Source organism: Coregonus clupeaformis, chromosome 2, assembly GCF_020615455.1.
Source record: "Coregonus clupeaformis isolate EN_2021a chromosome 2, ASM2061545v1, whole genome shotgun sequence".
NCBI classification, from domain to species: Eukaryota; Metazoa; Chordata; class Actinopteri; order Salmoniformes; family Salmonidae; genus Coregonus; species Coregonus clupeaformis.
Window position 1 is genome coordinate 17261786 of NC_059193.1, and position 70947 is coordinate 17332732.

General features: G+C 45.5%; 4 protein-coding genes across 4 annotated transcripts; 1 reads left to right on the plus strand and 3 right to left on the minus strand.

Annotated features, from left to right (window-relative positions):
- Positions 1–5166: 5166 nt before the first annotated feature.
- On the minus strand, positions 5167–9074 carry LOC121533755 (GTP-binding nuclear protein Ran). The gene is made up of 7 exons (XM_041839965.2): positions 9045–9074; positions 7544–7607; positions 7328–7412; positions 6772–6897; positions 6130–6317; positions 5781–5951; positions 5167–5545 (listed from the first exon to the last, which is right to left on the minus strand). The coding sequence occupies exons 2-7, from the start codon at positions 7574–7576 to the stop codon at positions 5501–5503; spliced, it is 648 nt and encodes a 215-aa protein (XP_041695899.1). The 5' UTR covers positions 7577–7607; positions 9045–9074; the 3' UTR covers positions 5167–5500.
- A 413-nt stretch (positions 9075–9487) lies between these two features.
- LOC121533759 (NADH dehydrogenase [ubiquinone] iron-sulfur protein 8, mitochondrial) lies at positions 9488–17143 on the minus strand. The gene is made up of 7 exons (XM_041839978.2): positions 17080–17143; positions 16244–16298; positions 16086–16151; positions 15896–15985; positions 14264–14436; positions 10104–10232; positions 9488–9951 (listed from the first exon to the last, which is right to left on the minus strand). The coding sequence occupies exons 2-7, from the start codon at positions 16281–16283 to the stop codon at positions 9820–9822; spliced, it is 630 nt and encodes a 209-aa protein (XP_041695912.1). The 5' UTR covers positions 16284–16298; positions 17080–17143; the 3' UTR covers positions 9488–9819.
- Positions 17144–18045: 902 nt separating this feature from the next.
- Positions 18046–29671, plus strand: LOC121535726 (zinc finger CCCH domain-containing protein 13). Its single transcript, XM_041842986.2, has 11 exons — positions 18046–18165; positions 18562–18713; positions 21218–21317; positions 21411–21518; positions 21638–21744; positions 21889–22003; positions 22342–22407; positions 22580–22769; positions 26352–26509; positions 26630–27796; positions 28007–29671. The coding sequence occupies exons 2-11, from the start codon at positions 18568–18570 to the stop codon at positions 29669–29671; spliced, it is 3822 nt and encodes a 1273-aa protein (XP_041698920.2). The 5' UTR covers positions 18046–18165; positions 18562–18567.
- A 358-nt stretch (positions 29672–30029) lies between these two features.
- LOC121535735 (cell cycle checkpoint control protein RAD9A-like) lies at positions 30030–30953 on the minus strand. Its single transcript, XM_041842997.2, has 4 exons — positions 30916–30953; positions 30705–30812; positions 30382–30619; positions 30030–30296 (listed from the first exon to the last, which is right to left on the minus strand). Exons 1-4 carry the CDS (start codon positions 30951–30953, stop codon positions 30030–30032), a joined length of 651 nt encoding a protein of 216 aa, XP_041698931.2.
- Between the last annotated feature and the right edge of the window lie 39994 nt (positions 30954–70947).

Below are 70947 nucleotides of genomic sequence, written 5' to 3' on the forward strand. Positions count from 1 at the left end.
AAATATATGAATAAACCGTTTATGAAGCTATTTTAGCCTATAGATCACATCTTGCAAACAAATAATCTGAACTAAAAACTCCACATATATTTTGGAATTGCAGAAATTCCAAAATATGTGTGGAGTTTTTTATGTTTTGTTACATTTTAGCAGACGCTCTTATCCAGAGCGATTTACAGTTAGTGAGTGCATACATTATTTTTTTCATACTGGCCCCCCGTGGGAATCGAACCCACAACCCTGGCGTTGCAAACGCCATGCTCTACCAACTGAGCTACATCCCTGCAGGCCATTCCCTCCCCAACCCTGGACGACGTTGGGCCAATTGTGCGCCGCCCCATGGGTTTCCCGGTCGCTGCCAGCTACGACAGAGCCTGGATTCGAACCAGGATCTCTAGTGGCACTGCGATGGTATATAGACCACTGCGCCACTCAGATTATTTGTTTGCAAGATGCAGTTATTCTTCTGTTATTTAATCAATATCGATACGGTCAACTAAAACCTGAGTTTTAATTGGACAAATTCAGGCAGATTCCTCCCCGTTACGTTACGTATGCTTCCGTTTAAGAAACGTTTTGCAACAGAATTGACGTAATGAATACACCCCGTGCACGTCACAATCTTCTCTCTTTTGTGGCACCAATGTGAGGCGTTATGTAATGTCAGGAGAAACCGTGTTGCAGTAGTCTAGTGTGTGGTGCGGGAATAATGACAAGTGAACCTGGGGAGCTTTGTGTACACATTGACCTAAAAAAAAAAGGGAACCGGACCGCAACTCAGACCCAGGGGCGGTGTGTTCAATAGGGCGATATGGGCGACGCACTGCCAAACGGGAAAAGGAAGGGATTTTTTTTCTAATCAATTATATCACGGCAACAGTAGTTATCATATCAGTGTTCTAATCTGATCTGACTGCCACTAAATGTCAAATCAGGCTAAAGTCGTGCTTCAAATGGCCCCGCCCGTTTTTGGGGCGATTTCAGTCAAGTTGAAAATCGCCCAGAAGTCTGTCATAGACTCTGATGTAAAATCTATTTTTTTCAAATTTCAAAGCTTTCAATACAATCTCTATGTGTTTCTGAGGGCTTGCACTTACGCGCTTTCGTCATACGTGACGTAACCATGAACGTAACTAAGAAAATAGCGGCTAGCAGCGTCTCTGTTGCGACCTGCAGTGTGGCGTTATTTTATGTTTTTAATTTGTACACTTAGTTTACAAACATTCTGCCAACCATGGATTTCCAGTGGTGGGTTTTGGACTGATCTTGTTGATCGTGTACATACCCGCTACGAACGGACTAAATAATGAAAACGCTGCTGGCAGCGGAATCCAATACAGCTGGGAGACTTGGCTGGATGACAGAGACAGTCACAGGGAAAATCGATCCTGGTAAGAGAGCGACTCTGTACCCCCGACATTGAACTGCTTTCTGTGTCACTGCGACCTTACTATCTGCCCCGTGAGTTCCCCCAATTGTTTGTTACCGTTGTGTACTGTTGATAATCACAAGTTTACTGGAGAACTGAGACCAAGTAGAGACAGGGTGGATATGGTATAATAAAGGCAGTTTATTCAGAGGTAAAGATATCTGGAATTGCGTGCACGGACTCGTTCGTCAAACTCTTAGGGAGCTATCTGAAGAGAGCCCCGAAAACATTGTGTGCAGACATTTTATACAATAAATGATGTAGGTTGAATCTAGTAGTTCTGATCTTCTGATTGGTCCTGATGAGTTGGGCGAGGTCCCCTCCACTGTTGCATTGGCTCTGAGTCGGGTTCTCTGTCTTCAAATGTTCAGCCTAAAGAGAGGGGATTTTTGTGTGTGTGTGTGTGTGTTTAACAGTGATGATGTGTGTGTGTGTGTGTGTTATCAGTGATGATGTGTGTGTGTGTGTGTGTGTGTGTGTCCTTAGAGCAAGAACTCGTGAGTTGGAAGAACTGAGAGACCTATGGCGTGGGTGTTGTCCTTGGCCACCTGCTGACAAGGCTGACAAGATAGGACTCTTTTGTCCATTGTTATAGGATAGGAACAGCATTGATTGAAAACAAACGCCCAACACAAAATGGGTCATGCACAAGATTTTAGTCAGACCAAGCTATAACATTATATATTTACTACGACAGTACATTCAACCAAAAGCTAATATAACAAAGGCATCAGAGATTATTTATAATCTGTCACAGAAACTGGAATCCATCTCCCCAGATCAGTCAATAAATGCTTCTGGTATTGACTTATATGCTGCCCCTGTCTTCATGTTGTTGCTGGACATATCTTTTTTAAAATGTGTGTAGGTCACCTAAATCATCAGAAAAATTGCCCCTCCTGAGAATTTTTTCAGGAGCCGCCACTGCTCAGACCACCTCTCGAGATGGTCTCAGTTCGGTTTGCTTCGGGGACTCTTTTGAGGAGTCTGAAATGCTGGTGTTCACACTGCACAACTTTTTTAACGAAATCACTGAGTTCACAAAAATTGTCTGAAAGTGACCAAGAGTGAAAACACCCACATCTACAGTGACAATATGATGTACATTAGGATATTCTCGTAGAAAAGGCCTGCACGCATCGGAATGCGCGCCACGTCTCCGCGTATTTACGCACGGGTATGTGCGTGTATTTGTTTGGTAAATAGGCCTACACAGGGTCGATGTTTATAGCCTATACTGCCTCACCTCCAGTGGGACCTAACATTCATTAACAAAAACCCCTCTCTGCCCCCTTTCTCTCACACACACTCATTCACAGTCACACAGATATGTCATCTCTCTCTAGGCTAAGCGGATAAAGAAACGGTAGTGTTTTATTATGGCACCAACACGAATTAGAGTGGGCAAGAAACCGTCTGGTCTAGCGCACAATACCATACTCTCCTTTCTCTCTCTCAAAACACACACACTAAACAGATCACAGCCATAACCAATCAATAATCAACAAAAATCCTATTCATGTGAATTTGAGGACTGTGGAACGTTCGTGAATTGTTGAAATCCTGCACGGTGTCATTCTGATTGGACCACCGGCGGTCACGAGTCCACAATCAGGCAGGCGACAATCAGAGCTTTGCGGGACGGGTAATGTTTATTTCTCTAAGACTCAACAAGGATGACACCTGGTGGTCGTTCCGACAAACTGCAACCTAATAGAGCGGCGCGCCGGGAATAGGCCACAACCAATGATTTATATAGACATTAGATTACTGATAGGTGGCGCTGTGTTGAAACCACCTAGCCTCCATCTTGGCACTACAACACAGTTGTAAAAAATATTTTGGAAGCTATAAAAATGCATTTAATAATGTCTACATTCGTTTTTGCCACATGTATTCTATTACAGACACCTTAATGCATACTTTTAAATGATATGTGAGCGCCAATATGGGGAGTGCCAATATGGCCTACCGGTGGCTTCAAAGCCCACAGGATCAGCAATCAAAATCAAATGTTATTGGTCATCACATATTTTGCGCATGTTATCGCATGTGCAGCAAAATGCTTATTTTTATAGCTCCAACAGTGCAGTAATACCTAACAATACACACATTTTGTAATTTAAATAAATTAAGAAATATCAGAAGGAGCTATGTCTGAGTCCAGAATATAAATATGTATATAATGGTGTGTATAGACAATATATGAGTAGAAAAGGTATAGAGCAGTAGTTATATAGGATGAGCCTTGACTAGAATACAGTATATATACATATGAAGTGGGTAAAACAGCATGTAAACATTATTAAAGTGACCAGTGTTCAATGACTATGTACATTGAACAGTAGTCTCTAAGGTGCAGGGTAGAGTACCGAAATCCAGGGTTTATATATATACGGAACGAAATATAAATGCAACATTTTCAATGATTTTACTGAGTTACAGTTCTTATAAGGAACTCAGTTAATTGAAATAATCTATGGATTTCACATGACTGGGCAGGGGCGCAGCCATGGGCAGGCCTGGGAGGGCATAGGCCCACCCACTTGGGTGACAGGCCCAGCCAATTATAATGAGTTTTCCCCACAAAAGGGCTTTACTACATACAGAAATACTCAGTTTCATCAGCTGTCCGGGTGGCTGGTCTCAGATGATCCCGCAGGTGAAGAAGCCGGATGTGGAGGGCTGGCGTGGTTACACGTGGTCTGCGGTTGGACGTATTGCCAAATTCTCTAAAACAATGTTGGAGGCAGCTTATGGTAGAGAAATGAACATTAAATTCTCTGTCAACAGCTCTGGTGGACATTCCTGCAGTCAGCATGCCAATTTCAATCTCCCTCAAAACTTGAGACATCTGTAACATTGTGTGACAAAACTGCACATTTTAGTGGCCTTTTGTCCACAGCACAAGGTGCACCTGTGTAATGATCACGCTGTTTAATTAGCTTCTTCATATTCCAAACTGGTCAGGTGGGTGGATTATCTTGGCAAATGGGACACACGCTCAGTAACGGATATGTAAACAAATGTGTGCACAACATTTTAGAAAAATAAGCTTTGAGCGTACAGAACATTTCTGGGATCTTTTATTTCAGCTCATGAAACATGGGACCAACACTTTACATGTTGCATATATAATTTTTGTTCAGTATATATATATATATATCATTAGCCTCAAGTCTGTGACCATATAAAACAACAGTGGCACCTCTTAAACCAAGGTGTCTGCAATGCAGTCCTCCTGAGCAAATGGGATGGAATACATATCTCCAGTGTGCTACATGTCCTCACCATTTAAAACATTTTAGTTCACCTGCCTTTATCCCCAGCATTTTTTTTAACCAAATGGTTGATATTCCCACTAGGACCTTGGAGATATTTAAAATCAAATCCCTCAATTCTTCTGTTGAATTGGTAAGTCATATCAAAAAGGAACCTGGGTAGGTGGAGTATACTTAAGAAGTTAAACCACACAGGCACAAAGCAGAGAGTATAAGGGTTGGGTTCCATTTAGTTTCCACTAAATTCTGGAAATTCCAATAAAATAATTTATCTCGTAGGGAAATAGAGAACATTTAACATTTCAGTTGACTTCCTGAATTGAAATTCACCCCAACCCTGGCAAGTATGCTTAATCAATCAGCTACTGGAAAGATTTGAGTCTACCATGCTCAACTTCTACCCCTAACGACATGTTAAAACACTTAGCAAAACAATGAGTCAAAGACAACTGCATGTTGTATTGAGAATGTTTTTATTCAAAGTTTATTCCCCCAAGTGCTTCCGTTCGGTCTGCCTTAACCTAGCGTGTGTGCCGGGTAAGGGCAGAGGGTGGTGCTTGATGATGGTGAGTAGCACATTGCCATGCCAACACTAGGGTGGGTGTCTTACAATGAAACTAGAGAACCACATGACTTGACCAAGTTTCCATTTTTTTCAGTTTGAAAACAGAAACGAAACGGAGAGTTCAAAAATAAAAATAAATCAGCAACGGGATTTTACATTAAAGGGGCCAAAATCCAACAACTTCCTGCGACACGGGGGTGGGGTCATACATACATACATAACAGGTTAAAGGTCATCATCTTCATCTGGCAGCGCTGTTTCTGATGCAACCTGGAGAGGGGGGAGAAAGTGAATAACGGTTAGGGTTATGACGATATACCATTTACAATCAGAAACATTACTGAAGACATTGATGAATGTTATCATCTAGCCATTCTGATCCTATTTCATATGGTAAGACATTGATAAGATCATTCCTATCCAATTTAAAATCGGACAACGTTTGACCGTTTCGTCTCTATGCAGTCCATCTACCCGTGCTGGGCCACTGTGGGGTTCTACTCACTTTGAGGTCGTGCTCGTACTGCGCAGCGAGGGAGGGGTCCATGAGAATCTCGGGGGGGGCGAGAGCGGGCATGGCCACGAACTCCAGGTTGGGGTCTCCAATCAGCTTCCGTGCTAGCCACAGGAAGGGCTTCTCAAAGTTGTAATTACTCTTGGCAGAGATGTCGTAGTACTGTGAGAGAAGGAGAAAAGAGGGTTATCATTATCATCATCACATTGCTGTGGGGCACAAGGTCTAAAATGATTATTTACCCATTATTTAATCAGGGCCAGTCTCAGTTTGCACAGAAACCCAAATACACTACTATACAACACCAATAGTAAACTATATTAAAGTGTGTAATAATTACCTGGAGGTTCTTCTTGCGATGGAATACGATGCTCTTGGCTTTGACTTTCCTGTCTTTGATGTCCACCTTGTTGCCGCAGAGGACTATGGGAATGTTCTCACAGACTCGCACCAGATCACGATGCCAGTTGGGTACGTTCTTGTAGGTGACTCGGGACGTGACGTCAAACATGATGATCGCGCACTGGGCTGGAGAGCGGAAGGCGAGGGAATACAAAGGAGGAGAGTGGAGAGGGAGCAGAGAAAAAGTACAGAGGGTGATTCAGAGTGAAGAGGCAAAGAAAGCAAGAGAAGTAAATAGAGAGGGAGAGTCACAACATGAATCTACTCAACACAGCATCCTTACTGGGGTGGGGGGGGAGGGGGGGGGAGTTTACCCATGTTAGAATAGCTATTGTCATTCTCTACTAGACAGTTCCTGGCCCTGGGGGTGCCAACTTCTTCATGGACTTTAAAATGGTTAAAAATCGGTGCTGAACTTTGGCCCTCGGTTATAAGAACTGGCCAGTGACCTTCCATACAACGCTCTGTAGGCAAGTATGTCAGTAGAGCAGGGAGTTCTTTTTAGTAACTAGGACCCAGAATTCTTCCTCCTGGTCAGCAAAACTTCCAGGCCAAGCTAATAAGCACTTTTATACCATACCTTGGATGTAGTAGCCATCTCGGAGCCCTCCAAACTTCTCCTGCCCGGCTGTGTCCCACACATTGTATTTGATGGCCCCTCTGTTGGTGTGGAAAACCAGCGGGTGCACCTCCACTCCCAGTGTGGCTGGAAGAAGAGAAAGGGGGGAGAAGAGCGGAAACCCAGCAGGACAGGCGAAAGAAGGGAGAGATGAGAGGGAGGCGGGGAGAGGTAGCAATAAATAAGGGGGTGAGAAGGTGAAGTGGGGAGAAGAGAAAGAGCCGGTTTAGAAACACTAGAGATGTTTACAAGGTAGGTGCTGGAATGGTGGCTCTTTGATTCATTCAGTCTCACCCTTGCTGCACATTGTTACCTGGTGCCTCCATGTATCCCCTCTCTCCTTTTGGAGGCCTCTGCAGTGTGACACAGCTCCCTCCCAATGACTACAACTCTGATAAACCATTCTACCACTACAGGCTGAGTGCAGAGGCCTAACACATGTGGTAGTGTTGGGGGTTCTCACTGTAAATTGGGTGTGTTGGTATAAGTAATTACATGCAGACGGAGAGTGACTTACCAACATATTTCTTCTCAAACTCTCCCGTCAAATGTCTTTTGACGAAAGTGGTCTTTCCCGTTCCTCCATCGCCAACCAACACAAGCTGAGAGGGTAAGACGGTTAGGAGTTGGAACACAGCAGCTCGCTAGTCATGACCTAACTCAACATAATCCTGCTTCAGGTTCCAAAACCAAATAAACAGTAAATGTGTGAGATAGAAGGAAAAACCCTCACCTTGAACTGGACCTGCGGCTCGCCTTCTGCCATTGTTGAATGTGTTGTGGTTTTTTATGTTCTCCTAAAGCACAGACAGGGCGGTATGTTAGCTAGCTAAATTAGCTGGCTACCCTGGTTAGCTGGATCAACTAACTAACTAGTAGTGGTTAATGATGAGATTGCTAAACTACAACAGGGGTCCCCAAACCTTTTCCACTCGGTAACATCCTGTGCGCAAGCGCCACGTCTATTTCTATGGGCACAAGCACTGTTCATGACACAAACTGTTCTTGTTGGTGGAGAAAATGTTGCAGTTTTAAATCTTGTTTCCTGCAATTCTACACATTTTCTCATGGGGCGCAAAGAAAATGTTGCAGTTTTAAAGCTAATTTTCTTACAATTCTATACATTTTGCCATGTTGAATGTGCATTCAGGTGATATTGAGTGACACAAATTACAACCATATCCATGGGCTAAAAAACCTAAATAAAGAAACGTTAACTGACATGGGCTAGCTGATCTGGACATTTCTGACAAGTTATAAATAACCCTCTAAGGTGTGCAATGACTAACATGACAAGAGGAACTGATGATGCACTACCCAATTTAGAAATTGCACCTTGTACATTCTACTATTACAACTTTCAAAAGTAAGTTTAAACACGGACTGAGTTCCTTTGTATAAAATAAAAGGACCCCTGCCCCACAGTTTGGGAACCACTGAACTACAACAACCAAACAACCTTTCGACATAGCTGCACGCGTCCAAGCTAACCAACAAGCAACCTGGGTAACTAGCTGCGCTTTTTTTTTTACTAGCAACTTATTCCTAAACCATTGCATATTTCCGGACATCTGACAAATCAGGATATTAAAACGTGTAACATATCCGACCGATAACCTAAATTCAGCCCTGTAGTTATGCCTTCTAAATATAGTATTAAATCAGTTTATTTGATTTGATGTCACGCGTTAGCTAGCTAGCACAGCTTGCAGTCTAAACGCAGAGGATAGCTAACTAGCGCCAAGCTAGTTAGCATTTGATGAGTGCGCCATTCAGCAGGCTGCCGCACTTTTCTAGTTTCGGCTGGAACAATGTCTGTGTAGCACAATCTGTTCCCTGGTTAGTTAACAGCCTAAGTAATGGTTATGTAACAAACTAACCCTGCTAAATCTGCTAGAATCTGATATGTGTATGGGCAATAACAATCTATAACTAAACATCCTCAATCACATCTAGAAACGGAACAATAAATTAAAGTTGCCATCTAACGTTAGCTAGCTAGCATTTCGCTAATAGAGCGAATCTTATCACAAAGCTAACGTGCTAGCTAGCATGGTCTTGGAAATCAATAAAACTGTCTAATAACTTCGCTTATTGTCAAAATAATTACTAAACTGAAGGTATAAATACACCAAGAACGTACTTTACTGTCTCTGACTGTCCCAATTTTGATCCACAATGATTAGAAATTGAATTTAAACTAGCATCACATCAGGAAAAATGTTCAGACTCACCCGGCGTTGAAACGAAGAGGAAAAGAGTAAATGGCTGCGTTCGCGGGAGATTCAGCGTGGACCGGAGTCAGATTCCGCCCATATCATGTGATCAACGCCAGCGATAAACTCTTTTTGTTGCAACAATTGAGCTATAAAATAACGGTTGAGACTCTCAATGACATACACGTAGTAAAGCATAAATCAGGACAGTTGTATTACGGTAAAACAAAAATATATATTAACGTTTTGTCAAATGTAACACGCATGTTTTTGCCATGGTTGCTTTGTTTTAAGTCATTTCTTCCGCAATTTGGCCAAATTATTTCAAGACAATGGAAAAGAGTGCAAGCTATAATATTTTTTATTCAAGCTATCTACAGTGCCAAGCTATCACTTTCTAATCGTCATTAACTCACACATGTAATTCATACCTAAAGCAGTATGAAAAAGTGCAAACAGGAGGCCTTCAGAACGTCATCATTTATTTTCTTCATACAAATAAACTACAATTAAATCTGCAGTTATAATGCTTATTCAAAATCTCATATATTACAACTTTTGCATGAGGTATACACTTCAATCAAAAGGTGTTTAGTGAAAATGTGTGCGTTTTTGCTTTTACACTTGTGCGTGTTTATTTGCCTTTGACAATATGCCTACTGGCTCTTTGTTAAAAGTATGATCTATTGCGTTGTTGGTGTATTCATTGACATAGGATTGTCTAAGTGTTTACAGTATGCATAGTATAGGTAGTTTGCCAGTATGATGGTGGTTGGTTTGCCAGTAAGATGGTCTATCTATAGAGGTAGTCTGCCTGTATGTTGGCAGCAATCTCCGACTCCCACTGATCTCCATTGTTCAGAAGCTTCTCTTTGTTGTACAGCAACTCCTCGTGGGTCTCCGTGGCAAACTCAAAGTTTGGTCCCTGAGGGACATGAAAAAGATAAATAAATCCAGAAACCCTTAGCCCTAGAAAACTCCAGAAGTTCTGGAATAGGCTACTGAAAGTTGTTCTAAAATGACCAAAGCCACTAGAATTTGACAAGATGAGAGAGAGATGGGTTGTCAGCTGTTTACCTCCACAATAGCATCAACAGGGCAGGCCTCCTGGCAGAAGCCACAGTAGATGCACTTGGTCATGTCGATGTCGTAGCGAGTGGTCCTTCTGCTGCCGTCTGCACGCGTCTCAGCCTCAATGGTAATGGCCTGGGGAAGACACAGGGTGGCAGCAGAGAGGGGACAGAATGAGCAGGACGAGGGAAATAAATAAAGGCAGTGTCCGCATACCCATTCCAGTGTACTAAATAGTATGCGAATAAAGAAAGTGTAATAGTATGTGAAATGTCAAAGAAAGAACTCCGAATGGTTATCTAATGAGCGACTACGTTGACTCCCGCCATTCATTCATTTTGGTACAGCGCTTTAATTTATCTGATTATCAGTTGTTGTCAAACACCTGAGTCAGAGTGAATTCTACTAGATCAAACGCGAAAATTAGTATTCAGTTTAAGTTTGGACACAGCCAGTGTGAACCTTATGAGCTGTGCAGGGGGGCATGAAATTACCTGTGGGGGAGACTTAACTGGACTTTGTAGGGGTTACCTGGTTGGGGTAGCATTGCACAGTAAAGTATATGAAGTTACCTATACCCTGGATAGTGTTGTGGACTGCAGGTACACTACATTACCAAAAGTATGTGGACACCTGCTCGTCGAACATCTCATTCCAAAATCATTGGCATTAATATGGAGTTGGTCCCCCCCTTTGCTGCTATAAAAGCCTCCACTCTTCTGGGAAGGCTTTCACTAGATGTTGGAACATTGCTGCAGGGACTTGCTTCCATTCAGCCACAAGAGCATTAGTGAGGTCGGGCACTGATGTTGGGCAATTACGCCAGGCTTGCAGTCGGCGTTCCAATTAATCCCAAAGATGTTTGATGGGGTTGAGGTCAGAGCTCTGTGCAGGCCAGTCAAGTCCTTTCACACTGATCTCGACAAACCATTTCTGTATGGACCTCGCTTTGTGCATGGGGGCATTGTCATGCTGAAACAGGAAAGGGCCTTCCCCAAACTGTTGACACAAAGTTGGAAGTACAGCATTATCTAGAACAGGGGTGTCAAACTCATTTTAGCTCAGGGGCCACATGGAGGAAAATCTATTCCCAAGTGGGCCGGACCGGAAAAATCATGGTATATATATATATATAACTTAAAAACAACAACTTCAGATTGTTATCTTTGTTTTAATACGATCAACATACAACATAAAGCTGGAGCCTGAGGACAGTGTGTCCAAAATAGTACAAGCACAACATCACTATTAATCATAAAACACATCAAGTTTATTTGAAAATTCTAAAGAAAAAGAACACACAATGCCTCAGTGATTAACAGAACTGTTTCACAGATCACAGAACTATATCAGGGTGTCATTTCTCAGGCAGAAATGTAGATAAAAATAATGAAATCCTGTTCCCCAAACAAGTGCAAGAACCACAGAGTCAAGAATAGGTTAAATATACAAATAAAATAAAATCAATTAAAAACAATAGCACATCAACATATAAACATAAATCTGAAAGCGTTGCTCAAACTCCCGTAACAGTCCCGTTATTTTATCTTTGAACCGCTTCATGTCTGCCACATGTTGGGTCGCGCACACATTTTTCAGACAGGGGAAGTGAGCTGCATCACCACCGGCAAGTTGCGTCTCCCACAATGACAGCTTCAACTTGAAAGAACGTATGCTGTCATAATACTGCGTGACAACTTTGTTGCGCCCTTGCAGCTGTTTGTTCAAGTTATTCAGGTGCTCTGTAACATCCACCATAAATGCAAGGTCCTGCATCCATTCTGCGGAATGAAATTCTAACACTGGTTTGCCCTTTTCTTCCATGAACTGTTCAATTTCTTCTCGTAAATCAAAGAAACGCCTCAGCACAGCACCTCGGCTTAACCATCTTACCTCAGTGTGGTATGGCAGGCCATAGATGTGGTCTTTCTCTCTGAGAAGGCTGTCAAACTGACGGTGATTCAGGCTTCTGGATCGGATGAAATTAACAGTTTGGATGACCACCTTCATGACGTTATCCATCTTTAATGACTTGCAACACAAAGCCTCCTGGTGCAAAATACAGTGAAAAGTCAAAAAATCACGTCCTCCATTTGCAGATTGCACTTTCTCTCTGAACTTTGTCACAACGCCTGCTTTTTTCCCGATCATTGAGGGCGCACCATCTGTAGCCAGGCTGACAGCGCGGGACCAGTCCACTCCGACCCTGTCCAGCGCGCCGACGAGTGCGGTAAAAATATCAGCTGCTGTCGTTGTATCTGTCATCGGCACCAACTCCACGAACTCCTCGGTGACGGTCAATGTGTCATCAACTCCGCGGATGAGAATGGCCAGTTGTGCAACATCTGTAATGTCCGTGCTTTCATCAATTGCAACCGAAAACGCAATAAATGACTTTACTTTTTGCTTGAACTGGCTGTCCAAATCCACTGAAAGATCGGAAATCCTGTCTGCAACTGTGTTTCTTGTCAGGCTGATATTTGCAAAAGCCTGCCGCTTTTCAGGGCACACAATCTCCGCTGCCTTCATCATGCATGTTTTTACAAATTCACCCTCACTAAATGGTTTTGAAGCCACTGCGATTTCATTAGCAATGAGGTAGCTAGCTTTCACTGCAGCATCACTGATGTCTCGGCTGTGAGTAAACACAGACTGCTGTTTCTTCAGACCCGCCAACAGTTCATTCACCTTCTCTCATCTCCGCTGTCCTTGAAAGTTGTCATATTTGTCGGCATGAAGACTCACATAGTGGCGACGAAGGTTATATTCTTTCAGCACTGCAACATGCTCTGAACACACCAAACATACAGCTTTCCCATTCAATTCCGTGAATAAATAGGATGACCATTTTTCTTGGAACACTCTGCGTCCACTTTTCTCTTTTTTGACAGAGACATATTGGGGCAATGAGGGTGCCAAAGCACATAATGTTAAAAGTAGAAGCCGTAATAAATATTGCGGGCAAAACAAAGTAGCTCATTGGCTGCATGTGCTTGACCTACTTGCTCTGCCCCGGTATAAACAGTTTGCTTGCTTAACACAATTGCTATTGCGCCATCCAGTGGACGCAATTGGAACAGCAGTTTATTTTATTGAAAAAATGCAGCGCATTTTTATACTTTACAAATATTATTATTATTAAAAAAAAATTCACAATCATCTCGCGGGCCGGATTGAACCCGTTTGCGGGCCTGATCCGGCCCGCGGGCCGGACGTTTGACACCCCTGATCTAGAATGTCATTGTATGCTGTATCGTTAAGATTTACCTTCACTGGAACAAAGGGGCCTAGCCCAAACTATGAAAAACAGCCCCAGACCATTACTCCTCCTCCACCAAACTTTACAGTTGGCACTATGCATTGGGGCAGGTAGCATTCTCCTGGCATCTGCCAAACCCAGATTATTTTGTTGGACTGCCAGATGGTGAAGCGTGATTCATCACTCCAGAGAACGCGTTTCCACTGCTCCAGAGTCCAATGGCAGCAAGCTTTACACCACTCTAGCCGACGCTTGGCATTGCCCATGGTGATCTTAGGCTTGTGTGCGGCTGCTCTGCCATGGAAACCCATTTCATGAAGCTCCCGATTTAACAGTTCTTGTGCTGACGTTGCTTCGAGGCAGTTTGGAACTCGGTAGTGAGTGTTGCAATCAATGACAGACGATTTTTATGCGCAACTCAGTGATCCTGTTCTGCGAGCTTGTGTGGCCTACCACTTCGCGGCTGAGCCGTGGTTGCTCCTAGACGTTTCCACTTCACAATAACAGCACTTACAGTTGACCGGGGCAGCTCTAGCAAGGCAGAAATTTGACGAACTGACTTGTTGGAAAGGTTGCATCCTATGATGGTGCCACGTTGAAAGTCACTGAGCTCTTCAGGAAGGCCATTCTACTGCTTCTCTATTGAGATTGCATGGCTGTGTGCTCAATGTTATACACCTGTCAGCAATGGGATGGCTGAAATAGCCAAATCAACTAATTTGAAGGGGTGTCCACATATGTTTGTATATATAGTGTACATACAAGCAGGTATTACTGATATATATGCCTACATACAGTAGTTTGTAGTATTAGTGTGTATAGTGACCAGGGCATTGAGGGCAGTGTAGTGCATTACCAGTGTGTGTATGGGGGTGTATATGGGTGCAGTAGTTGTGTATGGGGTCACCTGGGCAGGGCAGACAGCCTCACACAGCTTGCAGGCGATACAGCGCTCCTCTCCGTTGGGGTACCGGCGCAGAGCGTGTTCACCACGGAAACGAGGAGACAGGGGACCCTTCTCAAAGGGGTAGTTGATGGTAGCGGGCTCGCGGAAAAGGTAACTCATAGTCATCCCCAATCCTAGAGGAGTGTGTGGGAAAGACAGGTAAATAAATGTTATTTATGGTGTGTGTGTGCCGGAAACCCCCGCAGCCCCCGCAAGGCGGGGGGGCCCACAAGCTCTGGGGTCCCATGCGCCTGTCATCGATGTCCATTTTATTCTATTTAATAAATCACTGACAGTAACCCTACAAAAAGTATTTCATAAACCTTTTTAATTTCCATATGTACTAGGAAGCTAAGCGTTTGTTTCTTGCGTTTCAGGAATGTGACTGAAAACGTGAATGAGTGGAGCTTACTCAGGTGTTCAAAATCACATATCAGACTGAGAGCCTAATGCTTCTTAGGTAGTTTTTTATGGTTTTTAGTTTAAGAAAACAATCTCTCCACAGAAGCGACAGTTACAGGGATGGTAAAAACAGCTATATTGCCATAGCAACATCAGGAAAACTGTGAAGAAGGGAGTTGTGCTTCAAAATGAGCAAGTTTAACATCTTTAATTGAGCCTCTCATTCTCCTTAATTGCCGGCCTCAACGCGTTACGGAAAGAGATTAACTGTAGCCTACCGGAAGCTCTGGGGACAGGTCGTCTGGATACAGGACAGCCGATAAATTGCCAGATGCAAACAGATTATCATCTTTAGCAGACAACAGTTCTTGAGGGCTTGAACAAAGAAAGCTGTTTGCGATTTCGTTCATACATGGTGAACCAGCGTTTGAGTTGTGTGATTGCAATATCAACAGTCCCTTATCTCTGGTATATCTTGGCATGCATCATTCAAGACTAAATATAAATTGTGTGCAGAGTAATGGACATGTCTCAGGAAAGACTGTCTGGGTTGGCAATACTCAGTATAGAAAACAGTCGGGCCCGCAACCTGGACCTACAGGCCATGGTGAAAACATTTGCACACAAAAAAGGAGGACTTCAGGAGACCAGGGGAGTCTCTCAAGTTGGATTCAATTGAATTTACCTTGAATATTGCAGCCCATTTGTGTAGGCTACTAGCCAGACAAAACTCGCTGAGTTCAACAATAAATAGTGGCTGAATTTATCCTTAAGCCGACTACTTTTTTCCTCATTGTTAGGCTATTTGATGTCATTTTTATAAAAAGTTTATAAATAGCAGCTAAATACGGTATATAGCTATAGATAGTACACTGCATAATGAAACAAACCCTAGTAAGCTAGTGTTTTGAGGGTGGACTGACTATTATATGGCATTAATAGACTGGTTTTACCCACAACATTTAATCCAAGCTGGGAGAGAGCGCGAGGACGGCTCATGTCATGCAGGTTCAGGTAACCTAATACAGGACAGTTGTATATTCAAAAACAAATAATTTGTAGCTGATTATTATGCTGTTGCCTCAAACATTTATTTTAGAATCTGCCATGTTTGAATTTCCAACTTTAATTGCTGAACTTTGCAGGGGGGTCCAGATAAACTGCATTACGCCAGTGGTGTGTGTGTGTCACCTCTGAAGAGCTCGGTCCACAGGAGAGTCTGAGCAGCTCGGTCTGTGATTGACCTCATATCAAGGGGCAGCTCCTTGGCATTCACATACTCTACACACACACACATAGAGAGAGAGAGAGAGAAAGCTATGAAGCTGAATCAAATGAGTGGTTATGGGTACTACTGAATATCAACATTTGTGTTACTTACTGTACATCCCTCTCTGCACACTGAGGCTGAAGTGTCGAACCAAACCAGGGCTGATAACAAAGGTGCCTAACAACGAAACAGAGAAGACAGTGACACAGGTAGCAGTCATGTCACCCCCCCCCATGAATGCAATTTGATTTACAGGTGGCTAGTCTTACCTGGCCTGGAGCAGTAAAGCAAACGCAATGCAGTAGACATCAAAGCAAGAAGAAACTGGAGAGAGAGAGAGAGATGGAGCATTTGTTGAATAGTTGGTCAATGAGTCAAATAGACAAAATAGTGGATTCCTGATCCCACATGTCCAACAGCAGAAACAACCGTCCTCTCTCTGCCCCTGTGACCTCCAGTGAGCACATCCTAAACATATACCTCTTTGTGAGTGTATGTAAGGTGGTGAACAGACCGTCAGGCAGCTGCTTTACCCTGCACTTTCCTAATCTCCCATCCCCAATCTGGCACTTAGGCCGACGTCACAGGTCACACAAAGGCTCCATGCATAAGCACCTTCACTGCCACTCACACTGACCGTACAAATAAATACTGTAGGCTACCGTACAATTATAGTCCCCCAAAATATACAATGTATAGGCTACAACTGTAGGGATATGGTTGTCACTGGCAAAAAAAGTTGAAAGACAAAGCGTGCAGTTTCTCCTAAAACACGAACAGTTTATAACTTTAACTAGGCTGTTTTGATCAATAAACCTTGAGGGAAAAACGGTTCTATTTAAAACTGAATAATAACGCACTATCGACAGTAGGCTATCTGAGCTGTCTGTACCATATGACAGTGAAGCTGTCCAGGCAACAATAATTATATGCTGCGCACTTGAATACGGCTGTCCAGACTGGACCGTTTACTTCGCAAGTATTCTAAGCACTGTAATTGAAAATGCAGGAATACCGATTCAAAAACGAAATAAACATGTCAAATTACAGTTGTTTAATACAACTGCAAACAGCATCAATTATTGTAAAACAGAAAGAAACCTACCTGCTCCCACAACCTGTGATACTAGACGCAAGCGACCACTGTCACTGCACTGGCACTGTCGCTCTGAGAGGAGAGGAACTCAGAAGAGGCGTGGGAAACAGCAGCGTAGGCCTGGGTAGACATTGTCGCCATTTTGAATGTGGCAAACTGCTATGCACTTACTGTCCAGTGCATAGCAAAATATGGAATTATTCCTCAGAACATCACCCTCCTATTATAAAATACTATTATACACAGTAATTTAGACACAGACACACAACAGTGGAGGCTGGTGGGAGGAGCTATAGGAGGACTGGCTCATTGTAATGTGACTGGAACAAATTGCAAAAATCTCTGAAGCTGGAGACACTTATCTCCCTCACTAACTTTAAGCATCAGTTGTCAGAGCACCTTACCGATCACTGCACCTGTACACAGCCCATCTGAAATTAGCCCGCCCAACTACCTCATCCCTATATTGTTATTTATTTTGCTCATTTGTACCCCAGTATCTCTATTTGCACATCATCTCTTGCACATCATTCCAGTGTTAATACTAAATTGTAATTATTTTGCACTATAGCCTATTTTATTGCCTTACCTCCATAACTTGCTAAATTTGCACACTGTATATTAATTGTATTTCTGTTGTATTTTTGATTTTGTTTTGTTTTACCCCATATGTAACTCTGTGTTGTTGTTTTTATCGCACTGCTTTGCTTTATCTTGGCCAGGTCGCAGTTGTAAATGAGAACTTGTTCTCAACTGGTTTACCTGGTTAAATAAAGGTGAAATAAAAAAAATAAAAAATAAAATGGCTGGAATGGAATCAATGTTTGGTTTCCATATGTTTGATCTGTTTGATACCATTCCATATATTCCATTCCAGCCATTACAATGAGCCCGTCCTCCTATAGCTCCTCCCACCAGCCACCACTGACACACACACACACACACACACTCTATAATTACTTCCAAATATGAGTGTGTGAGAGAGCAAGACTGAATAGCAAAGGTTTCTCTCTTTCTTTCCAATCTCGTTCTAACCAAACACTTCTCTCCAGCAAGCATTCCACCCAGTGATCAAAGAGGAGAGAGAACTCAAAGGTATTTGATTTGACACCATTTTACATCATTACTACTTTTTAACTACCGGGTGTGGTAACAGTCACAGTTAGTGTCAAGGCAGGAAGTAGATAAGGCTTCACCTCTGCTTCAAATTGAACAATTTAATCTGTTGATGCTGTGGCTAGATTCTGTAGCACCACACTGTATGTATGTAGCCTAGATTGTGTTAAATTACTTTTTTTATGTAACAATAGGCTGTAGGTTTGATCTAAAATATACAGGATATGTCTTCTGTGTCGCATTTGTACTTGCTTTCACTCTAACACACACAAAGTACTGATACACACAACAGAAACAGACAGACACACTCTGGTACAGCGATACAAAAGTGATGAGTATTTTGTAACTGGGACCTCTTCTCTTTCTGTTCAGTAGGGTAAGATGCTTAGTGCGTCCACTCTGACCCAGATGCCCCCCAGCGGAGAGGACAGTTCTGGTTCTGACAGGGGGTCAGAGGTCAGTGTTCCAGCTCCAGCCACAGAGACAGACCGCTACGGCTTCATCCTGGGGAATGGATCCACTGTCGGGTCAGTACTAAGCAGAGTCTCTGGCTTAGCAGCACTGAAAACCAGTTTCTGTTCTCTCTCTCACTCTTCACTGCAGGGGTTTACATTCTCTCTCTCTCTCTCTCTCTCTCTCTCTCTCTCTCTCTCTCTCTCTCTCTCTCTCTCTCTCTCTCTCTCTCTCTCTCTCTCTCTCTCTCTCTCTCTCTCTCTCTCTCTCTCTCTCTCTCTCTCTTTTTGAAAGCCCCATGCAGTCTTTGTAATTTTATTTTTAAATCACCACTGTATGTCTTATACATCACTGTGTTTATTTAATGAAAATAACTCAAAAATCTATTTGTAATGATTTATTTCCCTTGACTTATAAAAAGTAACATTAACATAACAAAGACTGTTGTGTAGGAATGAGGTTTGTGCAGTAAATGTAAATACATTTAAATAATTTGCTTTTTTATTTTAATGGGCTGATGGTACCTGCATCTGATGGTCATGGTGCTTTCAAGACAACTGGGAACTCTGAAAAAAACGAGGTCAAATCACAACGTTAGTGATCTTCAGGTCGGAAAGTCGGTACTCTAGAAAGATCCCAGAGTTTCCGACTTGGAATTCCGAATTGGATGACTGTTCAAAACTATTTTTATCAGTCAGATCTAGTTCCCCCCCCCGAGTTACCAGTTGTCTTGAAAGCACTGAAGTTGGAAGTCTGAGATTTCAGAGTTCCCAGATGTTTTAAACACGGCATTAGTCTCAGCGGAGGGAGGGATGGAGAGAGCAGTCGATGGTCCGCCTCTCACAGTCCCTGCTTTCTCCTTCCTTTCCTCTGGTGAGACTGACCAGAGAGAGGGAACACAGTCTTCCAACTGATGGCGAAACTCGAGTCGCACTGCCTCATGCAAAAATTAATGTTGTTCCTATGACCAGAGAAAGTGAAATATTCCTCAATATTAAAATAGACACGATGAGCTGCTAACAATAATAATAATAATAATAGGGCTACACTTGGCTACACATTAATTGCAGCTGCAGGTCAAGTGGAAGGAGGGAGAAGCGCATTTTATGTTTTGTAATAGTGTTGAATAAAACAGTGTTGACAATGCTGAATAAAAACTTAGACATGAACTCACTCATAAAACAGCAGCTCTTTGCTGTATTTTGACAGTCTCTCTCTGGTCATGGTTTTAAAAGTTATGAAATCTCACATAGGCTAATATCAAACTTTGCTGTGGCCGGGGCCGTGGAAACTGTAGCAACTGTGACTGGCCAGCGCAGTAGGCGCAATTGTGATTTGAGCTATCCGATTGGCCAGTGCAGTAGGCGCACTCGATTTTGGCACATATCTCCCGGTCCGCAGGTTAGGCAGAATTTGTATTTTCAGACAAATTAAATGGTTCAAAATGGGAACACTTTGCCTACTCTGTGCGCAGGGCTTCTGAATCAAGTGTACCTACCGCCAACAGTGCAACCCGAATAATAAAAAATGGCTTTTCTACAGAAATGTTTGGTGTAGAACTAGGCATCGACTAGGAATGCCTTGAAGATCGAACAGTCGATCACGATCGACCGGTTGGTGACCACTGATGTAGGCTTTAGGAAACAAATTTGAAGATATTTACATACACAGCCCTGCTTGGCTGATAGGATGGTCTAGAGCCCACCCCCTTACACAGATGAACAGTCTTTGGTCTATTATAATCAGATCACATTGTGACATCATGATGTGGGCCAAAAGTTCCATCCCACCTGAACAGGTTGAAATTTCAGGCATTTTTTTCAAAAAGCTCTTACACAAATAGCTCTTACACAATTTCAGAGTATTATTTTGACCTGTGTGGAAATATCATAAACATCAACAGGGAAATCACCTTTTTAACTTCACTGCCCCTTTAAGCGATTGATTAGTTATGATAAGAGAAACAAACTGAGCGATAATGCATTTCTGGTGAACAGAAGACACTAAAGACACATCCTATAACTTGCAACTTCATGCAAAATAATTGTTATACCACGAAAGATCACAGTTCAGTGTCACAGTATTTTTATTTTTTTATAGAGAGAAATGTAAGTCAGTCTTTATTTAGTTCATAGAATAAACCCAGGTAATAACCAAACACAAATATAACAGACATCCTCTTAACACTAACTGTAAGTCGCTCTGGATAAGAGCGTCTGCTAAATGACTAAAATGTAAATGTAAACAGTCATCCCCTACACTCTCTCACTCTGTGTCCTTGAACATCCTTACCTGTTGCTATGGAGACAGTCACACCGCCACCATGCGGTTTTCCTGTTTCCTGTGTATCTTTATGGTGTTTTCTTTCTCTGTGATGAGACATGAAGGTGCAGTTCACTCACCTCAGTACATTTTGGTGAATTGGCTGCCTTAGAGAGGACTTTGGTCCTCAGAAACAGGAAAGAGCCGAAGTGAGCAGTTAGTTACCTGCCCTAGAAAGATATTGACTTGGAAATGTTATTATGACAGTTATGTTTAAAGTGGTCACCTTATTTTGCTTATGATATGTTGGTGTCAGGAGTGAAGGCCCGCCCCCTGAGCTCATTAGACAGAGAGAGACTAAGTGGATCAACATCATCAGCCAATGGGATCGTGTCTTACTAAAGAAGTCCAGCAAGGTGGGTACTTGGCCTTTTTGATGTAACCTCTTCTGGGACACCAGACCCAGGTATTTACTCTGGCATGACCCTTACCCTCCACCGGTCTCTCAGGTCAAAGAGCAGTGTCAGAAAGGCATCCCAGCATCCCTCAGGGCTAAATGTTGGCCACTGCTGTGTGGCGCAACAAAAAGAATGCACCACAACAAGGACCTCTACGAGGTAAGATAAAGCAACCACCTCAACTTTACAGATTGTGCCTTTATGGTATTTTTACCGTAAATATACAAATATTGCAGAGTAAAACCTAGTTATCAGGTAAATCTCTCTCCCTCTGTCAGACTCTGGACTCCAGGCCTGCCCTACAGAGCTGTGTGGACGTTATCGAGAGAGACTTAGACCGCCAGTTCCCATTCCATGAGATGTTCCTCTCCAGAGATGGCCATGGGTAAAACAGCCTCATAACACTACATACAACTTATGGAACGATGATGACCTACGACACATCTTTCTCCATCTCTCATAAATATTGTCTGGTGTTATCCCGTCAGTGTCCTGGTTGATCTGAGTGTTGTGTTGTTTGTGTGAGCAGGCAGCGTGGTCTGTTCCGGGTGCTGAAGGCCTTTACTCAGCTGAAGCCTGAGGAGGGCTACTGCCAGGCCCAGGGACCTGTAGCAGCTGTACTGCTGATGAACATGCCTCCTGAGGTGCTGTTACAATCAGGGGCACAACTTTGGTTTTAAAAGGGGGGGACATACTTATTATTTTGTATTATTTTTATCCAGTCGGATAAACACTCCAAACAGCCTACCCGACCGCTCGGAGGCGTCCCATGGTCCTAAAGCACACCGTTGCCTCGAGTTGTATCACATTCCAATTATAAAACTGGGGGGGACAAAAATGCAGTGAAAGTTGCGCCCCTGGTTACAATCACCATCCATCCACCTGAACAACGTGAAAGGACTGGATAGGTGGCTAGCTTTCCCTCAATCACAGCCTTTAATAACCTTATGTTTTTAAATGCCTTTGCTTTCCCCTCCTATAGGAGGCATTCTGGTGCCTTGTACAGATTAGTGAACAGTACCTACCTGGCTACTACAGCCCCCTTCTGGTAAGATTATGTTACATTACTGCCCATGGTCATTTAGTGATCCAAAGAGTACTCACAGAGTGAAAACTGCATACATACATCAATATGTTTTTCATCAGTAAAGGGGTTTGGTTGTTGTAACATAGCTGAATAGCATTTCTCCAGACACTTGTCTCTCTAATGTTGTCTGTAGGAGGGGGTTCTCTTTGACGCGGCCATGCTGACCTGGGTGTTGAAGAAGATGTGTCCCGCAACTCACAAGCACCTGCAGAGACACGGGGTGGAGCCTCTGATGTTCGCCACTGATTGGCTGATGTGCCTGTTCACACGTCACCTGCCGTTCAACACCCTCCTCCGAGTCTGGGACCTGTTCTTCTGCTACGGTCTGTTAATGAAGGACGGAATGAATAAATGAATCTATCCATCTATCTAGTCATTCATCTATGTTATCCAGTCTATCTATACTTAAATTATGGTCATTCACCTACTCTTCTGTATCTATCTATCTATCTATCTATCTATCTATCTATCTATCTATCTATTGTGACGTCACGAGAGGCTACACAGCTTTCAGCGGGATTGCTCAAGTAGTGCAAGGAGACAAGGTTCAAACAAAACAAGGATTTTATTATAGGTCTTGGGAAATTAACGAAAATATAACAAAATTCTGTTCTCTTGTGGCTCTTTAAGGGTTAACAGTTCAGGGATGTCTCTTCCACATCCAAAATCATAATTCTCCCTCGCTCAAATAACTTTTCCCCAGTCTTACTGTCTTCCACGTTGCAGCGAGTGGCCAACCCAGCAAAACGTCCTTCCAAATGTCCCACACGTATTTCCACAGGTGCATATATCCAAAGGTGAGTATTTCCCAAAGGTGAGTATTTCCCAAAGGTAAGTATCTCCAAATCCTTATATTCCTCATGGAAGTGGACGTGCAGCACTCTTGTCCTCCAGAGAGCCCAGGTTGGAGACTGTGTTTCTTCCCTTCCCACACCTTCAGCTCATCAGCTCCTCATTTGTTTCAGCTGCGTGGGAAGATTGGCCATAGAGGGGTGGAGTTCCCGACCATACCAGCAGATGGAGCCATAGCTGTCTGGGTTTGCAGCCACCTCAGGGGGATGTAACGTCCCTCCAGGACACAGCCTCTCGTGACATCACACATCCCCCTCCTCGGGACCGACGTCCTCGTCGGGTAAAGGCAGCGAAGAAGGCATCACGCCGGGAGAGGGCGTCCGCATTGCCGTGGTGCTTGCCGACTGCTCTCTCTTCAACTCCTCCAACTCTAGGACCAGGGACTCAGCCTCCTGTTGTCTCTCCTTGAGTTTCTTACTGAACGCATCAGCCTTGGTTTTAGCAGAGTTTAGCTTCTGTTGAGCAGCTTTCAGTTCCTTCTCTCTCTCTGCCTCCGCATTCTTCATCTTGTTCTCCAACACCTTGTACTTCTCCTCTGCCTTCTTCTGGACCTCCTTACTACTGTGCAGGGTCTCCTCACACTCCTCGATGGTCCTGCGCAGCCTCTCCAGCTCCTCCGTTGCTTAGGGAAGGAGCTCTGTTGGAGTTTAGCCTGGAGGATATCTAACTCTTCTGTCTTCATGTCTAACTGTTGCTTTAACAAACGATACCTCTCAGCGGTCCCCTTCAGACCAGACAGTTCTTTGTCCAGATTCTGTAGCTCCGTCTCTGTGTCGGTCTGGGCACCTGCCATCCCTATCAGAGCCCGGGCGGGAGTGAGTAACTCGGAGGATTGCACCGGAGCCTTCCCAGGATGAGTCTTGCCTCTCCGTTTCCGAGGTACTCGGGTTATCCTCTCCTGAGACTCTCTCCAGAGTGGGTAAAAGGCTGGGCAGTCTCGTCCAATTAGGACAGGGACGGGGAGGGAATCAACCACCCCCGCCGTCGTGTGTATGGTTCCCCGTGTGCTGGTCATTGTAAGTTCAGTAATGGGGTATTCTCTGGTGTCCCCATGGACACAGGAAACTGGGAGGACTTTCCCCGGGGTCAGACACGTTGGGCCCACCAAATCCTTACGCACCAGGGTGGCCCGGCTACCAGAATCCAGTAAGGCCTCCACATCATGGTGATTCACAGTTACCGGGCAGGTGGGGGGTCGATCTGGGCCGCCATCTACGACTCCCAAGAGCGAGGCAACACGGTGTGTGGGTGCTGAGCTGGAGGACTCCGCAGTGGGCATAGGTTCATCGGCTGGTTTCCCACACTGCCAGGAGATATGTCCCATCTCCCCACACCGGTAACACTGTCGAGTTTCCCCCTCCTGGTGTACTCTTCTTGGACCCGCCTGGTTTCTGGCTCCCCCTGGAGCCGGGATAAGTCCTGACGTGGCTGGGTTCGAGACCTTGGGGTCCTTTGGACGGGTTCTTCCCATTTGTGGTGGGGCCGCACTCCTGGGGGTCTTTTCGGGAAGCATTCAGCATCTCCGCTGTGGCCTGGTACTTTTCCACAGCTTCCACGGTCAGATCAGCCGTGGTCAAGGCCTGTTGACTGATGAACCGTTTTGCCTCATAAGGCAGGGCGCGTAGGGTAACGATCCACCACAACGGCCTCCACCACCGCCGCTGCTGTATTCCTCTGCGGATCCAGCCATTTCCTTGCGATTCGGACAAGTTCATGCATCTGCGCCCGAGGAGGTTGGTCTGGTTGGAAGGTCCAGCCGTGAAAGCGCTGGGCCATACCAAACTTTGTGAGTCCATATCTGCTGAGGATCTCAGACTTCAGGGCATCATAGTCAGTAACCTGGTCAGGGGCCCAGGTCCCGGACAGCATTCAGCGATTCCCCGGTTAGAAAGGGGGCTAACAGACCAACCCACTGTTGCTTGGGCCAGGCTTCCCTAGTGGCCGTGGCCTCAAATGCATGCAGGTATGCCTCAATGTCATCGGTAGCTCCCATCTTAGATATAAAGTCACTTGCCTTTATTGGGCGGGGTATTTTGGACAACCCTCTGTCTCTGCAACTGCAATTCCTCTGCCTTCAGAAGGTTGGCTTTCTTTTGCTCCTCCAAGAGAGCCACGTTTGCTTGCATCTGGGCTTGCTGGCCAGCAACAAGGGCTTTCAATATGTCCTCCATTTCAGTCGGCGGGGAGCCTACGGCCAACTTGGAAAACTGGGTGATCAAACCTTCGGTATCCTCCTCTGACATGCACTATTAACGCTTGAGCGTGCCTGTATTCTCCACCATCTGTGACGTCACGAGAGGCTACACAGCTTTCAGCGGGATTGCTCAAGTAGTGCAAGGAGACAAGGTTCAAACAAAACAAGGATTTTATTATAGGTCTTGGGAAATTAACGAAAATATAACAAAATTCTGTTCTCTTGTGGCTCTTTAAGGGTTAACAGTTCAGGGATGTCTCTTCCACATCCAAAATCATAATTCTCCCTCGCTCAAATAACTTTTCCCCAGTCTTACTGTCTTCCACGTTGCAGCGAGTGGCCAACCCAGCAAAACGTCCTTCCAAATGTCCCACACGTATTTCCACAGGTGCATATATCCAAAGGTGAGTATTTCCCAAAGGTGAGTATTTCCCAAAGGTAAGTATCTCCAAATCCTTATATTCCTCATGGAAGTGGACGTGCAGCACTCTTGTCCTCCAGAGAGCCCAGGTTGGAGACTGTGTTTCTTCCCTTCCCACACCTTCAGCTCATCAGCTCCTCATTTGTTTCAGCTGCGTGGGAAGATTGGCCATAGAGGGGTGGAGTTCCCGACCATACCAGCAGATGGAGCCATAGCTGTCTGGGTTTGCAGCCACCTCAGGGGGATGTAACGTCCCTCCAGGACACAGCCTCTCGTGACATCACATATCTATCTATCTATCTATCATATATATATTATAAATATCTATCTATCTATCTATCTATCTATCTTTTAGTGTATCTTTCTAACAGAGGATTTGGTTAATCTGACCTCTTACTCCCCACATATCCTGTGTGTTGTTCTCACCCTCTCCATCAGGAGTGCGTGTGTTGTTCCAGGTGGCGGTGGTGTTGGTGCGCCGAGCTCTGGGCCGAGTGGAGCAGAGGGAGGAGTGCGAGGGCCAGATGGAGACTCTGGAGAGGCTGAGAGGTGTGAGGGAGCAGGTGCAGCAGGAGGACGACACCTTCATCGCAGAGGTCAGACACCTGGCCTCATGTACACCAGTTACACTTGAACTATCTTACCATGCATGTACAATACACACCTGTGTTTCCCCACTTTTACCAACTCTCCATCTCCCTTTCACCCCCACCCAGGTGTGTTCTGTCCCCCTGTCAGGTAAGGATCTGGAGAGGCAGACGGAGAAAGAGCTGGAGAAGTGGATGAAGGAACGGCCCGCCTCCACCTTTGACCCCCGTGGTCGTTGCCACGGATATCGGATGGCATGGGCGAGGGCTCGAGAGAGGGAGGAGGAGAGGAACAGGAAGGAGAGGGAGAAAGAGAACATGTCCCTCCCTCCGATTCGCTTGCCCTTCCTCCTCTCTCTCTCTCCCTCACTCCTCCGCAAGAGGTGGGAGAGAGGGAGCAAGACAGACACAGGGGAGTGGGAGGGGGGAGGCAGAGAGGGGAGGAAGGTTTCAGAGGAGGTGTGGGAGGAGAGAAGCGAGGGAGGGAATCTGAGGAGAGGAAGTGAGATGGATGGTAGTCCAGTGAGGGCTCAGGGTGTTCCGCTTTCAGCTACAGAGGACAGGGAACCAGTGGAACCGAGAGAACCATTTGAACACAAAGAACCATCAGAACAGGACAGAACCCAAAAGACCCAGCTGACCCCAGATTCAGCCAGAGTAGCGTCCCAGCAGTGTGAGCTCACCTCTGACCCCATCGTTACCTCACAAGGCCAGGCGGAGGAGCAGGGCGGTCTCAGCCAGTCACAGGAAACTAACCACAGTAAAGACACCATGGAAACACAGGAAGTACTGAACAAACAGTCAACAGAGAGTGCACGTATCATCACAGAGCACATAGTGACAGAGACAAAGGGTAAGGCAGAGAAACGCAAGGAGACAGAGACTCATGCAGAAGCAAAGACAGAGGAGGAAACAGTGACAGAGATCCAGATTCACACAGAAGCCAAGACAGAGGAAGAAATGGAGGCCGAGGTACAGAAAGGACAACACACAGATAAAAGTGTAGCGACAGAGACAGATATGGGGTCAAAAACAGAGACTCAAACAGATGTTAATACAGACACTGAGACCGACATGCAACAAGAGGCAGATATAAAATTTGAGGCAGAAACAGACATGGGGTCACTGACAGAGACAGAAAGAGACAAAGAGACTAACACAGAGACGCATACTGACAAGGAGATAGAGGCACGTACAGAGACACAGTCATACAAAGGGAATGAAACGGAGACACACACAGACAAAAAATCTGAGGCAGAGAGAGAAGCAGAAGTAGAGGCACATAGAGAAACAGAGGTAGAGGCACATAGAGAAACAGAGGTAGAGGCACATACAGAAACAGAGGTAGAGGCACATACAGAAACAGAGGTAGAGGCACATACAGAAACAGAGGTAGAGGCACATACAGAAACAGAGGTAGAGGCACATACAGAAACAGAGGTAGAGGCACATACAGAAACAGAGGTAGAGGCACATACAGAAACAGATGTAGAGGCACATACAGAGGTAGAGGCACATACAGAAACAGAGGTAGAGGCACATACAGAAACAGAGGTAGAGGCACATACAGAAACAGAGGTAGAGGCACATACAGAAACAGAGGTAGAGGCACATACAGAAACAGAGGTAGAGGCACATACAGAAACAGAGGTAGAGGGAGAAAATGAGTCAGCGATGCACATAGAGGCAGACACAAGAGTAGAGGCAGACTTGGGGTCACAGATGGAGGCAGAAACACACACAGAGACAGAGAAAGAGTCAGAGATAGAGGTACCTGTATACACAGGGACAGAGACGCGCACAGAGGAAGCCACTGACACAAGCACAGGGATAGAGCAAGCCACTGACACAAACACGGAGATAGAGGAAGCCACTGACACAAGCACAGGGATAGAGGAAGCCACTGACACAAACACGGAGATAGAGGAAGCCACTGACACAAGCACAGGGATAGAGGCGGTCACAGCGTCTCCAAATGAAATTCAGACACACACAGAGACAGCGTCAAAGACAGAGGTACAGTACACAGAGCCCTCTAGGATAACACCAGCCAATCAGAGCCAGGTTTCTCCAGAGTTGACCTCTGCTGCTGAGCCTGAGGGGGAGACGGACTCGTCAGACCAAACAGGCCAAGACCAGAAGATTCCTGAAGAACCCCAGAGTCCAGTCACCATCCATCCAGAGGAGAATCAGGAGACCCCGAACATCAGAGAGAGTGAAGGAGAGAAAGAAGAGGAAGTATTGACATTTCCCTCTCAGGAAGCCTCAACTGACATCCTTCCACCATTACATCAGGGGGAATCACTGAAAGCTGACCTCCTTCTCATACCTGGCAACCCAAAGTCACAAAGTAAGAGTGAAAAGAGTGAGTCTCCCCCTCCTGCAGACTCAAAGGCTGGATCTGGCAACCTAGTATCCACACACTCGGATGACTCCTCCCAAAGGACTCCGCTCTGTGATGGATCCTCGGCAACCCCTTCTGGAGACTTCCGGCTCTGCAAGTCCGGAATCTCCCAGAAGCTCACTCGGAGGCTCTCTGAAGATCTCTTCACCGACCCCAACCAATCACAACCCACCATCACACACTCTAACCAATCAAATACAGGCCTCATTCAGTATGACCAACCACAACCTAACACCACAGCTCCCATTCAGGTTCCAAAACACCCAGAATCACCCCGACAAGTGACAGGGAGCATCCCAGGCACTGTCCCACCTCAGACTGGGCCCAAACCAGGCAGAGGACCGACCGACACCCCTAGACGATTTGGTCTCTTCCGCAGGCTCAAAGGGGAGCAGCCCAAACAGGACAGGGAGAAAGGTGAACCTAAAGTCCCTGTCCCCAAAATCCTGATCCAGGACTTTAGTGACGGGACAGGTGAGGGGCGCACGGTCAGGGGGGAAGAAGAGGAGGAGCTGAGCTCCAGAGAGAGGAGGAGGAGACGGAGGGAGCAGGAGAGGAGGGAGAAAGAGGAGGAGAAGTTACGGAAGAAGAGGCAGAAGGAGATGGAAAAAGAGGAGAAAGAGAGAAAGAGGGAGAGGAGGAAGCCTCAGACGAGAGGGAAGAGTTTTCAGGTGCAACACAACAATGTCCCCCTCCCCGGAAACAGCGGCTCACAGACATTTGGTTCCAAAAGAAACTCTACTCCGTCTATGGAGACATACTTTTAACAAGCATGGAAAGAAATCAACATCTAAAAATATTTTATAAACCACAAAAATGACCCATAAAACATCTAATTCAAGTGTAGACTTTTCTGTAATGTAAATAAAGCAATTATATTTTATAACTCAGGAAAATAGTGTTTGTTTTATTCTAGGGCTTGTGTACATTGATCATTGACATGCCAACATAAACAGGAAGTGCTTGTTGTCCAATTCCTCATAACTCCAGAGTCCTCAGTGTGATATCATCATCATCATGATCCAATAAAAATGCTGAATGTCCCGTCACTGTCTCTCAGTAGGAGAGGATCTTATCAGCATCTGTGTGCAGACTTTCTTCTCAATTCTGCAACGGTCATTATAACTAGAAAGGTCTGCATAAGGGTAACTCAGCATCCTGTGTGTTTAGTACAGCCTTCAGATTCAGATTAGTCCGTGTCCTCACAGGGATTCCATACGTGGTGCGAAATGGATTGACACACAGTCTCACAAACACACACTGCTCCATCTCCACCACCCCTGCTTGGGTGTCATCCTCGCTGTCGCTGGCCAGCACTTCCTGGCTCTTGATCGTTTGATTGGTCAGTTGAGAATCAGTGGGACAGACTGACCCCAAAAACAGGGAGCGGAACTGAGCGGGGATTGAGGGAGCGAGGGGGGAGTGGGAGAGAGATGGGTTGGTTTTACATTTTGATCCCAGCAGTTGTGTAACTCACAGTAAGCCCTTTGACAACAAAGCTCATCTTTTTATTGGGAGGTCTTTCAGTGTCCTCTGTCTCTTCCTCCTCTTCCCCGCACTGTGATAAGCTACAGGTGGCTGGTTTGTGATTGGGCGAGGGGGTCCGGGCTGCGGGTGCATCAGAGGGACCCGCTAATTCACTGGTCTTCATGGCGATGAGGTAGGAGTCGATGTCGTCGTTCATAAAGTCGTCAGGAGCTGGCGGCGAGCGAGCTCTGGGGAGAGAGGAGAGGATTCTGGATAAAGAGCAGGGTCCTGTACAAAGAGGCTCTGAATATTTGACAGTTAATGTTCAATTACCGTTTTGTGTTGTTGTTGTTATGGTTACGGAGATTGGAGTCATCAGAGAGAGTGGCGAGCACGAAGTTCACCTCCAGAACACTGTCTGTTACACGTAACACCACCGGACTGACAAAAACAGATACACACACAAATTAGTCATACAAAGGATACACAAAATATCCTAATAACTTCATATTTATATGTGTGAGTGGTGAATATGTATCCTTACCTGCCTGGCTCATCAAAATACACTGTCTCTTGTCTCATTATATTGGTGACGTGCCTCAAGAAATTATATACATACGTACGTTAAAGAACAATCACACTCTGAATTGACTATATTCACTATCCAGGCATGCATCTGGAGTACAACGTATAAATTATGTTCATTCTGTTTTACCCTACATATCAATTAATATTTAAACATGGTTTACACGTGTCATGTCCATAACATACATTTAAGCCTGTCCCAACAGCCATCCTCCAAGGACCCTGAGCCACTATGGTTTTTCCTTGTGACCATGTGCATGTGGCTATGTGTGTCAGGTCATAAGCACAAACAAGTGATAACACTAGTTCCATTGTTACTCCAATCTCCACACAGCCACAACGAGAAGTTTTATCTCCATCACATGTCATTGACATACCCAGACCAGCTGCAGGGAGCTAGAGGGAACCATCCATTTATCAGAAGCACAGCATTTGCACAAAATAAATGTCTCTGCTATGTTTTAACCCTTTAATTGGTTCTTAATCCATAAGCATTTAAGGCATATAGGCGTTTCATTCTACAACATACGCACTAGAAAATAATCCATATATTCCCCCCTTTGGGACTTTCTAAGTCCCAACCAATAAAACAAAAGTTAGCATAAAATGAGTGTAAGCATGTGCATAAACGTATTCTTAGCCTTGCCATCTGTGGTTACATTTTATAAGAATATATATTCAGACCAATAGTCTTCCTCATAGTCTGACCCATCACGATGAGGACGAGGAGCCCAGTCAGGTACTGGGTACAAGTCCGGAAAGTTTCCCTCTAAGCTAACCTCCAATTGTTGCTGTTGAGCTTTGTAACCATGACAGGCCCATCCACCCCCAGGGACAATACCATACAGACAGTCCATTGGTCCTACTTTAATATTGCAGGGCTTTCCATATTCATTAACATACTGTCCTGGAGCTCCCTGAACAGGGTGTATTTCTTTGGGTGAATTATTAACAATTGTTTGTACAGTCATTTGCTTCACTGTGGTTTGGATCAAGAGTGATTTTAACAAAGGCAGTACACAACAAAAGACCATTCCCATTACTACAAGTGCTATGCCTATCATGATTGCCATTTTTGTAAACATTGCTCCCCACTTTCCCAAAGTTAAGTCCATCCAATCCCAAGGGTGAGCGTCATGCCCAGCATTGTCCTTAACTTATTTTCGTAGTCCTTTGAGCTTAGTCATTGCTTCAGTGAATGAACCATCCGGAGCAGTATTATTGGGAATGAAGGTACAACATTCATCCCCAAACATAACACAAACTCCACCTTTTTCTGCCAACAGCCAGTTTAAAGCCTTCCTATTCTGCCATGTCATTCTACTTGTAGCCTGTACTTGCCCTCCCAGAGCTGTTAACGCAGAGTCTGTGTAATTAATAAACCTTTGTTGATTATAGTAACTATAATTGATCCATTCTAGGTTTTTGTTAGGCGATATCCAGACATATATTGATTCAAATCTGTCACGATCGCTGAAGGAGGAGGACCAAGGCGCAGCGTGGAATGCGAACATATTTATATTTATTAATGATTACACGAACAAAACAACAAAACGATAACGTGACGTCCTTGGTTACATACACAAACCAATACGGAACAAGAAACCACACCAAATGAATGCCAAACGGCTACCTAAGTATGGCTCCCAATCAGAGACAACGAGCTACAGCCGTCTCTGATTGGGAGCCACCCTGGCTAACATAGATATACAAAACCTAGAAATAAACACCCTGGCTCAACATACGAGAGTCCCCAGAGCCAGGGCGTGACAGTACCCCCCCCCAAAGGCGCGGACTCCGACCGCGCCAACCACACACAACAGGGGAGGGACCGGGTGGGCACTCCGCCTCGGCGGCGGATCCGGCTCCGGACATGACCCCCACTCCCTCTCTAACCCCCCAAAGCGCCCCTGGTCCGGTCTGGCCCTGCTGGCTGGAGCTGGACTGAACACTGGTGGAGCGGATTGCTCTAGCTCCGGAGTGGAGCAGCTGACCGGTGCCGGACCAGGCATCGGTGGAACAGGTACGGGCTGTGCCGAACTGACGACGCGCACCACTGGCTTGGTGCGGGGAGCAGGAATGGGACGAACCGGACTGACGACGCGCACCACTGGCTTGGTGCGGGGAGCAGGGACGGGCCGAACCGGGCTGACGACGCGCACCACTGGCTTGGTGCGGGGAGCAGGAGCGGGACGAACCGGGCTGACGACGCACCCCACTGGCTTGGTGCGGGGAGCAGGAACGGGCCGGGCTGATGACGCGCACCACTGGCTTGGTGCGGGGAGCAGGAACGGGCCGGACCGGGCTGACGACGCGCACCACTGGCTTGGTGCGGGGTGCAGGAACGGGCCGGACCGGGCTGGCGATGCGCACCACTGGCTTGGTGCGAGGGGCAGGAACAGGCCGGACCGGGCTGGCGACGCGCACCACAGGCTCGATGCGGGTAGCAGTAACAGGCCGGACCGGGCTGGCGACGTGCATCACAGGCTCGATGCGAGGAACAGGAACAGGCCGGACCGTACTGGGGACACACACCACTAGCCCTACGCGGGGATCAGGAACGGGTCGAACCGGACTGGTAACACACCCCAGTACCTCTCGCCGTGCCTCTACACTTTCCCTCCCCTTTGTGACCAGTGGCCCCCGTAACCTGGCGGCCTCCTCTGCTAACCCGCTGGACCGCTCTATCGCGGCCTCCTGCTGCCCCGTCGTCCATGGCGTGAGCCCCCCCCTAAAATATTTCTGGCCGTCTCTCCCCATGGACCAGGCCTACATGTCTCTCGTCAGACTCTCACCCCACTGCTCCAAAGTCCAAACTCTCTCCTCTTCACGCTGCTTGGTCCTGTTATGGTGGTTTCTTCTTGAGGATTGCTGAAGGAGGAGGACCAAGGCACAGCGTGGAATGCGAACATATTTATATTTATTAATGATTACACGAACAAAACAACAAAACGATAACGTGACGTCCTTGGTTACATACACAAACCAATACGGAACAAGAAACCACACCAAATGAATGCCAAACGGCTACCTAAGTATGGCTCCCAATCAGAGACAACGAGCTACAGCCGTCTCTGATTGGGAGCCACCCTGGCTAACATAGATATACAAAACCTAGAAATAAACACCCTGGCTCAACATACGAGAGTCCCCAGAGCCAGGGCGTGACAAAATCCTGCTTTAATTTAATCTCTTGCCTTATATTCATTTGGAATTCCTCTAGGCTGACCTATTGAATCCAAATATACATTGGGGTCATTTTCATACGCTCTTTTGACCCTTTTATCATTAGTCTGTGTGTCCTGATTTGTTGTTTTTACTAACTCACATTCTGATATAACTACTTCCTGAAGCATTTGTACTCTAGCACATATTCCCATCCATCCTCTAGGCAAAGTGGCTCTAATTCTTTGTTCTCCACATACCCAAAAGAAATATGCCACTGCCACCGATTGCTCCTCATAAGGAGAGATCAGTGGCAGTGATAGTGTTTGCTTCTCGCATTCCCCAGGGTCACCAGGCCCTCCATTAGTAATGTAGTGTATGGAGATTATGACTTTGCTAATGTTTTCAAGTGGAACCTGAGAGGATGTTTATTCAGTTTCAGAGGGAGTTGTTTTAGAGTGACGCCCCATAGAACAGAGGGAGTCTGTGTGTTGTAGACAGGGGATTGGACAGTAGAGGGAGCCACCCATATTTTGGGGAATATTATAAGTACTGGGTTTGAACAAAGAACATTAGAGCAGACATATTATTTTGGGACTCTGCTCTCCGGATGCTCTAGACATCTGTAAACTTATGCTGAAATCTTGTGATATGAATAAAACTTATGATCAAAGCTCAGTATAAGCGGACTCCTTTGTTACAGCATAATTAGCAACATTGACTCGACACTACAAATTTGGCGACGAGTGACGAGGCGGTCTGCGTCTCTGCAGTGTTTCATTCATGAGCAACAACGTGACTCTCGCTCAAGACGCCGGCTTATAAGGTGAGATTTCTCACGGTCTTGTGTGTGTTTCCTTCGTCAGCTTTTGGGTGTGTGCGCTCAGGAGATGTACCGTAAAGGACCGGTGTGTGCTGCTGTTGCTTTTATTGCTGTGGACTAGGGGTCTGGCCTAACCATTCTAAATTTCTTTGCACTGGTAAACAGCGCAAAAGGGGGGAGTGTCTATAGAGTGTCTATAGAGATATTTTGCTTGAATAAGAGTTCAAGAACAATCGATTGAGAGGAATAAGGCCTAGGCATATGTATGTAACTTAGAACCGCTGTGAATCAACGGTAAGCCCTTTTATAAAGGCGACCTCTAAGGTGGGCCAGAAATCCTGTAACACTTTAGGTGGAATAGGTGAGTCCTGGGGACTGGAGGCCGTGGTATATTGTGATTGCATGTTACTGCTCAGCTGGTGATTGACAAATCATTTGTTTGATGTGACCACTCATTTCAATTCCACAGGGACCTCGTGGTAGCACAAATTTAGCACTGATAAAGAAATTTTACGGCACGGCGGAGGGAGAAATGCTAAACATGGCCTGCTAATGATGCTTCATGCTACATGCTAATGCTAATGCTAAATGATAATTTATTCTTGCTACATGCCAATTTTGATGCGGGTTATGTTCGGTATTTTTTCCTTGTTGGTCCATTGGAATGGGACGAGCCACCAATATTGTGTTTAGATAGTTTGGGCTTGGTGCCTGATGTTTTGTGAGCTCTGTTAAGTGTTATTGTTTGTCTATAAGGGTAAAGGAGAGGAGCTATAGCGGGAATGCTAACGTTCTGTTGTCTGGAGTGAAGAGAGCTGAGAGAGAACTCCTTCCACTGTGAAATCGTAGTGATGAATGTACTGCGCATGCGTGTGATTTTACGACACTAGAGTGACGTAGGGGTAAATAGGTCACTCCTCTGCTACACTGTGCTGTGGGGAGGCGTAGACGAACGAAGGAACAAAAGACATAGACATTTAGAGTCTAATGGTGTATTCTGGTTGTTACATCGGCTGCTGTTTGACGATGAAACTGTTTTCTTGAGACCTATTGAATTGATAAATGAGAGAGAGATGTTGACGGATTAAAAATAAAAATAATAAAATAAAATAAAAATGTTATTGAGCTATCTATAATTATTCCTGAGTTAATTCTTAGCGCGAATGTGACTGGAGGAATATTGAATGGTTGAAATAACTCAGTGACTGCATAAACTGCTAGATTCTTGTCTCTTTCTTTGTTCTTTTGTCATATGAGAGACGATAAGAGGAACGAGGAGAGAGAGAGAGAGAGCGGAAGTGCTGACGTGTACATCATGTGACAGGGTGTGACGCGACAGAGTCTGCTGCACCGGATCTCGTCAAATATCAGGCTAGTACTGTCATGTTTACAAAAGCCTTCCCCTACAGGATATTTGATGTTATGACAATTTGACAAGGACTTGGCAAAAGACTGATCAATTTATGAAAATAAAAATTGCATTTTGGAGTTTTTGTGCATGAGTGGGTTTGATTAGAGTTGTGTTGGGAATCGAGTACTGACATTATTCTGTAAAATTAAGATAATTGGGTGCTTATTAAATAATTGGTTTATGAGTACTGTAGTGTTGCTGGATTATAGGTATTTTCTTTTTGGATTGCTCTGAAGTTGTCTACTTTCCTGTACTTTTCCTGATTGAAGGTGGTAAGATAGCCACTAATTGATAAATTAGTAAAATAAAAGAAAACATTATTTTTGAATATTCATATTTTTATTGATTAATTTTTATTATTTAGAAATATTTTTTTATTATTATTTTTAGTTTATATTAAAAATTAAAGGGAGGACACTATAAGCTATATATTCTAAAATAATAAAATAATTCACATTAAAGGAATATAATACAGTTGTTACAATGGGGGAAAAGGATATCAGGACTATGAAGGTAATTACACCTGTTGATATAGTACAAAATAGTAATCCTCTAGTTAATGGTATTGCAAGGTTATCCGGCAAATGGAACAAACGTTGGCCTGACATTGAACAACCATGGCCAGTGGAAGGGACTCTTAACCCTGACGTAATCAACATAATGAAAGTGCTTCTGTCAATTCATAAAGCAGATCAAAAGAAAGGGAAAAAAAGGGAACAACGTAAAGAAAAGAGACAAAGAGAGCTGGGTGTTCTTAAGCTGTTTGAGAATGAAGGACAAAAACTGATAAAAGATGCCAACGATAAAATAAACAAAGGTATAGAGAAAATGGTGAAACAAGGAAAGGCGACAGAAAAACTAATGGCAGAAGTCAGTACACCTTTCTCACATACGGATTCAGCAAAAAGACCCCCACCTTATGAGGAAGAAGTAGAGCTTAAGGACGTCTATCCTCAGCTTCCGGTGATCGTTCAGGAGGGTGATTATTGCATCAGAGATGAAGATGAACGAATAATAGAGAGAGGACAAGCAGAAACTACCATAAAAATGACTCCAAACTCCAGAAGTAAGAAAAAACCGAGATGTCTGGAAATTAAGGGTAGAATGAGGTTCAGGAGAATGGAACTTGATGAAGATGATGATGATGATGATGATGATCAGAGTGATTCAGAAGAGATCATGGGTGGATATGACCCTGTGATCAGACGGAGGTTGGCAAGAGCGGAAAGAAGGGGCGATGGATGTTTGAAGAAGAAGAATACAAGAGATTCGAGTTCTGATAAAAGCAAAGATGAAGACAGCGATAAAGAGTGGGAGAGTAAAGGTGCTTCATATTCAAGAGGATTTTATCCAGCAAGAAGAAATAGAAAGAGATATAGACCGATGCGTATCATGCCTGAGAAAAAATATACATTGAGGCCAAGGAAAGAGGGCACGAGTAAGAAAATTATGCCGGTGATCATTCGAGGTCAAAACGTAGAATATAAGCCTTTGCAAAGTACCGATATGTCAGATACAGTGGGGAAAAAAAGTATTTATTCAGCCACCAATTGTGCAATTTCTCCCACTTAAAAAGATGAGAGAGGCCTGTAATTTTCATCATAGGTACACGTCAACTATGACAGACAAATTGAGATTTTTTTTCTCCAGAAAATCACATTGTAGGATTTTTTATGAATTTATTTGCAAATTATGGTGGAAAATAATTATTTGGTCACCTACAAACAAGCAAGATTTCTGGCTCTCACAGACCTGTAACTTCTTCTTTAAGAGGCTCCTCTGTCCTCCACTTGTTACCTGTATTAATGGCACCTGTTTGAACGTGTTATCAGTATAAAAGACACCTGTGCACAACCTCAAACAGTCACACTCCAAACTCCACTATGCCAAGACCAAAGAGCTGTCAAAGGACACCAGAAACAAAATTGTAGACCTGCACCAGGCTGGGGAAGACTGAATCTGCAATAGGTAAGCAGCTTGGTTTGAAGAAATCAACTGTGGGAGCAATTATTAGGAAATGGAAGACATACAAGACCACTGATAATCTCCCTCGATCTGGGGCTCCACGCAAGATCTCACCCCGTGGGGTCAAAATGATCACAAGAACGGTAAACAAAAATCCCAGAACCACACGGGGGGACCTAGTGAATGACCTGCAGAGAGCTGGGACCAAAGTAACAAAGCCTACCATCAGTAACACACTACGCGCCAGGGACTCAAATCCTGCAGTGACAGACGTGTCCCCCTGCTTAAGCCAGTACATGTCCAGGCCCGTCTGAAGTTTGCTAGAGTGCATTTGGATGATCCAGAAGAGGATTGGGAGAATGTCATATGGTCAGATGAAACCAAAATAGAACTTTTTGGTAAAAACTCAACTCGTCGTGTTTGGAGGACAAAGAATGCTGAGTTGCATCCAAAGAACACCATACCTACTGTGAAAATGGGGTGGAAACATCATGCTTTGGGGCTGATTTTCTGCAAAGGGACCAGGACGACTGATCCGTGTAAAGGAAAGAATGAATGGGGCCATGTATCGTGAGATTTTGAGTGAAAACCTCCTTCCATCAGCAAGGGCATTGAAGATGAAACGTGGCTGGGTCTTTCAGCATGACAATGATCCCAAACACACCGCCCGGGCAAAGAAGGAGTGGCTCGTAAGAAGCATTTCAAGGTCCTGGAGTGGCCTAGCCAGTCTCCAGATCTCAACCCCCATAGAAAATCTTTGGAAGGGAGTTGAAAGTCCGTGTTGCCCAGCGACAGCCCCAAAACATCACTGCTCTAGAGGAGATCTGCATGGAGGAATGGGCCAAAATACCAGCAACAGTGTGTGAAAACCTTGTGAAGACTTACAGAAAATGTTTGACCTGTGTCATTGCAAACAAAGGGTATATAACAAAGTATTGAGAAACTTTTGTTATTGACCAAATACTTATTTTCAACCATAATTTGCAAATAAATTCATAAAAAATCCTACAATATGATTTTCTGGATTTTTTCCCCTCATTTTGTCTGTCATAGTTGACGTGTACCTATGATGAAAATTACAGGCCTCTCTCATCTTTTTAAGTGGGAGAACTTGCACAATTGGTGGCTGACTAAATACTTTTTTCCCCCACTGTATACTTGAGAAGCTGCCTACTCTTCAAGATGGAGCCTATCCTTGGATTTCAAAATTGGAAGAAATTACGGTGGGAACACAGTCTGCTATAGGAGACATTAAGAGACTTTTGGCTAATCTCCTGGGGATTCCAGGTATGGAAGAAATTTTTCAGAGAGCGGGACTGAATAGATATGTGGGGACTGCAGTGAACGACCCTGAATTGTTGGCTGCAAGTAGGAATCGTCTGTGGAGAGCATTGAATGATACATTTCCAACAAATGTACATCCTGATAACATTCTGATTGACCCACTAGGACAACAAGAAAATCCGAGAGCCTATGTGTCAAGAGTTCATCAAGTGTGGAGAAATATTACTGGAAATTATCCAGATGTGAGTCAAATTGAGCAGTCAATTTTGAGAGCTAAATTGCAGATGGGACTGCCCTCACCAGTAAGGAGTAAACTGGCAGAGGTGGTTGGACTTGGAAGCATGACAAAAGGTGTCTATACAGATCATATAGCCCATCAAGTGGATTTGTACAGAAAAAAGGAACACAACCAGAAAGAACAGGACCAAGAAACTCTCAGAAAACTCAATCAAATACAGCTGGTGGAGAATAAGAAGGAGAAGAAACAAGCTTTGGTTATGCAGAATCAGGGTGCACCGAATCAACAATCACTGCCACAGCTTCAACAGGACCAGTTCCAACCGCAATTGTATCAGCCACCAATAGCGGTTCCAGTTGTTCCATATCCACAGCCAGTTTCTGGACAGACACAGAATTGGAGAGGAAAAGGACGAGAAGGCTTAGAAGGAGGAGGAAGGTTTCAGCTACACTTCCAGCAACTTTCAGAAGTGTGTTATAATTGTGGACAGGTTGGTCACTTTGCCTGTGAGTGCAATGCGCCAGGAGGAAACAACAGAGGGAATTTCTGAGGAAGATAAAGGAGCAAGTGAAGATCATCTGGAGGACAGGTGAACCCTTAAAGGAGCAATGATTCTAGAGTGCCTAGAAGATCGGAAGGGGGGGTGTCAGCTGATAGCACCGATTAGGGAGAAAAAAAAAAATCCAACAATTGAAGTGAAAATAAAAGGACTTGTTATGTGGGCAGCTTGTCTCTCCCTTTTCTGTTTCCCTTCCTCCTTGTTTTGTCCCCTCTGTGTCTGTTGTATCTGTATGTGTGTTTGTCCCCTTTATGTGGGTGTGTCTGGAGTGGATCAGGGGGCGTGCTCAGGATCTGCCTCTCCTGTGCAGCTGCGGGTTGTTTCCAGTGATTCCTGCCTACGCAGCTGCATCCTATTCTCTCATCAACCTGCACTACTAATTCCGGGGCATGGCTCTCCACCGGCGCCAGATCGTTGTTCTTACCAGAGCGGTAACTTGGCTCACCAGTAAAGTTATTTTGTCTTTGTCTTCAGCCTGGCTCTCCACTCTCCTTAACCTGTCGTTTGTTTTGTCTTCAGTTCAGACATACCTCCCAACCTGCCTGCCTTCCTGCCTGCCGGTCTGCCTGCCTGCCTGCCTGCCTCAGCCGCTCCTTCCTCCGGAGCCGACTAGCCCACTCTGTTCCTTTACTTCAGTTGTTTTTGGACTAAGACAATTTGAACTTTTATTAAAATATTTTTGTTTCTTCCACTCCCTTTGTCGTGTTTGTTTCTCTGAGTGCTGGGTTGAACCATAGCCTAACAGAACGATCTGGCCATGGACCCAACAGAGAAACAGCACGGGGCAAACGAAGACAGCTTCCAACAAGCTATCCAGGCTCAAGGAACGTTGCTAGGACAGCATGACCAATTGATTCGGACTCTTTTGGAAGATAATCATCAACTGCTGAACCAGGTGACTCAGTTAACTACACAAGTCTCTAAATTGTCTGTTATCAGCTCTCCATCTCTCTCTGACCCCCAGTTTGATGCACCCCAAGTTGTTTCCTCTGACATTATGCAGGCTTCGTTCCATCGGGAACCCCCTGTCACGTCGCCTGAACCGTTCAATGGAGAATTGGACAAGTGCCGGGGATTTTTGCTTCAGTGTGACTTGATTTTTCGGCAGAGACCACTGTCGTTTTCTACTGATTCCTCTAAGGTACATTATGTTCTGGGGCTGTTAAGAGGGAGAGCTCTGGTTTGGGCTGAGGCTGTATGCTCAAATCAAACTTTGACTGGATTGACTTTCGCTGATTTTTCTGCTAAATTGAAGACTGTTTTTGACCATCCTGACCATGTGGGTAATTCCTCCAAGATACTTTTTAATTTGAGGCAGGGTTCTAACAGTGTGGCTGAGTACTCTATTGAGTTCTGGACTTTGGCAGCGGACTCCAAGTGGAACAATGTGGCACTTCAAGGAGCATTTCTAAACGGTTTGAATGAAGCCATTAAGGATGAACTGGCTGCTCGTGACGAGCCACATGATTTACATTCTCTCGTTTCCCTGTCCATTAAGCTAGACAACCGGTTGCGGAGAGGCGTCGGGAGAGAGGCGGTCGGCCGCATCTAGGAGGACTGTCACGAGTTGCTAAGCCAGAACCCAGAAGCAGACCAGGACAAGGTAAGTTGAAACGAAGGTGAGTGTTTATTACAAATTCAAGAGTAATGCTGAATAATCCAGGGAACAGAGCGGGCGGCGTTGATTAGTTGTTGGGGGTGCAGTGGTTGATCCCATCCTGGTCGGCAGCCGCCGACCACCAGGCAGAGGTTGGATGAAGGTTCGGACGGGTGACTGCAGATGGAACAAAACGGGGGTAAGTAAGCAACAAACCAACAAGGTGCAAAAACAACAAAACTAACGCTAGGCTCTAAGACTGATACTCTGGTAAACCTACTGTTCATGGCTAACGATCCGGCAGGGAATGGATGTTAGGCCAGAGCCTAAGAAGGGTGATGATCAGGACCAGGTGTGCAGATTGCTGATGGGATGCAGGTGCGGAAATCAAGAGAGCTCCCCGGAGCGTTCCCGAACCCTCGGGAAACTGGAGATCACGAACAGAAAAACTAGTCACCAGACAGGACCCGACTCAGACTGCCGGGATCGTTACAGTACCCCCCTCCGACGAACGCCACCGGGCGGACTCCCGGAGCGCCAGGATGGAGGCGGTAGAAGTCACTGATGAGGTCAGCATCTAGGACCTGTCGCCGCGGAATCCAACTCCTCTCTTCAGGACCATACCCCTCCCAGTCCACGAGATACTGGAAACCCCGGCCCCGCCGTCTGGAATCCATGATGCGACGCACCGTGTAGGCAGGACCACCTCCGATCATCCGAGGAGGAGGAGGAGGAGGCGGAGGAGGCAACAGAGGACTGAGGAAAACAGGCTTGAGGCAGGAGACATGAAAGGTGGGATGGACTCTGAGCGTCCTCGGGAGTTTGAGTCGAACTGCCACCGGATTGATCACCTTCTCCACCACAAACGGACCAATGAACTTCGGTAACAACTTCCTAGACTCAGTCCGTAACGGAAGATCCCGTGTGGCCAACCAGACCCTATCTCCGATGGAATAGGTGGGAGCGGGGATCCGGCGACGATTCGCCTGGAGCTGATACCGGTCCGAAACTCTAAGGAGTGCCTTTCTGGCCCGATGCCAGGTCCGGTGGCAACGACGAATATGGGCCTGAACAGAAGGCACTGAGAGCTCCTTCTCCTGAGAAGGGAACAGGGGAGGTTGGTAGCCATACAGGCACTGGAAGGGAGACATCCCAGTGGCAGATGTAGGGAGAGTATTGTGGGCATACTCAACCCAAGGCAACTGAGAGACCCAGGAGGTGGGGTTGGAAGAGACCAGGCAGCGTAGCGTGGATTCCATCTTCTGGTTGGCTCTCTCCGCCTGACCATTGGATTGGGGGTGAAAACCAGATGTGAGACTGACTGTAGCTCCAATGGCCAAACAGAAGGACTTCCAGACAGCAGAGGTAAACTGAGGGCCACGGTCGGAAACGATATCACTGGGCAAACCGTGGACCCTGAAAACCTCCCTAACCAGGATCTCGGACGTCTCCGAGGCAGAGGGAAGCTTGGCAATTGGCACAAAGTGGGCGAACTTGCTGAATCTGTCCACGATAGTCAGAACGACCGTGTTCCCCTCAGAAGCGGGCAACCCAGTGACGAAGTCCAGGGGCCAGATGCGACCATGGTCGCCGGGGAATAGGAAGGGGGTGAAGTAGTCCAGAGCTGGGCCGATTGGTACTCTTATTCTGCGCACACACTGGACAGGCAGCAACAAAACCCCGAGTATCCTCGGCCATGGCAGGCCACCAAAAACGTCTGCGAAGAAACGCCATTGTCCGAGCCACGCCAGGGTGACAAGCCATCTTGCTGGCGTGGGACCATTTGAGGACAGCAGGACGAACCGACTCAGGCACAAACAACCGACCGGGTGGACCGTTACCGGGACCGGGCTGAGTCCGAAGGGCCGCCAGCACCTCCTCCTCAATCTTCCACATAACTGCTCCCACGACGCAGTTCCGGGGAGAATTGTCTCGGTCTTGGACCCACTCTCCTCCGTCTTGGAGAACATCCGGGACAAGGCGTCCGCCTTGCCGTTCTTAGATCCAGGTCGGAACGTCAGGGAAAACTTGAATCGTCCGAAAAACAACGCCCACCTGGCCTGGACGGGAGTTGAGACGTTTAGCCGATTGCACGTAAGCAAGATTCTTGTGGTCAGTCCAGACAATAAACGGTTGCTCCGCCCCTCCAACCAGTGGCGCCACTCCTCCAAGGCAAGTTTCACCGCGAGAAGCTCCCGGTTACCCACATCGTAATTCCTCTCCGCAGGCGAAAGGCGACGAGAGTAGTAGGCGCAGGGATGGAGTTTACTGTCCGTGGAGCATCGCTGCGACAGGATGGCGCCAACTCCCACATCAGACGCGGCCCACTTCAACGACGAACTGACGGGCCGTGTCCGGTTGAGAGAGAATCGGTGCGTTGGTGAATCGCCTCTTCAAATCCAGAAACGCTCGATCCGCCTCCGGATTCCACTTGAAGGTCCTGATACTGGAAGTCAAGGCAGTTAACGGAGCGGCCACACGGCTGTAATCCCGGATGAATCTGCGGTAGAAATTCGCAAACCCCAAAAATCTCTGGAGCTGCAATCTCGTACCGGGCTGGGCCCATTCCAGAACCGCTCTAACCTTCTCCTGGTCCATCCTAATCTCTCCCCTGGAGATGATGTACCCGAGAAAGGATGTCGTGTGGGCGTGAAACTCGCACTTCTCGGCCTTCACGAACAGGCGATTCTCCAACAATCGCTGCAGAACCTGCCGGACATGCTGGACGTGGTCGGAAGGTTCCTTCGAGAAGATCAGAATGTCATCCAGGTAAACAAACACAAAGAGACCGATCATATCTCTCAGGACGTCGTTCACCATACTCTGGAATACCGCTGGAGCATTGGTCAGTCCAAACGGCATCACCTGATACTCGGTGACCCATCGGTGTATTGAAACCCGTCAACCACTCGTCCCCCTCTCTGATCCGGACCATGTGATACGCATTGCGTAGGTCTAGCTTGGTGAACACCGTAGCACCCTGTAAGGAGTCGAAGGCAGAACTCATCAAGGGCAGGGGATACTTGTTCTTGACCGTGATGTCATTCAACCCCCGATAATCAATACACGGTCGAAGAGAGCCATCCTTCTTACCCACAAAGAAGAATCCTGCCCCCAGGGGGTGATGACGAGGAACGAACGAGACCAGCAGCTAGGGACTCCTTGATGTAGGTCTCCAAAGCCTCACGTTCAGGTCGGGAGATACTGTATAACCTTCCCTTGGGGTAGACAGCTCCAGGGAACAGGTTGATGGCACAATCATATGGTCGGGTGGGGAGGGAGTGACAGAGCCTTCTGCTTACTGAACACTTCCCCAAATCGTGATATGTCTCGGGAACCAGGGACAAATCTGGGGGTTTAGCCTCAATCACCTGACTGGGAACCGAATGGGGGCAGGCAGTCTTGAGACAGTTAGCATGACAATCAAGGCTCCAACTCGTTACCTTGCCCGTCACCCAATCGAACGTGGGATTGTGTTCCTTCAGCCAGGGGTATCCAAGGACCAGAGGAACATGGGAAGACGGCAGAATGAAGAATGAAATCATCTCAGAATGATTCCCCGACAACCGCATCTTAACCGGTTCAGTCCTCATCGTGATACGTGCCAGACTACTGCCGTTCAGAGTGGTAGCTTCAATGGCTTCCGGCAATTGCTCCTTGGAAAGCCCCAGCTGTTCCACCAACTCGGCATCTAGAAAGCTTCCATCGGCACCTGAATCGATAAAAGCGTTAATCGCTAAGCTCTGATTCCTGTTCATAAGGGTAGCCGGGAAACGGGGTCTGACAGAGGTATTGAGAGGTCGAAACTGGCTCGCTAAAAGTCCTCCCAACTTTAGCGAGCCGCGCAGTTTGACGACCCGACTGGAACCTGAGAAGCTGATCGGTTGGACGGAACCCATTGCTTCTCCCTCCTTCGCTCTCGGACTCGATTATCCACCCGAATAGACAAGGCTACCAAGCTGTCCAGGTCACTAGGCTCCGGATAGGAGATCAACTCATCCTTGAGCTGCTCCGACAGACCCTGGTAAAGGCCGCTTGCAGAGCCTCCTCATTCCACCCACTCTCCACAGCCAACGTCTTGAACTCGATCACGAAGTCGGCCACGCTGCGAGTTCCTTGGCGAAGCGAAAACAGGCGCCTAGCTGCGTCCCCTCCTCGGACGGAATGGTCGAAGAGCTTCCTCATCTCGGCCGTGAACCCCTGGTATGAAGCCATGCAGGGATCCTGTCGTTCCCAAACGGCTGAAGCCCACTCCAGCGCTCGACCACGCAGCAACTCAATCACAAAGGCTATCCTAGCCTTGTCTGTGGCATACGAGTAGGGCTGTAGATCGAACACTAATCCACACTGCATAAGGAAGGAACGGCATCTTCCCAGCTCCCCCTCATATTTATCCGGCGTCGGAACCTTGGGCTCACGGAAGGACACAGCTTCAGAAGCGGCAGGCGAGATGGGTGAAACCGGTAGTGGATCCTCCACCGGACACTTGCGTTGGTTCTGGACCTCCGTCAGACCGGTAGAAAGGTTCCGAACTGACAACGCGATCTCCTGTAGTACCGTGCTATGATGGCCCAACATCTTCTCCTGCTGGGTAATGGCATGGCGAACAGAGTCCAGGTCCGCTGGGTTCATTACTGGCCGGATCGTTCTGTCACGAGTTGCTAAGCCAGAACCCAGAAGCAGACCAGGACAAGGTAAGTTGAAACGGAGTGTTTATTACAAATTCAAGAGTAATGCTGAATAATCCAGGGAACAGAGCGGGCGGCGTTGATTAGTTGTTGGGGGTGCAGTGGTTGATCCCATCCTGGGTCGGCAGCCGCCGACCACCAGGCAGAGGTTGGATGAAGGTTCCGGACGGGTGACTGCAGATGGAACAAAACGGGGGTAAGTAAGCAACAAACCAACAAGGTGCAAAAACAACAAAACTAACGCTAGGCTCTAAGACTGATACTCTGGTAAACCTACTGTTCATGGCTAACGATCCGGCAGGGAATGGATGTTAGGCCAGAGCCTAAGAAGGGTGATGATCAGGACCAGGTGTGCAGATTGCTGATGGGATGCAGGTGCGGAAATCAAGAGAGCTCCCCGGAGCGTTCCCGAACCCTCGGGAAACTGGAGATCACGAACAGAAAAACTAGTCACCAGACAGGACCCGACTCAGACTGCCGGGATCGTTACAAGGACGAGTTCCCCAGCCTTCAACCACTCGAGTCTCGCCTCCCCGGAGCCGGCAGCTTCTTGTTCCTGATTCCATCCCGAGCACAGAGGAGGAACCTATGCAAGTGGGTCGAGCTCGACTACCTCCAGCAGAGCGGCAACGGCGCCTCCAGGCGGGTGAGTGCCTGTACTGTGGAGACGCCACACACATTCTGGCTACATGCCCTAAGCGGCCAAAAGACAAGGCTCGCTCGTAACGGTGGGTCTACTTGCGAGCCCAGAGTTAGATCCTGAACCCATCATTCCCCGATTACAAGTACCTGTAACCTTACGTTTCCAGAGTCATTCCCTGCCACTCTCAGCTCTCATAGACTCAGGTGCAGAAGACAACTTTATTAGCCACCAGTTCGTTACACAAGCTCGTATCCCCATGGAGCCACTACCTACCCCCATTCGGGTCACAGCCCTTGATGGGCGCCTCCTCGCGGAGATAACTCATCAAACCACCCCCGTTTCCCTAGTGATTTCTGGCAATCATTGTGAAAGCATTCAGCTAAGAGTTATGTTAAGAGCTAAGAGCTAAGAGCTAAAACTTCAGTTAGTGCTAAATACGGCTGCTAGAATCCTGACTAGAACCAAGAAATTTGATCATATTACTCCAGTGCTAGCTTCCCTACACTGGCTTCCTGTTAAGGCAAGGGCTGATTTCAAGGTTTTACTGTTAACCTATAAAGCGTTACATGGGCTTGCTCCTACCTATCTTTCCGAGTTGGTCCTGCCGTACATACCAATACGTACGCTACGGTCACAAGACGCAGGCCTCCTAATTGTCCCTAGAATTTCTAAGCAAACAGCGGGAGGCAGGGCTTTCTCCTATAGATCTCCATTTTTATGGAACAGTTTGCCTACCCATGTGAGAGACGCAGACTCGGTCTCAACCTTTAAGTCTTTACTGAAGACTTATCTCTTCAGTAGGTCATATGATTGAGTGTAGTCTGGCCCAGGAGTGTGAAGGTGAACGGAAAGGCTCTGGAGCAACGAACAGCCCTTGCTGTCTCTGCCAGGCCGGTTCCCCTCTCTCCACTGGGGTTCTCTGCCTCTAACCCTGTTACAGGGGCTGAGTCACTGGCTTGCTGGTGCTCTTTCATGCCGTCCCTAGGAGGGGTGCTTTGGCAGAGTGGGTGGGGTTATATCCTTCCTGTTTGGCCCTGTCCGGGGGTTTCTTCGGATGGGGCCACAGTGTCTCCGGACCGCTCCTGTCTCAGCCTCCAGTATTTATGCTGCAGTAGTTTATGTGTCGGGGGGCTGGGGTTAGTTGGTTATACCTGGAGTACTTCTCCTGTCTTATCCAGTGTCCTGTGTGAATTTAAGTATGCTCTCTCTAATTCTCTCGTTCTCTCTTTCTCTCTGAGAACCTGAGCCCTAGGACCATACGTCAGGACTACCGGGCATGCTGACACCTTGCTGTCCCCAGTCCGCCTGGCCTTGCTGCTATTCCAGTTTCAACTGTTCTGCCTGCGGTTACGAAACCCCTACCTGTCCCAGACCTGCTGTTTTCAACTCTTAATGATCGGCTATGAAAAGCCAACTGAGAGACCTGAGCCCTAGGACCATACGTCGGGACTACCGGCCGTGGTGACTCCTTGCTGTCCCCAGTCCGCCTGGCCTTGCTGCTATTCCAGTTTCAACTGTTCTGCCTGCGGTTATGGAACCCCTACCTGTCCCAGACCTGCTGTTTTCAACTCTTAATGATCGGCTATGAAAAGCCAACTGAGATTTATTCCTGATTATTATTTGACCATGCTTGTCACTTATGAACATTTTTGAACATCTTGGCATGGTTCTGTTATAATCTCCACCCGGCACAGCCAGAAGAGGACTGGCCACCCCTCATAGCCTGGTTCCTCTCTAGGTTTCTTCCTAGGTTTTGGCCTTTCTAGGGAGTTTTTCCTAGCCACCGTGCTTCTACACCTGCATTACTAGCTGTTTGGGGTTTTAGGCTGGGTTTCTGTACAGCACTTCGAGATATTAGCTGATGTAAGAAGGGCTATATAAAATAAAATTGATTGATTGATGTCTGGCTCAGCTACCTCCCTAATCCTTGGCTTCCCCTGGTTGGCTCTTCACAACCCACAAATTGATTGGACACGTCACACCATTCTCAGTTGGAGCACTAACTGCCATTCAGAGTGCCTTAGGTCAGCGGTTCCCCCCACTAAGTGTAACCCAACTCATCCCTCAGCTCCTCTTGATCTGTCATCTGTCCCCAAAGAATACCATGACTTAGCGGAGGTTTTCAGTAAGGACAAGGCTCTGTCTCTACCACCACATAGGCCTTATGATTGCCCTATTGAACTGCTTCCTGGTGCTCCCTTGTCCTCTAGTCGCTTATACAATCTGTCCCGACCGGAAAGAGAGGCAATGGAGCAGTACATTGGTGATTCTCTGGTCTCGGGCATAATCCGTCCCTCGTCGTCTCCTTTGGGTGCAGGTTTCTTTTTCGTGGAAAAGAAGGACAAGTCGTTACGCCCCTGTATTGATTTCAGGGGTTTAAACAACATAACTGTTAAAAACAAGTATCCCCTTCCACTCATCAACTCTGCTTTTGAACCTCTGCATGGCGCCACAGTTTTCTCCAAGCTCGACCTCAGGAACGCTTATCACCTTGTCCGGATCCGAAAGGGAGATGAGTGGAAAACCGCTTTCAACACTCCACTGGGACATTTTGAGTATCTGGTCATGCCCTTTGGGCTCTCAAACGCCCCTGCTGTTTTCCAAGCCATGGTGAACGATGTTCTTAGGGATTTTTTGAACCGTTTTGTCTTTGTATACCTGGATGATATTCTTGTTTTTTCCAAGTCACCCGAGGAGCATGAGTCACACGTCCGTCAAGTCCTTCAACGGCTCTTGGAGAACAAGCTGTACGTCAAAGCAGAGAAGTGTGAGTTCCACAAACAGTCTACATCGTTCCTTGGTTTCATCATTGAGAGCGGGCAGGTGAAGGCGGACCCCGAGAAGATCCGGGCAGTGACGGAATGGCCCATACCCACCACCCGTAAGCAACTTCAACGATTTTTGGGCTTTGCTAACTTCTACCGTAGGTTCATTAAGGGTTTTAGTAAAGTGGTGGCACCCCTTACTAGACTCACATCCCCCAAAAGTCCCTTTTCTGTGGTCCCCTGAGGCGGAGCAGGCGGTAGGGGTTTTGAAGGAACTGTTTTCCACCTCCCCTGTGTTGATACACCCCAATACCTCTCTGCAGTTTGTTGTGGAGGTGGACGCGTCGGACTCAGGTGTGGGAGCAGTCCTCTCCCAGCGCTCCCCCCACTGACCAAAAGCTTCACCCCTGTGCTTTTTTCTCCAAGAAATTGTCACCCACAGAACGGAATTACGACGTTGGAAACCGAGAACTGCTGGCGGTCAAGCTAGCACTGGAAGAATGGCGGCACTGGCTGGATGGAGCTGAACTGCCGTTTGTGGTCTGGACAGACCACAAAAACTTGGCTTACATCCAAGCCACTAAGAGACTCAACTCACGCCAAGCCAGATGGGCCCTGTTTTTTAGTAGGTTTAACTTTATTCTTACATACAGACCGGGGTCAAGAAATTTTAAACCAGATGCTTTGTCCCGCCAGTTTGCTGACCCTTCGGAGACCAGCGAGCCTGAGGCAGTCCTGCCTTCCTCATGCGTTGTGGCGGCTGTTCAGTGGGAGATCGAGTCTCTTGTGAAGACTGCACTTGCCACGGACCCGGGACCGGGTGATGGACCTCCCAACCTACTCTTTGTTCCCGAGACGGTCCGGTCTCAGGTGTTGCAGTGGATTCACACCTCCCGTTTTGCTGGTCACCCTGGGATGAGACGCACGTTGACGCTGCTTAGGAGACATTTTTGGTGGCCTTCAATGGAAACTGACGTTTGGGCTTTTGTGGCAGCCTGTTCAACCTGTGCTCGGGGCAAAGCCTCCCATCAGTCCCCTTCGGGCTGCTGCTACCCCTCCCAGTTCCCAGCCGTCCCTGGTCCCACATAGCCATGGATTTTGTCACCGGCCTACCCAAGTCTGAAGGTAATGATACTATACTTACCATTGTGGACAGATTCTCTAAATCTGTTCACTATATAGCATTACCAAAATTACCGTCTGCCAGTGAGACAGCGGACCTCCTAGTCCAACATGTATTCCGTCCCCATGGAATACCTGTGGACATCGTATCTGATAGAGGCCCACAGTTTACTTCCCGTGTTTGGAAGGTTTTCTGTTCTGCTTTGGGTGCTTCCGTTAGTCTGTCCTCAGGGTTTCATCCCCAGACCAACGGTCAAACAGAAAGAGCCAATCAAGACCTCGAAGCAACCCTTCGTTGTGTGGCTGCTCAACATCCATCATCCTGGGCCAAACATCTGCCTTGGATAGAGTACGCCCACAACTCCCTCACCACCTCTGCCACTGGTCTTTCACCCTTCGAAGTTACCATGGGTTATCAACCCCCCTCTGTTTCCTGCTCAGGAGAAGGAATTGGCTGTTCCTTCGGTTCAGGAGAACCTCCGCCGCTGCCAGAGAGTGTGGCGCGACGCTCGGGAAGCGTTGCTTCGGACCACCGACAGGAACAAGATGACAGCGGATAGGAGCAGGACTCCCGCACCTGTGTTTCATCCTGGTCAAGAGGTTTGGCTGTCGTCTAAGAACGTACCTCTTCGTACCAAATCACGCAAGCTGTCTCCTCGGTACCTGGGTCCGTTTGTGGTGGAGTCCATCATTAACCCCGCTGCGGTTCGTTTGAAGTTGCCTTCAGCCATGAAGATACACCCTACTTTCCACGTCTCCCAACTGAAACCTGTGTCCTCCAGCCTTTTGTGTCCGCCGGCTGATCCACCTCCACCTGTTCGCCTCATTGACGACCATCCGGCCTACACCGTCAGTAGGCTCCTGGACTCTCGGAGGCGGGGTAGGGGTCTCAATACCTAGTCGATTGGGAAGGTTATGGACCAGAGGAGAGGTCTTGGGTCCCTAAGCGTTTTGTGTTGGATCCTCAGCTGATCACGGACTTCCATCACGACAACCCTGACAGGCCTGGTGGGTCGCCAGGTGGCGACCATTGAGGGGGTACTGTTATGTGGGCAGCTTGTCTCTCCCTTTTCTGTTTCCCTTCCTCCTTGTTTTGTCCCCTCTGTGTCTGTTGTATCTGTATGTGTGTTTGTCCCCTTTATGTGGGTGTGTCTGGAGTGGATCAGGGGCGTGCTCAGGATCTGCCTCTCCTGTGCAGCTGCGGGTTGTTTCCAGTGATTCCTGCCTACGCAGCTGCATCCTATTCTCTCATCAACCTGCACTACTAATTCCGGGGCATGGCTCTCCACCGGCGCCAGATCGTTGTTCTTACCAGAGCGGTAACTTGGCTCACCAGTAAAGTTATTTTGTCTTTGTCTTCAGCCTGGCTCTCCACTCTCCTTAACCTGTCGTTTGTTTTGTCTTCAGTTCAGACATACCTCCCAACCTGCCTGCCTTCCTGCCTGCCGGTCTGCCTGCCTGCCTGCTTGCCTGCCTGCCTGCCTCAGCCTCTCCTTCCTCCGGAGCCGACTAGCCCACTCTGTTCCTTTACTTCAGTTGTTTTTGGACTAAGACAATTTGAACTTTTATTAAAATATTTTTGTTTCTTCCACTCCCTTTGTCGTGTTTGTTTCTCTGAGTGCTGGGTTGAACCATAGCCTAACAGGACTAGGAGAAGTGATAGTGGAAAAGCTTTTATCTGTGTTGAGCCTGAGGTTACATATCTCACTATGTAAAATTAACTAATTAGGATAGGGATTTGAGGGAGTAAAACAGCTGATTACTCTTAAGGAACCAATTGAGCTCTGCTATAAAAATCAAAGAGAAATTAAAATACACATACTGGTATCAGAACATATACCTATTGCATTGTTGGGAAGAGATGCATTGTGTAAATTGAACTGTACAATAAGATGTACACTAGACGGCTGTCTGGTAGAAGATTTTAAAAGAGTAGGGTTTTTGGGAATCATATTTGCTTGAAAAGATAATATCATAGGAAGGAGGACAATCTATTAGACTGCCTATTAGACAATCTGTCTAAAAAATAAAGTTAAAAGGGGTGACTGTTATTCTTGGTTACATTCCTACACCAAGAGATTTCAAACTAGGCTAAAAGATGTTCAATCGTTTGCCAAGTCTGTGTGTAAAGAAGTCAGAAGCAGGTGGGGATTACCCGATCACATATTCTAAAAATTGGTGGTAAAGGGATTTTGTGAATGAATCAGTGAAATGGTTTTTAAAAGTTAGGAGAACTAGGGTTGAAGGAACTCTAGGACAGTAAGCTAAGTTTCAATGTTAGTTAGTAGTAAGAGAGAGAACAGTGGTGAAGGAAATATTTAGAGTTCAGTGGGAAGATGGATATGGTAGGAGTTTAAATCTGTTAGGAGCAGTGGCATTGAGAAAGTATGCGTTGCTGAATGATGAGAGAAGAATGAAAATTGAGGGTGATTGCGGTATCTATATTTACAATTCCCAGCAGGAAGATCAAGGTGATTATAAGTGTATTTTTATAATCAACAGTTTGAAAGTGAGGGATTAGAGTTAGGACTGAGAGTGAATGTAGTGACACTAGTGGTGATAGATGGAAATACAAGTCAGGAGTTCAAAGTCTTAGGGAGAATGGATGAAGTAACAACAAGGACATCAACACTTCAGCCTATTATAACAACAGTGAGAAGCAATTTAACTCTTTCAACATTGATAGTTATTAAAGCCATAAATATATCGCATTTGATTACAAAGGAGCAGATAGCTCCAGCACCAATTTTAGAGGAATTTCATAGTCTGGGAAGCCTATCATTGGAGGATAAGTCTAAGAGAGAAGTGGGGATTTTTCCATGGTATGGTGTAGAATTTGGGAAGATAACATAGATAATATTACCTATACTTTGCAGGGTTTTGCAAATGAAACGATAAGAGGGTTTAACCTTCTGTCGAATACTCAAAGAAGTCACAGACTGACGCTGTTGAAACATGATATTGGCTCTTGACTATATTCTAGTAAAACAAGGTGGCTTATGTTTGACTATGAATTTGACGGGGGATGATTGTTATACTTTGATTCCAGATAGGTCAGATAATATCACTAGTGTTATAGATGCATTGAAGAATATAAGGGATGCATTTGGTAGATCTGAAGGAGCTGGATGGTCAGCGAAGACTTGGTTGCAAGATCAGTTAGGCCCAGTGGGAGCAGTGATGGTTCAGATTTTAGTAGCAGCTTTGATAGCACTGTGTGTGATGTTTTGCTTTTGTACTTTGTTACTGACCTTTGCGAAAGCTATGATATTGAGATGGGTTGGAGTTGTGATGCCTGGAGACAACACTCAGATGCCGTTGTTGACTGTTCCTGATCTGGATGAAGATGGACAAGTGGGACTGGATGGAGTATTGATGGATAAATATCCTTTTTGATTATTTGATTATTTTTCAAATGTTTTTCAATATTAGTGTGATTTTAGTATTTTGTTATGAATCAAAGGGGGGAAATAGAATAATGTGATTCATATATCATTTTATATATCATTTTTTATATTCTTAGTTGATATTGATGTTTTAATTTGAATGTGTTGTTTTGCAAAAGATACTGTTTGGTCTTTTCTTTTCTTCCAGAAGCATTTGGGGGAATATGTAGAGATTGAAATACTCAAACAAGGACAATATGAAAGGACAATATGAAAGGAGAATATGAAGGGAAAGGAGGAGATGGAACAAGGAAGGTGTGGAAATGTTCCAATTCCATCATCGAAGATGCATTGGAAGTCGACACTGCTGAGGAGATGAAGTGTAGTGGACTACATTCCAGTGTCTGCAATGAAATATAGACATATTTGCATGTGTAATACATAATTTGTGTCATATTCTTTCTGTATTAATTTTTGTAGAATGGTATTTGATGTTATTGGATACATGTGGGGATCTTAGATGTTTTTGTTTATTTTGTGGAAGCTTAGGGACATGGAGTCTAGGCGGGGATAGAGATAATCCACAGTAGGGTCCGATGGGTCGACCAGCCTGAGAGTGGACATTTTTTGGATAGTATTTTGTTTGCTGGGGCTTTCATGTGTATTTAATGGCATCATAGTTTCAAATGCATTGATAAAGATTTATGAATTGATCTGGAGTACCTAGGTGGTTGCCTGGGGCAGAGGGGCCATGAGAGAATTTTACTGTCTTGATTGATGGATGGATATTTGGAAAGAAGGCTGCCAGACAGGTTTTTCGCTCTCACACTCCATAAAGATTTGTTCATATTTCATAGTAATGTATTCACACTTCATAAAGATTTGTTCATATTTCATAGAAAGGTATTTACACTCCAGAGAAAAGTGTTTTGGGTTTATTGTTAAAGATACTCAATAAGAGAGATTGTTACTTGTCATAATCCTATTCTTTTTGTTTTCGAGACTTTTAGTTAGTCTCGAAGGGGGGAAATATGTAGTGTATGGAGATTATGACTTTGCTAATGTTTTCAAGTGGAACCTGAGAGGATGTTTATTCAGTTTCAGAGGGAGTTGTTTTAGAGTGACGCCCCAAAGAACAGAGGGAGTCTGTGTGTTGTAGACAGGGGATTGGACAGTAGAGGGAGCCACCCATATTTTGGGGAATATTATAAGTACTGGGTTTGAACAAAGAACATTAGAGCAGACATATTCTTTTGGGACTCTGCTCTCCGGATGCTCTAGACATCTGTAAACTTATGCTGAAATCTTGTGATATGAATAAAACTTATGATCAAAGCTCAGTATAAGCGGACTCCTTTGTTACAGCATAATTAGCAACATTGACTCGACACTACAGTAACTATCACTCCAGTGCTTGACCCTGTCGCCTGATAGATTGCTCTTCGAGGAGTGTCTGCATTCCAAGACATATCGTTATGTAGGTGCCATGTTTTTGGCTTAACTTCCACACAATCATTTTTTTGGCATTTTATTTAAAACAGTGCATATCCTTCTATGACATCTACCTAGTCTAGGCCAGCCTGTGTACAATATTTGGTCTCTGTTCACAACAGATACTCTTCCTGTTTCAGTAAGGCTATCTTTAGAATACTGTATAGTTGTGGGCAGACTCACTACCATCTTTCCTAGGTTAACTGCTATTAGTGTCAGAGCAATTCCACAGCTCTTCAGTTGTTGGGGACATTAATAGGGCAGAGAAGTCAATCGTAGGGAAGTTACTTTATCCTATCCCAGGTATTCCTTAAAGAGGTGGGGTTTCAAGTGTCTCCGGAAGGTGGTGAGTGACTCCGATGTCCTGGCGTCGTGAGGGAGCTTGTTCCACCATTGGGGTGCCAGAGCAGCGAACAGTTTTGACTGGGCTGAGCGGGAACTGTGCTTCCGCAGAGGTAGGGGGGCCAGCAGGCCAGAGGTGGATGAACGCAATGCCCTCGTTTGGGTGTAGGGACGGAGGTGCCGTTCCCCTCACAGCTCCGTAGGCAAGCACCATGGTCTTGTAGCAGATGCGAGCTTCAACTGGAAGCCAGTGGAGTGTGCGGAGGAGCGGGGTGACGTGAGAGAACTTGGGAAGGTTGAACACCAGACGGGCTGCGGCATTCTGGATGAGTTGTAGGGGTTTAATGGCACAGGCAGGGAGCCCAGCCAACAGCGAGTTGCAGTAATCCAGACGGGAGATGACAAGTGCCTGGATTAGGACCTGTGCCGCTTCCTGTGTAAGGCAGGGTCGTACTCTCCGAATGTTGTAGAGCATGAACCTACAGGATCGGGTCACCGCCTTTATGTTAGCGGAGAACGACAGGGTGTTGTCCAGGGTCACGCCAAGGCTCTTCGCACTCTGGGAGGAGGACACAACGGAGTTGTCAACCGTGATGGCGAGATCATGGAATGGGCAGTCCTTCCCCGGGAGGAAGAGCAGCTCTGTCTTGCCGAGGTTCAGCTTGAGGTGGTGATCCGTCATCCACACTGATATGTCTGCCAGACATGCAGAGATGCGATTCGCCACCTGGTTATCAGAAGGGGGAAAGGAGAAGATTAGTTGTGTGTCGTCTGCGTAGCAATGATAGGAGAGGCCAGGTGAGGATATGACAGAGCCAAGTGACTTGGTGTATAGCGAGAATAGGAGAGGGCCTAGAACTGAGCCCTGGGGGACACCAGTGGTGAGAGCACGTGGTGCGGAGACAGATTCTCGCCACGCCACTTGGTAGGAGCGACCGGTCAGGTAGGACGCAATCCAAGAGTGAGCCGCGCCGGAGATGCCCAGCTCGGAGAGGGTGGAGAGGAGGATCTGATGGTTCACAGTATCAAAGGCAGCAGACAGGTCTAGAAGGACAAGAGCAGAGGAGAGAGAGTTAGCTTTAGCAGTGCGGAGAGCCTCCGTGACACAGAGAAGAGCAGTCTCAGTTGAATGACCAGTCTTGAAACCTGACTGGTTTGGATCAAGAAGGTCATTCTGAGAGAGATAGCAAGAGAGTTGGCTAAAGACGGCACGCTCAAGAGTTTTGGAGAAAAAAGAAAGAAGGGATACTGGTCTGTAGTTGTTGACATCGGAGGGATCGAGTGTAGGTTTTTTGAGAAGGGGTGCAACTCTCGCTCTCTTGAAGACGGAAGGGACATAGCCAGCGGTCAAGGATGAGTTGATGAGCGAGGTGAGGTAAGGGAGAAGGTCACCGGAGATGGTCTGTCAAGCGAGCAGGTTGTTGGGCGGCCGGCCATCACAAGTCGCAAGATTTTATCTGGAGAGAGAGGGGAGAAAGAAGTCAAAGCATAGGGTAGGGCAGTGTGAGCAGGACCAGCAGTGTCATTTGACTAAACAAACATTTGACATACATACACACATACATACACATACATATATATATATATACATATACATACACATACACACATACATACACATATACATTGTGATGTCACGAGAGGCTGTGTCCTGGAGGGACGTTACATCCCCCTGAGATGGCTGCAAACCCAGACAGCTATGGCTCCATCTGCTGGTATGGTCGGGAACTCCACCCCTCTATGGCCAAGCTTCCCACGCAGCTGAAACAAATCAGGAGCTGATGAGCTGAAGGTTTGTTGAAGGGAAGAGACACACTGAGGGTGAGTGTGTGGGTTGTGAAGAAACACAGTCTCCAACCTGGGCTCTCTGGAGGACAAGAGTGCTGCACGTCCACTTCCATGAGGAATATAAGGATTTGGAGATACTTACCTTTGGGAAATACTCACCTTTGGATATATGCACCTGTGGAAATACGTGAGAGACATTTGGAAGGACTTTTTGCTGGGTTGGCCACTAGCTGCAACGTGGACTACAGTAAGGCTGGGGAAAAGTTATCTGAGCGAGTGAGAATTATGATTTTGGATGTGGAAGAGACATCCCTGAACTGTTAACCCTTAAAGAGCCACAAGAGAACAGAATTTTGTTATATTTTCGTTAATTTCCCAAGACCTATAATAAAATCCTTGTTTTGTTTGAACCTTGTCTCCTTGCACTACTTGAGCAATCCCGCTGAAAGCTGTGTAGCCTCTCGTGACGTCACAGATGGTGGAGAATACAGGCACGCTCAAGCGTTAATAGTGCATGTCAGAGGAGGATACCGAAGGTTTGATCACCCAGTTTTCCAAGTTGGCCGTGAGGCTCCCCGCCGACTGAAATGGAGGACATATTGAAAGCCCTTGTTGCTGGCCAGCAAGCCCAGATGCAAGCAAACGTGGCTCTCTTGGAGGAGCAAAAGAAAGCCAACCTTCTGAAGGCAGAGGAATTGCAGTTGCAGAGACAGAGGGTGGTCCAAAATACCCGCCCAATAAAGGCAAGTGACTTTATATCTAAGATGGGAGCTACCGATGACATTGAGGCATACCTGCATGCATTTGAGGCCACGGCCACTAGGGAAGCCTGGCCCAAGCAACAGTGGGTTGGTCTGTTAGCCCCCTTTCTAACCGGGAATCGCTGAATGCTGTCCGGGACCTGGGCCCTGACCAGGTTACTGACTATGATGCCCTGAAGTCTGAGATCCTCAGCAGATATGGACTCACAAAGTTTGGTATGGCCCAGCGCTTTCACAGCTGGACCTTCCAACCAGACCAACCTCCTCGGGCGCAGATGCATGAACTTGTCCGAATCGCAAGGAAATGGCTGGATCCGCAGAGGAATACAGCAGCGGCGGTGGTGGAGGCCGTTGTGGTGGATCGTTACCTACGCGCCCTGCCTTATGAGGCAAAACGGTTCATCAGTCAACAGGCCTTGACCACGGCTGATCTGACCGTGGAAGCTGTGGAAAAGTACCAGGCCACAGCGGAGATGCTGAATGCTTCCCGAAAAGACCCCAGGAGTGCGGCCCCACCACAAATGGGAAGAACCCGTCCAAAGGACCCCAAGGTCTCGAACCCAGCCACGTCAGGACTTATCCCGGCTCCAGGGGGAGCCAGAAACCAGGCGGGTCCAAGAAGAGTACACCAGGAGGGGGAAACTCGACAGTGTTACCGGTGTGGGGAGATGGGACATATCTCCTGGCAGTGTGGGAAACCAGCCGATGAACCTATGCCCACTGCGGAGTCCTCCAGCTCAGCACCCACACACCGTTTTGCCTCGCTCTTGGGAGTCGTAGATGGCGGCCCAGATCGACCCCCACCTGCCCGGTAACTGTGAATCACCATGATGTGGAGGCCTTACTGGATTCTGGTAGCCGGGCCACCCTGGTGCGTAAGGATTTGGTGGGCCCAACGTGTCTGACCCCGGGGAAAGTCCTCCCAGTTTCCTGTGTCCATGGGGACACCAGAGAATACCCCATTACTGAACTTACAATGACCAGCACACGGGGAACCATACACACGACGGCGGGGGTGGTTGATTCCCTCCCCGTCCCTGTCCTAATTGGACGAGACTGCCCAGCCTTTTACCCACTCTGGAGAGAGTCTCAGGAGAGGATAACCCGAGTACCTCGGAAACGGAGAGGCAAGACTCATCCTGGGAAGGCTCCGGTGCAATCCTCCGAATTACTCACTCCCGCCCGGGCTCTGATAGGGATGGCAGGTGCCCAGACCGACACAGAGACGGAGCTACAGAATCTGGACAAAGAACTGTCTGGTCTGAAGGGGACCGCTGAGAGGTATCGTTTGTTAAAGCAACAGTTAGACATGAAGACAGAAGAGTTAGATATCCTCCAGGCTAAACTCCAACAGAGCTCCTTCCATAAGCAACAGGAGGAGCTGGAGAGGCTGCGCAGGACCATCGAGGAGTGTGAGGAGACCCTGCGCAGTAGTAAGGAGGTCCAGAAGAAGGCAGAGGAGAAGTACAAGGTGTTGGAGAACAAGATGAAGAATGCGGAGGCAGAGAGAGAGAAGGAACTGAAAGCTGCTCAACAGAAGCTAAACTCTGCTAAAACCAAGGCTGATGCGTTCAGTAAGAAACTCAAGGAGAGACAACAGGAGGCTGAGTCCCTGGTCCTAGAGTTGGAGGAGTTGAAGAGAGAGCAGTCTGGCAAGCACCACGGCAATGCGGATGCCCTCTCCCGGCGTGATGCCTTCTTCGCTGCCTTTACCCCGACGAGGACGTCGGTCCCGAGGAGGGGGATGTGTGATGTCACGAGAGGCTGTGTCCTGGAGGGACGTTACATCCCCTGAGATGGCTGCAAACCCAGACAGCTATGGCTCCATCTGCTGGTATGGTCGGGAACTCCACCCCTCTATGGCCAAGCTTCCCACGCAGCTGAAACAAATCAGGAGCTGATGAGCTGAAGGTTTGTTGAAGGGAAGAGACACACTGAGGGTGAGTGTGTGGGTTGTGAAGAAACACAGTCTCCAACCTGGGCTCTCTGGAGGACAAGAGTGCTGCACGTCCACTTCCATGAGGAATATAAGGATTTGGAGATACTTACCTTTGGGAAATACTCACCTTTGGATATATGCACCTGTGGAAATACGTGAGAGACATTTGGAAGGACTTTTTGCTGGGTTGGCCACTAGCTGCAACGTGGACTACAGTAAGGCTGGGGAAAAGTTATCTGAGCGAGTGAGAATTATGATTTTGGATGTGGAAGAGACATCCCTGAACTGTTAACCCTTAAAGAGCCACAAGAGAACAGAATTTTTGTTATATTTTCGTTAATTTCCCAAGACCTATAATAAAATCCTTGTTTTGTTTGAACCTTGTCTCCTTGCACTACTTGAGCAATCCCGCTGAAAGCTGTGTAGCCTCTCGTGACGTCACAACATATACACACATACATATACATATACACACATACACACATACACACCCACATACATACATACATACATACACATACATATCCTTTCAAAATATATATTATAATGTAGCGTGCCTACATTATTAGTTATCTTGTTATTGTTTGTTGTTAGTTGTTATTAGTCCCATCCTTTAATTCCATTCAACACCTCCCATCTATCTTTTAACACCATCCATATAGGATTTCTATTTGCCATATATATTTCAACTGTACTGTGATGTCTTACAAAAGTTCTGAACCTTTCTATTCTCATTGTTTCTACAGATTGTGAATTGAAAATAAACATTTTTTGCTAATAGTATTATTATGTTATTGATCGATTGACTATGACTTTTCAGATCACCCAGTAATGCTATCTGCAGGGTTAGCTCCAGGTAAATATTGCAATCCTTTAGCCATTCCTGGACCTGTGTCCAAAAACAAGCTACAAATAGACAGTACCAAAACAAATGATCTAATGATTCAGTCTCTTCGCAGCAAAATCTGCAGAGCTGGGAAGATTGTATCCCCCAAATAAATAACATTCTATTGGTAGCAAGAATTGTATATAATAATTTAAATTGAAAGATTCTAAGTTTTGAATCCGGTGTCGTTTTGCGTATCAGTTCATATACACTATGCCATGGGATCGGTACGTCAAAAATCTCTTCTCAACTATTTTGCAATCTATATGGGACGGCTGTCAATCCTTTGTTCCTTAAATGAAACTGATATACTTTTTTTTATTTATCACAGTTTTCCTTAACCAATTATGTTCTTTAATGCAAGGCCGACAGACAAGTTCCTTACTATCTCCTCCTTCCACTTTCCTCTTCCATTTTTGCGGTAAGGCTGCAATTATTTGGTTGTAATTTTGGGTAGAGCAGACATTTCCATATGTTTTTGTTAGCTGCATGTGCGACATAACTCTACCAGTCCTACCGATGATATAATTTACAAAGATTATACCTTTTTTAAACATTTTGTCAAAAAAAAAGTTTTTTTGTCAATTAGTATATTAGAGTTTAACCACAATATTTGTTGCATTATTTGTTCTGTCGTTTCTGGAGGATTAAATTGAAATTGCAACCAACTTTCTATGGCTTGTTTTAGAAATAGCGATATCTGGGAGATGATTTCCTTTTCAAATAACTGAAAGTGAGTGGTTGTAATCTGAATAAAGGGAAAAAGGCCATTCTTGAACATTGGGTGAGACAATCTTACTAATTTGCTAGAGAACCAGTTCGGATTTAAGTATAACTTTTGTATGATGGAAGCTTTTAGTGATAGGTCTAATGATTTAATATTTAATAATTTCTGTCCTTCGAATTCATATTCATTATATAAATAGGTCCATTTAATTTTGTCTGGCTTGCCGTTCCAAATAAAATGGAATATTTTTTTCTCATATAATTAAAAAAACTATTCGCTAGGCGTAGGCAAGACCATAAGCAAATAGGTAAACTGGGATAATACTAAAGAGTTAATCATGGTGATTTTTCCACAAATTGACAGGCACCCACCTTTCCATGGTAGCACGATCTTATCTATTTTTGCTAACTTTCTATTATAATTTATTGAAGTGAGATCATTTATTTCCTTTGAGATATGTATTCCGAGTATATCCACATCACCATCAGACCATTTTATTGGTAAACTACATGGCAATGTAAAAATTGTATTTTTTATTGATCCAATACGTAATATACTACATTTGTCATAATTTGGTTGTAATCCAGAGAGGTTAGAAAATGTATCTAGATCCTCTATGAGGCTGTGGAGTGATTCTAGTTGTGGATTTAAAAGAAAACATGAATCATCAGCGTACAATGACACCTTTGTTTTTAAGCCCTGGATTTCTAATCCCCTGATATTATCGTTGGATCTGATTTTAATAGCTAACATCTCGATGGCCACAATAAATAGATATGCCGATAGTGGACAACCTTGTTTCACTCCTCTTGACAGTTTAAAACTTTCTGAGAATTAGCCATTATTTACTATTTTACACCTAGGGTTACTATACATGATTTTGAACCATGTTGTGAGAGATTCACCTACATTTAAATGTTCCAGGCATTTATATATAAACCCCAGTTGTACTTTATCAAATGCCTTTTCGAAGTCTGCTATGAATAGCAGGCCTGGTTTCTCCGATTTTCCATAATGTTCTATTGTTTCCAATACTTGCCTTATATTATCTCCAATGTATCTTCCATGTAAAAAACCTGTCTGATTAGAATGAATAATATCCGACAATACCTTTTTAATTCTATGCGCTATACATTTTGCTAGAATATTTGCATCACAACACTGGGGCCTCCAATTTTTTAAATGGACTGGATCTTTACATTTTCCACTTGTATCCTGTTTCAGTAATAATAAGATCAGACCTTCTTCTTGAGTGTCAGATTATCTACCATTTACATAGGAGTGGTTAAAACATGCTAATAACGGTCATCTTAGTGTACGGGGCTTCCAATTTTTTAAATGGACTGGATCTTTACATTTTCCACTTGTATCCTGTTTCAGTAATAATAAGATCAGACCTTCTTCTTGAGTGTCAGATTATCTACCATTTACATAGGAGTGGTTAAAACATGCTAATAACGGTCCTCTTAGTGTATCAAAAAAGGTTTGGTATACTTCGACTGGTATGCCATCCAACCCTGGAGGTTTCCCGGGCTTAAAGTCTTTAATTGCATCCAGAAGTTCCTCCTCTGTAATTTCACCTTCACATGAGTCTTTCTGTTTGGCTGTTAATTTTACATTATCAATATAAAAACATCTCTACAATTAGCTTCAGTTAGAGGAGATGGAGGTGACTGAAACCAAAACATATGCTTAAAGTACCTTGTTTCCTCCTTCAAAATATCATTTGGTGAATCATGGGTTACTCCGTCAATTGTAACCAGTTTCATTAAATTATTTTTGGTAGCATTCCTATGTTGAAGATTAAAAAAGAATTTGGTGCATTTTTCCCCATTTTCCATCCAGTTTGCTTTATTTTTATAATATATTACACTTGATCTTTCTTGAATAAGTTTCTCCATTTCTTTTAGTTTTTCCTCTAATTTATTCTGAGCCTCTATGTTACAGTTTTTATTGCCATCTATCTGTTCTGTTAGACTTTCTATTTCCTTTGTTAGTATAAACTCTTTTGACCTAAATTGCTTTTGTTTTCGAGATGAGTACTGAATTGCATGGCCTCTAAAGGCACATTTAAAAGTGTCCCATACAATAAGGGGATTTGCTGTACCTATGTTATGTCGGAAAAAGTCAGTTATAAATTCCTTTGTCCTAGTTAAAAATAAATTATCATCCAATAGACTTTGATTAAATGTCCAATATCCTCGCCCACATGGAAATTCAGTTAGAGTAATGTATATACCAATTATATGATGGTCCAACCGCATTCTGTCCCCTATCAACACTTTTAAAACTTTTGGTGCCAACGAGAATGAGATAAGAAAGAAGTCAAGACGACTAGCTTGATTGAGTCTCCGCCATGTATATCTCACTAGATCAGGATATTTAAGCCTCCATATATCTACTAGTTCTAATGTATCCATGACATTCACGATTTCCTTAAGAGCATGTGGGTGATTGTTTGTGGTGTGATTTCCTTTACGGTCCATTGAGCTATTTAAAACAGTATTAGAATCCCCCACCATAATAATATTGTCTTGAATTGCTTGCAGGATTGATCATTTATTATATATATTGTCAAAGATGTGTGGATCATCATTATTTGGTCCGTAAATGTTAATGAGCCATATCTGTTTATTGTCCAATAACATATTTAAAATAATCCATCCACCTTGCGTATCTATTTGGACAATTTGCACATTCGGATCGAAATTACTATTAATTAATATCATCACCCCTTTTGAATTTCTTTGCCCATGGGAGAAGTATATTTCGCCCCCCCATTCCTTTTTCCACGCAACTTCATCTAGAATTGTTGAATGAGTTTCCTGTAAACAATAGATATTATATTCCTTCTCTTTGAGCCATGTAAATATTGTTCTTCTTTTGTTGTTATCAGTTAAGCCATTACATTTACATTACATTTTAGTCATTTAGCAGACGCTCTTATCCAGAGCGACTTACAGTTAGTGAGTGCATACATTATTTTTTAAATATTATTATTATTATAGATTTTTTTCATACTGGCCCCCCGTAGGATTCGAAACCACAACCCTGGCGTTGCAAACGCCATGCTCTACCAACTGAGCTACATCCCTGCCGGCCATTCCCTACCCTGGACAACGCTGGGCCATTACAGTTATAACTGGCTATACTTATTTCACCATACACCATAATGAGATACAAGTTCCAAGTCTATTCATCATTATATATGTTTGTAAATTTACCAATAGAAATTACCGTAATGATTGAGTGTCCATATAGCTGTACCATGATATTTGCATTGCTACTAAGTATCCCTTCAATTGTTCGCCACTAATTCCCCCGCTAAAGCCCCTCCCCATCCCAAGTTGAGCCGTCATCCCAGTGATCGGCATCCCACCCACATCCCTCCGGATCCCTAGGGCCCCGAGAGGCCAGGACCCATCCATCGAAAACAGCACACAGTGCCACGCACAAAACAGAAGCAGATTAACCGCCAAAAGCATTTCCAATGCTGTCACCTCTATATTTAACTATTAAAAAATATATATCTATTCAAATATCTTGCATATCTTATTTTCCATCATTATCAATTAATATGCTTAATAATGTTGGCAGTTCATGCGTAGGATTTTAACATATAACCCGGATTGCCATTGTATTACATTTAATTTATTGACAAGCAATTATTATCCTAGCAAATAATTACCGTGGTCCATCCCATACCCCACCCCCCAACATCCCCACCCAAACCACAACAGATGCCGGACAAACACACACGCACATACTCACATACTCCAACACACTCAACCCCCTTCCTCCACAATCCACCATAAAATCAGATACTCAAAGGTTGTTATATCCCAGAGCCCAACTCAAGAAAGAACCTGATTTACAAGTGCACATACAGATACAGCTGATTGAGAAAGCATGCAAGATTGAGCAGAAATTGACAACAATGTGAGATTTGATTAATCTACTTAATCTATGTCAAGTCCTAGGTGATGTAGATCAGATCCACCCTCTTCACCTGAGACACAAACACTCTGGTCCCCCGTTGTAACCATTTTTCCCAAGCATCTCTGTGCAGTCAGACCTTTGATTATTTTGTGCCACCTGGGCCACAATGATAAACCCCCTCTCTGATTGTCCGAGTGTGACCCCCTCCCCATGGGTTACTGCAGCCAGTGTTGCCAGCACTGCCACTACCTGGGTGGGGGTACCCCACCGGAATCCCCAACCGGCTAGGTAAAAGGTCGTCAAGGTTCTCATTAGCAGCTTTGATAATTTCCTTGTATATAATGCTCTCCCATCAGGGGGCTCTGGCTTTGTAGGACCAACCCTGCCAGGCAGGCTCAGAATCTTGAGGGGGCGGTGCTGCTCAAGTAGGACTCTGTAGACCACATTTATTTCTCTGTTTAGGCTGCATACACAGCAGGTTCATAAAAGAGATGGGAACTTCTCTTTGGTGTATGGGTCACTCAGGTGGGTGTCCAGGATCTAGCTTTATCCTTAAAAAATGCAAATTTGGCAACGATTGGGTGATCATATTTCTGTCCTTTTTGTCTGAAACGGTGTACACGTTCGAGTTGGATTTTATTGACAGCCTCGAGTGGGATTTGAAGTGCTGTATGCAGGAAATCCTTCATAATATTCTCGGTTATTTCTCCCTCCTTTTCCTGAATACCCGTAAGTACTAGATTTTCTCTCATCGATCTAGTTTGGATGTCTAGTAAGGCTTCTCTCAGAAGGTTGTTCTCCTTTTTAAGTTCCCTAACGTCTGTTTCCATCTTAGTTACTGTCAATTTTTTGGTTTCTGTTTCCATTATCACTGCTTTTTCATCACTCATTTCAAGACTCGCTTTCAACTCTTTTACGTCCTTACTGACCAATTCTAGTATGCCCAATTTGTCATTTATCGACTTCAACAGGTCGCTTTCCACACTTACCAGACCCAGTGGTGAAAAGCATATATCATCTGTATCAGTCGACGAGTCGCGTTTTCTCTTGGGGATTGGTTCTCCTCGTTTATCTTCTGCCATGTTTGGGTGTTACGTGTTGTTGTAATATTTGTCCATATATTTCTCTAGCCTTATGATTTGTTTTGTGTTATTATCCAGATTGAATTTCATTTACTGCGAATATATGAAATGCTAATATTTAGTCTAACTTACTGATTTTGAATATTATGTTTTTATCTTGAGGTGGTTTGTACCGCTTTCTATTCAATACGCCATCTTGTCTACGCGCAGTGTTAGCCGTCCATCTAAGGCTTGTGCTTGCTTCTTCTTCTTTTTGGACTCCGCCTGGTGCCTTGACATCCTCAGCTTCCTCATTGCTCGCCGGTGGCAGGCCGGTTCCCTTCGAGACCCTGGTGCAGTGATTCAGATGGTACCACGTTGTACTTCCTTCCACCTGTATCGACGTGGGCGTCGCTCGGATCACCATGTATGGTCCTTCTCTCCTGGGCTCGTTCCACTTTCTGCGAAACACTCGGATGTAAACTTGGTCTCCTGGAATCACCGGTCCTGGCTCCTCTAGTCCGGGTTCCGGTTCTCGCCTTTTTTCCTGGAGATTGATCACTTTATGTATAGCAGTTAGTTGTCTTACATATGCTTTAAGCTCCATCTCTAATTGTTCCAATGAGGGTCCTTTGTAGGGCCCTTTCAGAACTGGCACTGGCATGGGTCGACCCGTAAGCATTTCATGTGGGGTTAGGTGCGTATTTCTGTTAGTTTGCATGCGATAGCTCATTAAAGCTAGTGGCAGTGCATCCACCCAATTGAGCTTTGCACTGGTACAGATTTTATTCAGTTTAGCCTTGAGGGTTCCATTTATTCTCTCAACCATTCCTTGCGACTGCGGGTGATATACACACCCCAGTCTTTGCTTAATCTTTAACTGCTGTAGTACTTGTTTCACCGTTTTCTGAATAAATGCTGAGCCATTGTCTGAACTGATTTCTGTCGGTATTCCAAATCTGGGTATTACTTCTCTGGTTAGAAATTTGATTACTGTCCCTGATCCTAGGTCTACTGATGGTATCGCCTCTACCCATGTGCTAAATCTATCTATGATCACTAGCATGTATATTTTGCCATTCACCTTTTTTATCATATCTACATAGTCCATGACTAGGTGTCGAAATGGTCCTTCTGGGACTGGTATGTGACCTAAAGGCGTAGTTATTCCTTTTCGTACATTGTTTTGTGCACACACCTCACATTTAGTTAGTGCTTCATCTACCATTGCCTGTAGGTATGGTGAACAGTATCCCTGTTATTTAATTTTCCTTTTCACTTCCCCCTTTGGCCAATGGTCAAAACCATGTGCATCAGTTATCAGTAGATTGAGCAACATAGTGGGTGCTACTATGGTTCCTTCATGAGACCTCCATAATCCTGTCGCATCTTTGGTGGCCCCTCTTTGGTGCCACATTGTTTGTTCATAAGGTCCTGCCCTTTCCTGCATCCTAATTATGTCATCTGGTTGCGGTATAGATTCAATAATGCAATAATGACCATTGGTGCCGTTAACACTGGGATGGTGCATTTAGATGCCTTCTTGGCAGCTTCATCAGCTGCATTGTTTCCTTTGATTATAAGTCCATTTCCTTTCTTATGCCTCTGACACTTTATTATTGCCAATTTTGTGGGGTACATTATCGACGTCATTAATTTTACAATCTGCTCATGGTGTTGTATGGGTGTACCATCACTTTTCCTAAACCCTCGTTGTTTCCAGACTGTCCCAAATAAATGGCATACCCCATGAGCATACAGTGGGGGAAAAAAGTATTTAGTCAGCCACCAATTGTGCAAGTTCTCCCACTTAAAAAATGAGAGAGGCCTGTAATTTTCATCATAGGTACACGTCAACTATGACAGACAAAATGAGGAAAAAAATTCCAGAAAATCACATTGTAGGATTTTTTATGAATTTATTTGCAAATGATGGTGGAAAATAAGTATTTGGTCAATAACAAAAGTTTCTCAATACTTTGTTATATACCCTTTGTTGGCAATGACACAGGTCAAACGTTTTCTGTAAGTCTTCACAAGGTTTTCACACACTGTTGCTGGTATTTTGGCCCATTCCTCCATGCAGATCTCCTCTAGAGCAGTGATGTTTTGGGGCTGTCGCTGGGCAACACAGACTTTTAACTCCCTCCAAAGATTTTCTATGGGGTTGAGATCTGGAGACTGGCTAGGCCACTCCAGGACCTTGAAATGCTTCTTACGAAGCCACTCCTTCGTTGCCCGGGCGGTGTGTTTGGGATCATTGTCATGCTGAAAGACCCAGCCACGTTTCATCTTCAATGCCCTTGCTGATGGAAGGAGGTTTTCACTCAAAATCTCACGATACATGGCCCCATTCATTCTTTCCTTTACACGGATCAGTCGTCCTGGTCCCTTTGCAGAAAAAACTGCCCCAAAGCATGATGTTTCCACCCCCATGCTTCACAGTAGGTATGGTGTTCTTTGGATGCAACTCAGCATTCTTTGTCCTCCAAACACGACGAGTTGAGTTTTTACCAAAAAGTTATATTTTGGTTTCATCTGACCATATGACATTCTCCCAATCCTCTTCTGGATCATCCAAATGCACTCTAGCAAACTTCAGATGGGCCTGGACATGTACTGGCTTAAGTAGGGGGACACGTCTGGCACTGCAGGATTTGAGTCCCTGGCGGCGTAGTGTGTTACTGATGGTAGGCTTTGTTACTTTGGTCCCAGCTCTCTGCAGGTCATTCACTAGGTCCCCCCGTGTGGTTCTGGGATTTTTGCTCACCGTTCTTGTGATCATTTTGACCCCACGGGGTGAGATCTTGCGTGGAGCCCAAGATCGAGGGAGATTATCAGTGGTCTTGTATGTCTTCCATTTCCTAATAATTGCTCCCACAGTTGATTTCTTCAAACCAATCAATGTTCCTTCAAGTATCAGATCTTCTAGGTCTGCTCTTAACACCTGATTGAACACATGAGGAGAGTGCTTAAATCCCTGTGGAATGCGAGTATATGTGTACTGTTTACCTTTGTACGTAAATGCAAACAAATGTCTGCATTCTTCCGCCAGGGGCACACAAAAAAATGCTCCACATAGATCAATTACTGTGAAATACTTGGCTTCTGGGGGAACGTTGGTCAGTAGCGTGTGAGGGTTTGGAACATCAGTAGGCCAGTCTTGTACTATGTCATTTAAGAACCGGCAACAGAGGTGTGTTACAACAACTTTATGTTTCTATCCCTCGACTGTCATGCTGATACCCTCCTCTGCTTCAGGTTTCATATGGTATTGAGCCTTCCAAGGGGGCTTGGCATCTGTTTTTGTCTTGACGCATACAGGACTTGCTGATTTTACCAATCCAACATCTGTATCATGTTGTGACCACACCTTATCTGGTAACTTTCTCTGGTTCTGTTACTTCCCCT

What these genes read in the sequence shown, in the direction of transcription:
- LOC121533755 (XM_041839965.2), bottom strand. Translation starts at nt 7,576, where the DNA reads ATGGCAGAAGGCGAGCCGCAGGTCCAGTTCAAG. An exon ending in AGATGGCTACTACATCCAAG is followed by an intron (nt 6,318 to 6,771) that starts GTATGGTATAAA and finishes TCCGCTCTCCAG; the next exon opens with CCCAGTGCGCGATCATCATG. An exon ending in ATCGCAAGAAGAACCTCCAG is followed by an intron (nt 5,952 to 6,129) that starts GTAATTATTACA and finishes CTTCTCTCACAG; the next exon opens with TACTACGACATCTCTGCCAA.
- LOC121533759 (XM_041839978.2), bottom strand. Translation starts at nt 16,283, where the DNA reads ATGTCTACTGCATTGCGTTTGCTTTACTGCTCCAGGCCAG. An exon ending in GCTTTACTGCTCCAGGCCAG is followed by an intron (nt 16,152 to 16,243) that starts GTAAGACTAGCC and finishes TTTCGTTGTTAG; the next exon opens with GCACCTTTGTTATCAGCCCT. An exon ending in CTGTTGATGCTATTGTGGAG is followed by an intron (nt 9,952 to 10,103) that starts GTAAACAGCTGA and finishes CATGTCCCTCAG; the next exon opens with GGACCAAACTTTGAGTTTGC.
- LOC121535726 (XM_041842986.2), top strand. Translation starts at nt 18,568, where the DNA reads ATGCTTAGTGCGTCCACTCTGACCCAGATGCCCCCCAGCGGAGAGGAC. An exon ending in CTCTCCAGAGATGGCCATGG is followed by an intron (nt 21,745 to 21,888) that starts GTAAAACAGCCT and finishes TTGTGTGAGCAG; the next exon opens with GCAGCGTGGTCTGTTCCGGG. An exon ending in TGATGAACATGCCTCCTGAG is followed by an intron (nt 22,004 to 22,341) that starts GTGCTGTTACAA and finishes CCCCTCCTATAG; the next exon opens with GAGGCATTCTGGTGCCTTGT.
- LOC121535735 (XM_041842997.2), bottom strand. Translation starts at nt 30,953, where the DNA reads ATGAGACAAGAGACAGTGTATTTTGATGAGCCAGGCAG. An exon ending in TATTTTGATGAGCCAGGCAG is followed by an intron (nt 30,813 to 30,915) that starts GTAAGGATACAT and finishes TGTTTTTGTCAG; the next exon opens with TCCGGTGGTGTTACGTGTAA. An exon ending in TTGTTGTCAAAGGGCTTACT is followed by an intron (nt 30,297 to 30,381) that starts GTGAGTTACACA and finishes ATCCCCGCTCAG; the next exon opens with TTCCGCTCCCTGTTTTTGGG.